The following is a 72,089-nucleotide window of genomic DNA, read 5'->3' on the forward strand; positions in this document are numbered from 1 at the left end:
ATCCTCATCTCCCGAAGAATCAAGCCCGCCTTGTGATGCCACGATCGACATCGCATCATCATCTGGAGCGCCGAACGAAACAGACGGTACCTGCGAAGAGGTAGACGGCTGAATCGAAGCGGCGCTCGCTGGCTCTAACACTGGGGCGGGGGGTGTGGCCCGAGGAATCGTCGGGGCTTTGTTCCACACCGTCACCGTCAAATCACCCTGTTCGCGGGTCGACGAGCTTCTCGTGGAAGAAGCTGATCGAGTAGCGGGGATGGGGACTTTCACTTTAGTCAGATCATTGAGTCTAGATCTCAGTGTAGAGATGGTCATGTTCCCACAGAAGGAACATGAGTCATCCATGAACGCTGCTGCTGCATGCTGAATGCCCAGGCATACAAAGCAGCGATCGTGACCATCAGAAGATGACATGAATCGACCACACCCAGAAGAACACGGGCGAGACATCTTTAAAAAGACGTGCCGCGTGCAGCTCTTTCAATGAGAGGAGGAAATTCACTCTTTCAGCGCTGAGGCGACCAGGGAGAAGCGCAAAGTCTGGCAGACCACTGCTCAGATCGCAGGCGATGCAGAATCTCGCTGGGTACCGCCGTCAACACTGAAGAGGACGCTCGTCTCGAAGAGTCTTGAACAGTGAGAATGGCTTTCAGGAGTGAAGAGGTTCTCTTGGCTCCGAAGCGAAAACATACTGCGGTTGCGTTCACTTCCTCCTTTTATACTCACGGAGTAGGGCGGAGTACGCTATGCAAATTTCCGCAGCCCCAAGGCATTGCATGCCATTGGCTCGTGATTAAATACTCGAAGAGGATTGGCTTTCATGCGAAACCCCCCCAATCTCCGTCACTTCTGACGTAACTCGAAGTGACTACGAAAGGGAACTTGGATTTGCATATTAATACCACAAAGCATCCTGTTTTCTTTCAGCACTGAATCATGAATAACATCACAGTAACATGTGGAGACATTCATACCTCTCTGGGGTTCCTGTATGTGGTTTAATTTGCTGTCGTCAATCAATCTCTCAATGACTGTGAGCAGAGCTGGTTCTCAGAGGTGACGCACATAAACAAACATGCACACACACAATGACTGGGCAAATAAATACAACAGAAAATTAAAGCTGCAAGCAGCATTTATCGGTGTTCAGGTCTTTAAGGCATTTAAGCACAAAAGCATTAAAAGACATTAAGTTGTATGTAGCAGGCATGATTTATCATGATATACTACATTTCAGCTTGATATTACATAATTAACCATGTTCCAATATGATTTATCATAATTTACCATTGTAACAAAGTTCAGGGAAGAAGGAGGCAGGAACCGGATAATAATGAAAAATAAAACTTTATTTAAATAAAATAAACAAACAAAATACCTGCCAGCAGCCCCTCACGGACGACTGCTGGCTACCGAAAATAAAACATAAATACCGGCCAGCAGCCCCTCACGGACGACTGCTGGCTTACCAAATAAAATATAAAATACAAATAAAAGCAGGCCTGTTCCTCTCTCGATCATCCACTCCGTCGCTCCCCCTTTATGGCTCCGCTCCTTCGTGAGAGATGCGAGACCGGTGTGCTTCACAGGTGCTGCTCATTAGCAATCGCACCACCGGCCTCGCGACTTTCTCTCACGTCCCTCGGCCGTCCTGCTCACCACATACCCCCATCACCCCTCACAGGCCGGGGGGTACACCCGAGACTGTGCCTACTTCCCCCCCGGCGGCGGCGATCCCTGGGGGGGTATGGATCGACGAGCCGAGGGAAACGGAGACGGAAGCCTGAGGAGCGACGGACACGAGAGAGGGGAGAGAGGAAAAAAATAAAATAAAAAAATAGTCCGGCTCCCACAACGCGCTGCCATCTTGTCCCTCACCAGCTGGGCGATCTCCTCCGCGGTGCCCGGCGGCGACGCTGGATGGCCCTCGGTGAACGCCTCGACGCTCCCCCGCCCCCGGTGGACGGCGACGGCTCCTCGGGTGCCTTGGGCAGACGGCAGGAGTCCCCCGCTCCCTGCTCCTCCCCTTCACTGGCGGATGGCAGCAGGCTCCGGCCCACGGCGAGCGGCGGTGACTCCTCCTCTCCCTCCCGGAAGGCAGCCGCCCCTCCATTCCCAGGCGGTCGGCGGCGAGCTCGGGCGTCCCACCGGCAACTCACCCCAGCGCCCCACCTCGAGCGTCCATGGCCGCGAGTCCCCCGCTCCCTGCTCCTCCCCATCTGCGGCGGACGGCAGCAGGCTCCGGCCCACGGCGAGCGGCGGCGACTCGCGCACCATGCTCGATGGCACCGCGGATTCCCCACAGCGGCGAGGACCCTCGGACAGCGCGTTCCTCCCTCTTCCCGGGTTTCGGCACCAGTGTAACAAGGTTCAGGGAAGAAGGAGGCAGGAACCGGATAATAATGAAAAATAAAACTTTATTTAAACAAAATAAACAAACAAAATACCTGCCAGCAGCCCCTCACGGACGACTGCTGGCTACCGAAAATAAAACATAAATACCGGCCAGCAGCCCCTCACGGACGACTGCTGGCTTACCAAAATAAAATATAAAATACAAATAAAAGCAGGCCTGTTCCTCTCTCGATCATCCACTCCGTCGCTCCCCCTTTATGGCTCCGCTCCTTCGTGAGAGATGCGAGACCGGTGTGCTTCGCAGGTGCTGCTCATTAGCAATCGCAACACCGGCCTCGCGACTTTCTCTCACGTCCCTCGGCCGTCCTGCTCACCACATACCCCCATCACCCCTCACAGGCCGGGGGGTACACCCGAGACTGTGCCTACTTCCCCCCCGGCGGCGGCGATCCCTGGGGGGTATGGATCGACGAGCCGAGGGAAACGGAGACGGAAGCCTGAGGAGCGACGGACACGAGAGAGGGGAGAGAGGAGAAAAAAAAAAATAGACCGGCTCCCACAACGCGCTGCCATCTTGTCCCTCACCAGCTGGGCGATCTCCTCCGCGGTGCCCGGCGGCGACGCTGGATGGCCCTCGGTGAACGCCTCGACGCTCCCCCGCCCCCGGTGGACGGCGACGGCTCCTCGGGTGCCTTGGGCAGACGGCAGGAGTCCCCCGCTCCCTGCTCCTCCCCTTCACTGGCGGATGGCAGCAGGCTCCGGCCCACGGCGAGCGGCGGTGACTCCTCCTCTCCCTCCCGGAAGGCAGCCGCCCCTCCATTCCCAGGCGGTCGGCGGCGAGCTCGGGCGTCCCACCGGCAACTCATCCCAGCGCCCCGCCTCGAGCGTCCATGGCCGCGAGTCCCCCGCTCCCTGCTCCTCCCCTTATGCGGCGGACGGCAGCAGGCTCCGGCCCACGGCGAGCGGCGGCGACTCGCGCACCATGCTCGATGCACCGCGGATTCCCCACAGCGGCGAGGACCCTCGGACAGCGCGTTCCTCCCTCTTCCCGGGTTTCGGCACCAATGTAACAAAGTTCAGGGAAGAAGGAGGCAGGAACCGGATAATAATGAAAAATAAAACTTTATTTAAATAAAATAAACAAACAAAATACCTGCCAGCAGCCCCTCACGGACGACTGCTGGCTACCGAAAATAAAACATAAATACCGGCCAGCAGCCCCTCACGGACGACTGCTGGCTTACCAAATAAAATATAAAATACAAATAAAAGCAGGCCTGTTCCTCTCTCGATCATCCACTCCGTCGCTCCCCCTTTATGGCTCCGCTCCTTCGTGAGAGATGCGAGACCGGTGTGCTTCGCAGGTGCTGCTCATTAGCAATCGCAACACCGGCCTCGCGACTTTCTCTCACGTCCCTCGGCCGTCCTGCTCACCACAACCATGTTAAAATATGATTTACTACAGTTTAGTTCACACACTCATTTTCAACTTCAGGATAATAGTCATTTTTTACAAAATGTGGTTGTAAATGTTAAAAGATTGAATTGATAAAGTTATACTATGAATTATAGTTGAGTATTGTGAAAAAAAAGAATTTAAACTGCAGTGGGCAGTACAACACCACTCATTGGCCACCTATAATCCGATCCTCACGGAACTTTGCGGAGTAACTTTGGTTGCTGTAGCGCCACCTATCCACCTATGCACCTCGTACTCTGATAGCTTTGAGATATACAAATCCGAGATATACACCTTCCTCACGAAACTTTGCATGCTTCCTAACCATGTTAGCACACATATGCTCACCGATTTTTGTGAAGTTGTGACTTTTTGGGGGGGATTTAGGGGCTTTTGACTGAATTTTGCCACAGACCACTATCTAAATGAGCCTGTTACAGCCAACCAAATGCCAAATTTCAACTTTTTTTCGATAATTATTGATCTAGAGAGTCCAGAGAATAGGCCTAGACTGGTTTGGTCCCGATCGGGCAAAAATCCAGGGACTAGTTCGCAAAAGTGGGTTTTGGACAAAAACCGAAATAACAAAATTTTTTTTGCTCCAAATGGAAATCCGAGATATACACCTTGTCCGTCTTGAGTCAGGGATTACAGTGGTGTAAAAACATTGAAGCTAAGTCAAACGGTCTAGGAGTTATGAGCAATTTAGTACTTTTGGTTGCTGTAGCGCCACCTATGGGCCAATCGGGGTCATACTCGGATAGCTTCTCCACAATTCGAGGCCCTACCATCTGACAAAGTTTCACAGCTCCAGCCCTTACGGTTTGGGCTGCACGATGCGTTTTAGGGGATTTTTTTTTTCTCTTTCTAGCAAATACAATAGGTTTTCAGCACTTCGTGCCTGAACACCTAATAATGAGAGACCTTTTTGACGATTGTAGCGCCACCTATGATCCGATCCTCACGAAACTTTGCATGCTTCCTAACCATGTTAGCACACATATGCTCACCGATTTTTGTGAAGTTGTGACTTTTTGGGGGGGATTTAGGGGCTTTTGACTGAATTTTGCCACAGACCACTATCTAAATGAGCCTGTTACAGCCAACCAAATGCCAAATTTCAACTTTTTTTCGATAATTATTGATCTAGAGAGTCCAGAGAATAGGCCTAGACTGGTTTGGTCCCGATCGGGCAAAAATCCAGGGACTAGTTCGCAAAAGTTGGTTTTGGAAAAAAACCGAAATAACAAAATTTTTTTTTGCTCCAAATGGAAATCCGAGATATACATCTTGTCCGTCTTGAGTCAGGGATTACAGTGGTGTAAAAACATTGAAGCTAAGTCAAACGGTCTAGGAGTTATGAGCAATTTAGTACTTTTGGTTGCTGTAGCGCCACCTATGGGCCAATCGGGGTCATACTCGGATAGCTTCTCCACAATTCGAGGCCCTACCATCTGACAAAGTTTCACAGCTCCAGCCCTTACGGTTTGGGCTGCACGATGCGTTTTAGGGGATTTTTTTTTCTCTTTCTAGCAAATACAATAGGTTTTCAGCACTTCGTGCCTGAACACCTAATGACCAAAATATTCAGGTAGAAACTGCAATCAAATTATCCAATGATTTAAACTATTGATAAAAACTTATGCATTCAATGTCAATAGTAAAAATAAACAAGTTTAAGTGCAAAAAGTTCCCAATATATATGTGTTCGGAATAAGCAGCGTAAAGCACACATACACACATATGCATAACCTTACTGTAACATTTTAAAACCAGACTAAAGACATTTGCAAAAAAGGCCTAAAAGTATTGCAGCAAATGCAATCCCTCCTCCTCTCTCTGACTGAAGTGTTTCATTTAGCAATCAATGTGTATCCCACTGTTTTACACACACATACTGAACACCATACATGACACTGGGCCCTATTTTAACGATCTGAGGCCACGTTTACACCAGTGGCGTAGGCAGAAATTTAATTTTGGGTGGGCCAGTGAAAATGTGAGTGGGCCTATAGTTTTTCATAGAAAAAAATTACTTCAATAATAATTAACTTTAGAAAGTAGAAAAATTCATAGACAAACTGCAAAGCCAGTATATTTGTATTCGGCAAATCATCATGTTCAACCAACAGAGCTCTATAAAGGCTGGACAAACCAGTAGACAATAACCTGTCTATTTTATTCAGGCTAGTCAGCAGTGTAAAGACAGTTCACCCAAAAGTAAAGTAAGCTAAAATAATAATAATATCGTAGTTAGATCGGCGGGTAAACCCGCGTCAGGCTGACCGGAAGAGGGAGAGAGAAGCGGCCGCCGCCAGCACCTGACTAACCTTCTTGTGGGTTATTGAGTCTGAAGAACTGGGCTCTGTGGACTCGATAGATGAAGGCAGTGGCGTGTCTTCTTCCTCAACTCTCGCTTTTTACAATTAGTTGTTTATCCATTATTATGGCGCCAGTGAGTTTTCCTGTCGGAACCCCCTGCAACCATAGCAACCAATAACGTTCCGGAGAGGGAGGCTTTCTAAAACTTGCTTCGACAGTTCCATTTTATTTGGGAAACGAATTAAACACATACAGCAGTCAACAATAAATCAGGTATATATTAATATATTTTCTTAAATACATTTGAATTATAAAAACAAACTAAATTTTTTTATCAAATTTGCCTGGGCGGGCCAGTGAGTAACGTGGGCGGGCCAGTGCCGCCCTGACCCAATACTGGCTACGCCCCTGGTTTACACAAAGCCTGGTATTTAGCAAAATGAATATTTTCCCCCTCTCCATTTTCAATAATAACATCGTTCACACACCCGCATAAATACGCCGTCGAGCACCATCATAACTATGCCAAACCTATTGGCGGGAGTGTAGGGGTTAAGGATAAAGCCATGCAAGCCGATCAGAGTCCTCAGAATCAACAAGAGAGAACCTAAAATGCCGTTTCTCCCAGTTCACACGACAACACATATTGCAAAAAGTAAAATGCATCTGTGTAGATGAGAGAATCATCGACAGTGTGAGCGTGTTGTTCAAACTCTGTATTATGGCCAAGCATGAGCGCTTAAAATAGCGTTATGAACAACGCACAACGCGCCAATGACTTTAGACCAGGTGTTTTCTGGTCATTAGCGCAATTGTTTTATGGAAGTGTAAAATCATTTTAGAAGCACAAATCAATGAGAAGGACTGTTATTTACCCAGCTAAGAGTTCCAGGTCATTCTGCGTACTCAGATACTGATACTATGACATTTCTACAAATAATCATCTGTTTGTGAATGTATCCTCAGTTTCGTCGTGTTCTGTCACTGACAGTTTGATTGTCTTGTGTTTGATTTGATCAGTATGGACTTAAGATCGCTGATCCATCCGTTCCTGAAACACTGATTGATCCTGTTATTTCAGTCTCAACGGATCGTCTCGTCACGTCTCGCTGTGTGAATCTGAATCATGAGATCATCTGTGATTCTGCGAAATCTGTAAAACGATTTAGAATTTTCTCTCAATGCATTTATATTCTCATGACATACACCTGATGATTACCTGTACAGATGCATCAAAAGCATCTTTTATGAACATTATAAATGATGATCTAATGATTCTTTCTTTTATTTCAGCTTCATTATAGTCATGTGAGCATGTTCAGAGGTGAGAGAAATGTTTAAACTATCAGCATTTACAGAGACTATTAATAGATTCAGATCAATTCAGTTCATTCTCTGATAGATTCAGTTCATTCTCTGTGTTGAACTGAATATTTAAGTTAAATTTGCGTTATACTGTGTTTATATGGAAAAATTGGCTCCGTGTTAAAAGATGTCTGTCTACATTTTCCCCCCACAATTGATTTAAATAAATTTTGTGGTGAAATTTATGAATCATTCTACTTTTATGATGATGAGCATCTTTGTTTTCTGGCTTTCTCGGTAATAAATTTTCTGGTTAAATTTTTCGGAGTCAAACTATCCAACTAAAGGAAACACTGATCATCACAATGGTGACCTAATATTTTCATTAAAACATTTACATCTAAAACTCTGTTTATTCTCAATGAGAACTTCTGAAGATGAATGACAAAAATAAAGTCAGTCTGGTTTGTAACAAGAGAGATTTTCTCTAATGCTGAGTTCACACACTGCACGATGGACACCGCATGATTTACAAAAGGAAGAAACGCTGACAACTCTGTTTGGTTCGCAAACTACGTTTCAACACCAAAACACGCGTGATAACACACATTGTCTGCGCGTTGATTTGCAAAAATAATAAAGAAACTCTATTTCTTGGGTCTGAATAGACAGAAAAGGAGCCTTTGCCTGTGATATTCTGGTCTATACTCTTCCTGAACTTCCCGCTGCCCTGTATCTTGCTCTCTCATTGGCTGTCGGTCATCGCCGATGTAGCTTTCAGTCAGAACCCATCCACACCACAGGATTTTGAATCGCTGGCAGCTCCAGATATTTAGCATGCCAAATATCTCACAGGGCATCAGCAACACATTGTTGATTCTCTCAGATCGTGTCCTTGATAATGCACACTGTGTGATTGTCACTCAAGTAGGATTTGCCTCTGATTTCGGGCATTTGTCTGAAATTTTGCAAGTGAATATATTGTGGGCTAAAATTGTGCAGTGTGAACTCGGCATAAGCCTGTGGCCAGAAGTTAGTTGTAGTTCATGTGTTCATTCTTGAAAAACGAAGATGGTCAAATATAAAACGAACGATCAAAGACTTCAGATTTTAGCCTAGGATCAGAGGATTCTTTTGGGATTTGCTAAATTTTTCTCAGATGCTCATATCGCGGCCAAGATTGCACAGTGTGAACCCAGCTTTACACACCCTGCTGGTGCTGAAAACACAGAGCAAGGTTGAATGATAGTCACTCCAAAATGAAAATAAGCCCATGATTTACTCTTCCTCAAGTCATCCTAGGTGTATATGACATTCTTCTTTCAGACGAATACAATCAGAGTTATATAAAAAAAAATGTCCTTCCAAGCTGATAATGGGAGTGAATTGCAACCGACATTTTGAAGCTCAAAAAGTGCATCTATCCATCATAAAAGTGCATCTGTCCATCATAAAAGTGCATCTGTCCATCATAAAAGTGCATCTATCATCATAAAAGTGCATCTGTCCATCATAAAAGTGCATCTGTCCATCATAAAAGTGCATCTATCATCATAAAAGTGCATCTATGCATCATAAAAGCGCATCTGTCCATCATAAAAGTGCATCTGTCCATCATAAAAGCGCATCTATCCATCATAAAAGTGCATCTATCCATCATAAAAGTGCATCTGTCCATCATAAAAGTGCATCTATCCATCATAAAAGTGCATCTGTCCAGCATCTATCCATCATAAAAGTAAATCTATCCATCATAAAAGTGCATCTGTCCATCATAAAAGTCCATCTGTCCATCATAAAAGTACATCTGTCCATCATAAAAGTACATCTATCCATCATAAAAGTGCATCAGTCCATCATAAAAGTGAATTTATCCATCATAAAAGTGCATCTATCCATCATAAAAGTGCATAAATCCATCATAAAAGTGCATCTATCCATCATAAAAGTGCATCTGTCCATCATAAAAGCGCATCTATCCATCATAAAAGTGCATCTATCCATCATAAAAGTGCATCTGTCCATCATAAAAGTGCATCTATCCATCATAAAAGTGCATCTGTCCAGCATCTATCCATCATAAAAGTAAATCTATCCATCATAAAAGTGCATCTGTCCATCATAAAAGTCCATCTGTCCATCATAAAAGTACATCTGTCCATCATAAAAGTACATCTATCCATCATAAAAGTGCATCAGTCCATCATAAAAGTGAATTTATCCATCATAAAAGTGCATCTATCCATCATAAAAGTGCATAAATCCATCATAAAAGTGCATCTGTCCATCATAAAAGTGCATCTATCCATCATAAAAGTGCATCTGTCCATCATAAAAGCGCATCTATCCATCATAAAAGTGCATCTATCCATCATAAAAGTGCATAAATCCATCATAAAAGTGCATCTGTCCATCATAAAAGTGCATCTATCCATCATAAAAGTGCATCTGTCCATCATAAAAGTGCATCTATCCATCATAAAAGTAAATCTGTCCATCATAAAAGTCCATCTGTCCATCATAAAAGTCCATCTATCCATCATAAAAGTGCATCTATCCATCATAAAAGTGCATCTGTCCATCATAAAAGTGCATCTATCCATCATAAAAGTGCATCTGTCCATCATAAAAGTGCATCTGTCCATCATAAAAGTCCATCTATCCATCATAAAAGTGCATCTATCCATCATAAAAAGTGCATCTGTCCATCATAAAAGTGCATCTGTCCATCATAAAAGTGCATCTATCCGTCATAAAAGTGCATCTGTCCATCATAAAAGTGCATCTGTCCATCATAAAAGCACATCTGTCCATCATAAAAGTTCATCTATCCATCATAAAAGTGCATCTGTCCATCAAAAAAGTGCATCTCTCCATCATAAAAGTGCATCTATCCATCATAAAAAGTGCATCTGTCCATCATAAAAGTGCATCTATCATCACAAAAGTGCATCTGTCCATCATAAAAGTGCATCTGTCCATCATAAAAGTGCATCTGTCCATCATAAAAGTGCATCTGTCCATCACAAAACTGCATCTATCATCACAAAAGTGCATCTATCCATCATAAAAGTGCATCTGTCCATCATAAAAGTGCATCTATCCATCATAAAAGCACATCTGTCCATCATAAAAGTGCATCTGTCCATCATAAAAGTCAATCTGTCCATCATAAAAGTGCATCTGTCCATCATAAAAGTCCATCTGTCCATCATAAAAGTGCATCTGTCCATCATAAAAGTGCATCTGTCCATCATAAAAGTCCATCTGTCCTTCATAAAAGTGCATCTGTCCATCATAAAAGTTCATCTATCCATCATAAAAGTGCATCTGTCCATAATAAAAGTGCATCTGTCCATCATAAAAGTGCATCTGTCCATCATAAAAGTGCATCTATCCATCATAAAAGTGCATCTGTCCATCATAAAAGTCCATCTATCCATCATAAAAGTGCATCTATCCATCATAAAAAGTGCATCTGTCCATCATAAAAGTGCATCTGTCCATCATAAAAGTGCATCTGTCCATCATAAAAGTGCATCTATGCATCATAAAAGTGCATCTGTCCATCAAAAAAGTGCATCTGTCCATCATAAAAGTGCATCTGTCCATCATAAAAGTGCATCTGTCCATCATAAAAGTGCATCTGTCCATCATAAAAGTTCATCTGTCCATCATAAAAGTTCATCTGTCCATCATAAAAGTGCATCTGTCCATCATAAAAGTGCATCTGTCCATCATAAAAGTTCATCTGTCCATCATAAAAGTTCATCTGTCCATCATAAAAGTGCATCTGTCCATCATAAAAGTGCATCTGTCCATCATAAAAGTGCATCTGTCCATCATAAAAGTGCATCTATCATCACAAAAGTGCATCTATCCATCATAAAAGTGCATCAGTCCATCATAAAAGTGCATCTGTCCATCATAAAAGTGCATCTATCCATCATAAAAGTGCATCTGTCCATCATAAAAGTGCATCTATCCATCATAAAAGTGCATCTGTCCATCATAAAAGTTCATCTATCCATCATAAAAGTGCATCTATCCATCATAAAAGTGCATCTGTCCATCATAAAAGTGCATCTGTCCATCATAAAAGTGCATCTATCCATCATAAAAGTGCATCTGTCCATCATAAAAGTTCATCTATCCATCATAAAAGTGCATCTGTCCATCATAAAAGTGCATCTGTCCATCATAAAAGTGCATCTATCATCACAAAAGTGCATCTATCCATCATAAAAGTGCATCAGTCCATCATAAAAGTGCATCTGTCCATCATAAAAGTGCATCTATCCATCATAAAAGTGCATCTGTCCATCATAAAAGTGCATCTGTCCATCATAAAAGTGCATCTGTCCATCATAAAAGTGCATCTATCCATCATAAAAGCGCATCTATCCATCATAATATGAGGAATGAAACTGCAGCGACTCCAGGTGAGTTTCAGCTGATAAATGTGTTTGATTTTTTTTCTGCTAAGTTTTCTGTCATATTGTCTGATATTTGTGATCGTTGTGTGTTTCAAAGACTTTCCGAATGAAGTGACCCCGTCTCTCCTGCTCTCAGGTCAAACATCAAGAGCTTTAAACATAAACTCTAATATTGATTTATCATTCTTACACATCAGCTGATTTGATATTTCATCACTTGTATAGAGTATTGGTGGCTGTTCATCATCTTCTTCATCATCCTTTTCATCGGTTTTATGCTGTGTAAAAGGACCTTCAGGTGAGTCCAGAAGCTTTAATTGTGTCAGAAACTAAAACTAAAATATTTTATTCATGTGTCGGTAACAAACACAATAAAGGTGAAATAATAATAAATTAATAAGTGTCATTCTGTGTTCAGATGTTTTCCAAAGGTAGCACAGTCTGTCTGTCAGCGCAATGATTCAGAGAACCGGTGAGTGAATCAAACTGAATCTGAATCACTTTAAGAGCTGTTGATGTTTTAATGTACAGATGAGGCGGGGCTTTATAAATATGAATGTTTAAATGAATCTAATTCTCACAGGGATCTTGAATCTGGTGACCAAACAAAGGTCAGATCTGACGCTCCTGATTCACTGAATCTGATCAGTTCAGCGGCTCAGTGTCCAGAGGATGATCATGATTCTCGGGTCATTTTGTTATTGACTCAAACCCGGGGCTGAAGTGTTTCTGTCGTCTACATTTGTTACTGTATAAATCACGAACTCACGAATACCAGGCATTTTCGGTCCAGAACTTGCTTTCTGCACTAAATTGTAAAGAATTGATGCCAGGTTCTTCATTGTTATTGTTTAAAATATGAAAAAATATGAAAATATGAAAAATGAAAAAAAGTAGATGTAGATGTAGTAGTAGAAAGTAGATGGTGCCAAATCTCCATTCAAATTAATGAAGTGAAACAGCTTAGTCTTTTATTCACTTTTTTAAATGCTTTATTTAGTGACAAATCAACCAACATACAGAAAACCTCCTGTTTACAGATTTTGTTATATGTGCAAACGAATTACATTTTGGGAAAGGATTGCAAAGCAGTTTGCGTGCAAGTATGGAATAGAGATCAGCCAAAATAAGATCAGACTCTTTTTAATGTTATTTTATTTATTATAGTATATAATCAGAAAGGTCCTGTTGAGATGTAAGAAATTCTAGTCTGCCTCGACCCAGATTTTACTGTATAAACTATTTTAGAATGAGCTCATCCCCAAAATGGCCTAATTATCAGAGATAAAGGAAGTCGAGATATATTGTTTCTTCACCATTTGGGTTGATCACATCCTGAGCAAATGGTCATCATCAACTGTACAATGGGAATGGGTGTGGGGACACAGAGAACCGTCTCAGACAATGGGATGTCTCAACTTCATTAACATACGGACCACAACGGTTACAACAAGGGCAACTTCATTTACATTAAGAGCTGTAAACTGTAACAGGGTAAAGCTGGGTTCATTCTGACGCCCGTGAACCTAAGGTGCTTCGTCTACTTTGCCACTGCTATGCTGTTATAAACTTCAATGTCCACATCATGTTTTCTTACAATGACGACCCCTTAGCGATCGCAGAGCTTTGTCTTGTCTTTGCTTCAGAATATGTAAATGCATTCATCCTGCTTCTGAGTGATCACCAACCACACACTACCGGACTTTCAGTCTGCTGATATATAATGTACACTCACCTTAAAGATTATTAGGAACACCATATTACCACTGTGTTTGACCCCCTTTCGCCTTCAGAACTGCCTTAATTCTACTTGGCAACAAGGTGCTGAAAGCATTCTTCAGAAATGTTGGCCCATATTGATAGGATAGCGTCTTGCAGTTGATGGAGATTTGCGGGATGAAGCTCCCGTTCCACCACATCCCAAAGATGCTCTATTGGGTTGAGATCTGGTGACTGTGGGGGCCATTTTAGTACAGTCAACTCATTGTCATGTTCAGTAAACCAATTTGAAATGATTCCAGCTTTGTGACATGGTGCATTATCCTGTTGGATGTAGCCATCAGAGGATGGGGACATGGTGGCCATAAAGGGATGGACATGGTCAGAAACAATGCTCAGGTAGGCCGTGGCATTTAAACGATGCCCAATTGGCACTAAGGGGCCTAAAGTGTGCCAAGAAAACATCCCCCACACCATTACACCACCACCACCAGCCTGACCAGTGATAACAAGGCATGATGATCCATGTTCTTATTCTGTTTTCGACAAATTCTGACTCTACCATCTGAATGTCTCAACAGAAATCGAGACTCATCAGACAAGGCAACATTTATTCCAGTCTTCAACTGTCCAATTTTGGTGAGCTCTTGCAAATTGTCGCCTCTTTTTCCTATTTGTAGTGGAGATGAGTGGTACCCGGTGGGGTCTTCTGCTGTTGTAGCCCATCCACCTCAAGGTTGTGTGTGTTGTGTCTTCTTCACAAATGCTTTGCTGAATACCTCGGTTGTAACGAGTGGTTATTTCAGTCAAAGTTGCTCTTCTATCAGCTTGAATCAGTCGGCCCATTCTCCTCTGACCTCTAGCACCAACAAGGACTGCCCCATACTGGATGTGTTTCCCTTTTCACACCATTCTTTGTAAACCCTAGAAATGGTTGTGTGTGTGAAACAGTAGCGGTTCTAGGCACAGGCGAACCGGGCAGTCGCCGGGGCGGCATTTCTTCATGTCACATGGGGGGCGGCACGAGCAGTTCAAAAAAAATCCTCTGTGCCACGAAGTTTTTCTATTTTTTATCATTTCGATTCAATTATTGGTAATGGCGCCCTGCTTGCTGAGAAGGTGCCGTGCGCAGAAGCGAGGGGATCAAGGGGATCTCCTGATTAGTTCACGTATCGCGTCTTTTGCGCGCTCGAGGTAACACAGTCTCATCCCAACTGACGTCTTGGGACGTCTTTTGACATACGTCAATATCCGCCTTTTTAGGGCCCCCTTAAACGTTGGTAGATGGCGATCCCGGGCCGTCATACAACTGACGCTTTACCTTTAACGTCAGTTAGGTGACGGGTTAGGTGTAGGGTTAGGTTTAGGTCTGGGGTAGAGTTAGGATCCCATAACCTCATCTACCGACGTTTAAGGGGGCCCTAAAAAGGCGAATATTGACGTATGGTCAAAAGACGTCCCAAAACGTTGCTCAAGGTCGTTATTTCAAATCCTCTATGTTTCAAATAGGCGCATGGAAAGCGCGCTCATTATTCGCTCACTGGAAGCGCGCTCATAAACTCTTTTCAGTATGGGAGTGCACGTGCACCCAAACACTTGGGTGTTTTTTCTATTCTCCGTAAATAAATCTTTCAGCAGAGCTACAGCAAGCGTTTTTCTGTGGTGGAAATACATTAGCTACTAAAACTCCTTTGTCGTTGTGGAGAGCGCAGTGTAATGAGTGCATGGTTCTATTGCAACGACAGCCATGGGAAAATCGGTACAAATTTTACTATTAATAATAAAAGAAAAGCTATACTGTGCATTATAAATGTCAGGAATGTATCTTTATTGACTCATTCTTTTTATAGAGATGATTTAAATGCTGAAATATGAGGTTTATCGTTTTATAAAACATTTTTGTTAACCTTTTCTTAAGTTAAGTAGGTAAGATAAAAGACACTCCTTAAAAACAAATCTTTAATATTATTAACTTGGTGAATTGATTTCACTGTGTATTAGGCTTTTTGAACAAGATTCTGTGTATGTGATCATTTTGGTCACTATATTATCTAATAATTTTCATAATGATCAACTAAAATCAACTTTAATTAAGTGTTTTTACAGTAGCCTATAATATGCAATTTTTTTATTTTGGGGGGGGGGAGGGGGGCGCTCGAAGGGGGTCTCGCCCTGGGTGTAATTCAAAGTAGAACCGCCACTGGTGTGAAAATCCCAGTAACTGAGCAGATTGTGAAATACTCCGGCCACGCTCAAAACTGCTTAAATCCCCTTTCTTTCCCATTCTGACATTCAGTTTGGAGTTCAGGAGATTGTCTTGATCAGGACCACACCCTTAAATGCATTGAGGCATTTAGTGCATTAATGAGAAATTGAACAGGTGTTCCTAATAATCCTTTAGTTGAGTGTGTGTGTGTGTGTGTGTGTGTGTGTGCGTGTATATATATATATATATACACGCACTCCACTTCCTCAGGTGGAGGAGTTTAAGTATCTTGGGGTTTTGTTCACGAGTGAGGGAAGGATGGAACGGGAGGTTGACAGACGGATCGGTGTAGCTTCAGCAGTAATGCGGTCGATGTACCGGTCTGTTGTGGTAAAGAAGGAGCTGAGCCGTAAGGCAAAGCTCTCGATTTACCAGTCAATCTACGTTCCTACTCTCACCTATGGTCATGAACTTTGGGTCATGACCGAAAGGACAAGATCCCGGATACAGGCGGCTGAAATGAGCTTTCTCCGCAGGGTGGCTGGGCGATCCCTTAGAGATAGGGTGAGAAGCTCGGTCACTCGGGAGGAGCTCAGAGTAGAGCCGCTGCTCCTCCACATCGAGAAGGGTCAGCTGAGGTGGCTCGGGCATCTGTTCCGGATGCCTCCTGGACGCCTTCCTGGGGAGGTGTTCCAGGCACGTCCCACTGGGCGGAGGCCCCGGGGAAGACCTAGGACACGCTGGAGAGACTATGTCTCCCGGCTGGCCTGGGAACGCCTCGGTATCCCCCCAGAAGAGCTGGAGGAAGTATCTAGGGAGAGGGAAGTCTGGGCATCTCTGCTTAGACTGCTGCCCCCGCGACCCGGCCCCGGATGAGCGGAAGAAGATGATGATGATGATATATATATACCGTATATATATACCACCACCACGTTGAGAGTCATTTTTCACAGATATGGCAGACACCATGACACAGGCCATTTTTAATTGAAATTTATTAAAGATTTATTCAAAAGCAGTCCAAGTTAAAAGCAGTTTCATAGACATTCAATATCAAAATAAGAGAGAGTTTTCAGGGATCTGGACATTTTAGGCTTCTGTAGTTTACTTTGATTGTGATCAGATGAACAACAAGGTCCCCATGAGCAGTGGGTGTGTGTGGTGTCTTGCTCAAGAAGAGCACCTCAGTCATTTCCTTTGGGTTACTAGTCCGACTATCTAACCATTAGGGCACAGCTGCCCCTGATATCCAGGATATACGATTATACAGCAGATTATAAAATAAAATATAAGCTGACATCAAGAAAGCAGGCTGTATGATGAAATAAAACAGGTTTTTCAAAGACGAGAATTTATCTGATTTTATGCCATTAAAAATAATACCAGTAATTGCATGACAAAATGCGATTACCCTTTTTATTCACAAAGAAAGTTGCATTCCGTTTCGCATGGGATATCATTCCAGTTTCTCAGGATGGGGTTTAGATGCATTACGACACAATCCTCAATTCCACGGCTGTCATTCGGCTCACCATCACGCCAAAACCTGAATAACATGGATTCGATTTGTCAGTTATTCAAATTCATGAGTCAACAGTATAAGAGTAAACTAAAGCAGCACAGAAGAGAGAAGGAGAGATTTGTTCTGAAATAATTGATTTATTGGAAGAGTCTTTGATTGTGGTTGTATTTGTGTCTTCAGCTGTTTTCTATAATAACAGACTAAAACAAATATTCAGTAGTTGTGCGTGGGTATTTCAGCACTTACCCTTGATTCAGTGGTGAATTGTCCACCCATTTCCATTGGCACTTCTTCTCTGTGTCAGACAATCCGATCCACACAGGAACACCCATCTTTTGGAGAGCTGAAGATACAAGCATCTGTGTGGCAATACAAACATGGATAAATGTGATTCCTCTCATTCATCTATGGAAAGAAAATACGTTTCCATATATTTATGATCAATATATTTAATGGTTTAAATATATTGAAAAAATATGATCTCTGAAGATCTCAGCAGAGGATTAAACAACATAAACAGCATTACCAGCTTCACTTATACTAACCAGACTGACTTTATTTGTCTTGCATCTAAAGAAGTTCATATGTGTATTGATGATTTATTGAAAATAACAAAGTGGTTATTGTATGTGATCAGTGTTTGCTTTAGATGGGCTCTTTCTTGACTTTTTAACTCTGTGACTAAATGTAAATAACAGGAATAACAAACACAACCACATGTGAATCGACACCAACAGACAAATTAACCAAGGAAACTCACACCGTAAAAAATAAAATCCTAAAAATGGGTCAAATGACTGCCAAACAAATACCGTAAATATAAAGTAAAATATCATAATTTAAATTAAGCTCAAAAACAATTTGTTTTACAGAAAATGTTTTAAAGGTCAAGAGCCCAACTAAAGCAAACACTGATCTCAATCATGGTGACATCAAACTTCTGTTAAAGTTTTTTGCACTTTATTTAAATTAACGTATTTTACTTTAATTTTATGGTTTTTGTTTGGCAGCTGTAGCTACAATGAAGGTATTTGATCACAATAATGCAGGAAATACCTTTAAATAACATTGTTTTCAGTTTATTTAATTTATGATGTTTTATTTTAATATTACAGTTTTTTGAACTGCCAGTCGTGTGATCATTTAACTGTTTTGTTACCGTTTAATTACAGATTCTATTTGTAATTTTACATTCATTTTTATATAATTTAAAGAAAACAGAAACATACTGTATGGAAAATACAATCAATTTCTGTTAAAAAAAAAGAAGTGAATGACTGGAATTTATCTTTAATGTAACAATACCTAAAATACCAGCTGCATTTTTATTTTGCCGATATTATTTATAATTTTACAGTGTTTGGAGTACAATTTAAAATGAAAGAAAAAAAATCACAGTTATTTTCTGTGAAATTAGGATTTTTTAATTTTTTTTACAGTTGATTTAATAAAATTTCACTTAAGGATCACTTGTACAAATGCACCTGCTTCTCTTCACTCTTGATAGTGACCAGATCTCCACCATTATCCCTGCAAAATTGTTTGCTGTCAGACCAGGTCATTGCTTTCATTGAGGCGAAAAACCCATTGAAGGCAATCACATTTCCTAAAAGAATATTTAAAAAAAAACACACACACAATTTTTAACTGTATATAGTGAAAAAATGTACTGTAAAATAACAGTACAATACAGTTTATTTATACAGTAATTAACTGTTAATGTACAGCTCTCATTCTTTAATAATCCCACAGAAGTTAACACATTTCATTAGGGAAATAAATTACTTCGAACCAGCACAATGTAGTAATATTACGGTGTACTCTACAGTCTCACTGTGTCCCAGACACTAATATTTTAATGAATTACAAAAGGCGAATCACAGTCTGGCCATCTGTCGGTATGGAGATAAAGGTTAGGATTATTATTTTTCAGTAGTATTACATCGCATCGTATGTGCATATTAGCACTGCTTATTGTTTCCTTGAGGCACCTTTTTTCCCTTTTTTTTAAGTTGCGTTAAAACAGCACGAAAATTGTGTAGATTTGACATTTGAATAGATGTAAAAATACAGCAATAAAATCATTAAATTGTGTAGATTTGACATTTGAATAGATGTAAAAATACAGCAATAAAATCATTAAAGTCGCTCCCGACTATATTACAAATTATTAACACTTACGTCTTTTAACAGTAAAGTGCAGAGAGGAGTAAAAATTAGTTTATCAAAACAGAAAATGCTGTTACATGCCGTTTTTTTTTTGTCTTCAAGTTTTTTGTTTATTTTTTTAGTTAATTTTATTTTTTTTAGTTAATCAGTGGTTATGTCCCATCAGCATGTAGTCGCAGTGGTCTGTCAGACGGGGGTTCAGGGTTTTTTCAGTAAGTTTCACATTCCTGTACCGGTGTGGTGAAGAGATGGATCCCACCTTAGGACCCAAGCGATCCGATTGGTTCAAAGCTAGTTTTATGGGTAATCACTTTAGTGCCTGGTTACAAATTAGAGAAAATCACTTTATTATAAGTGACGTTTGAAGTACGTTATAACGAGTCATTAATGTATTTTAACTTATATTTCATATACTAATATATAACCGAAGCTGTAGATTGTAAATTTAAACATTTCTCGTTCTTAGTGTTTTTTTAGTTAGCTTATAGATAAAAGATAGATAGTACTTAGTAAATAAACCACACATATGAGCTTTAAATAACTACATTCTCGACTTAAAAACTCTTAAAAATTACATTTCATCAGTGTTGTAGTCGAGACCACCTCACTCGAGTCCGAGTCGACACCGAGACCAGAGAGAGTCGAGTCCGAGTCAAGACCGAGTCCATAGAGAGTCGAGTCCGAGTCGAGACCGAGACCAGTGAGGGTTGATTACCTAATTTACTTCTATTTACTTAGAGAAATCCTTTTTTTTTTTTTTTTACTGAATTTACTTAGAGTTTAAAAAATATGATCAGTTTAGGGTAAAAAGGCCACATAGTAGGTGGTGTTAAAAGTAATTTTATTACAATTTGTCATGCGCAGTTGCGCACTAGAAAATCCCCAATCACTGGGCGTGTCAATCAATTTAAAGAAATATTTTATTAACATACATTAATAATCATGAAAAATATTTTGAATTGAACTCGAGTGGACTCGGGAATAATTCCGAGTCCTAAAAAAAAAATGTTCGCGTACGAGTCAATTCCGAGTCCAAATGGACACGAGTCCATGACAAGACCAAGACCATTAAAATATGGTCTCGAGACCGAGTCCGAGACGAGTCCGAGTCTCGAGTACTACAACACTGCATTTCATGACACAATAATAGTAATATTTTTAAATTTCGCGGACTTTCTCCTCTGCTGTTGACGCAACCTACTATGAAATGCGATAAACAAAAAAAAAACGTATTACTTGAAAAGCGCTAAACAAATAAACATATTACTTGATGGCAACACAATGCTTTTATCAAGTTATAGCGAGAACATATTAAGATCAGGCATACTATGGGGTCCTAAAGTGGGACCCATCTCTTCAGGGGGACTCATCTCTTCACCACACCGGCTTGCTGCTTTAGTTAACCATGTGAACCTGTCTCGTGACATGCTTGCTCAGATTTGAGGTAGAATTTTGACATTCTCCAACGGGGGTCCTGTTTCCAGATCAGGATGCTCTCTGCATAGCTACGCAAGTTTCTCTCTTGCTCTCCTCGTCGTGTGCGCGCTACTAGGTTTGGACTTTGGAACACAGTCTCGCATGCACGCTCGCTCTAGATTCCGGGAGATTTTAACTAATTTGTGGTATAACTAGTCAATCACAAATGTGGCTCGATGGTTAGAATTATAGATAAACTCATCTTTCAGGCATTTGAGCGACGGGATTGACGCGAGAAATCGGGGGTGTGTGTCGTGTGAGTTTGTGTGAGATTTGGCAGCTCTGCTGCTCTCTCCGGCGCTCTAGTCGTCTCTCACTGATGTCGCGGCGCTCATACATCATTGTTATTCACGCACAGCTCAGTCTGAATAAACAAAATCACGGTTAACTAACGCAGTAACGCAGGCTGTTTACGGGGAAGTAACAGTAATCTAATTACTGTTTTTTTTCAATTGTAATCCCTTACTTTACTCGTTACTAGAAAAAGTAATTGGATTACAGTCATTACAGTGGATTACAGTGGCCCATCAGTGGTTATGAGAGAGTTTTTAGCGCGGAACTTCGTGCGATTTCTTCGGAATTCAGCAGGTCGTAAAATCGTGTCGTATAACACTGCCTCCGTACGATTTTCGGATAAACTCACTTGTACAGTGTGCCTGGACATACGATCTTCCAACCGTCAGAATGTGTAGCGTGTACGCCCGCCTATACAGTGCCTGCCGGCAGGGCCGTAGCCAGCTATGAGGTCACCGAGGTCCGGACCTCTGTCATTTTTTTACATTCAAAAATAAAATGTCATGCTCTCTGAATGATTAATTAGCCGTGTTTAAACCACCTCATATGAGTGTTCGCAATTCGTTGCTGCGAGAGAGAAGCTAGTGCAGTGAACCGGGATCGAGAGCGCATTGTGAATGAGGGCGCGCGACTCGCGAGTGCAGCCTCCGTGTTGCCAGATCCACCTAATGGAAAGGTGCAGTAATATCCTGATTCCTGGACCTGTTTTTCTGATTTAATGTGACACTTTTATTAAGTTATTAAACAAGTTAAAGTGGAAAGTTGCATGTTAGGGTTAGTGATATATTCATCTTATTTCCAGCTTTGAACTAATTTCGGATTATTATTATAATTTTTTTTTTTTTTTGCTTGTTTTAGAAGCAATATCTGGCAACATTACTGTCGGCGTTAACAAAAATAAAAAAATAAAAGCTTATAGACAAAGTGCAATTGCATAAAGCTACCACATTCGGTAAGACAAACGCAATGATCATTGTGATTATCTGTAAGAAATGTGGGCTATAACACTATCAAAAACAATAGCATAATAGAGATCTGTAAGTTACAGAATGAAATTGCCAAATAACCTTATTGGTCAGCTGGAAGACCGCTCTGTTTCACAAAGTCATCATAAATAGGTTTGTTTATGCGTTATTGTGTTATTTTAGTGTTTCACTACAATAATTAAAGCAGTGTTTCTCAACTAGCAATCTATTCAGCCAGTATATTTGTGTTTAATCTGTGTGAATTACAGAAATATAAGACTTTGCAAGACCTACTTTTATTCTATGTTTCTTTGCAAGAAACTCTCCAAAAAGTGCCATTTAATGGTTTATTTTTCAAAAAAAATCCCGGGGGTAAGACCCCCCTTGAGAGACTGCCCCACACATAATAATAATTAAAAAAAAAAAATCCTGTGTATGTATATATATATATATATATATATGGCAAATTCCTTTAAAAAAGGGACGCTGCTTCATGTCCATGTGGCTCCAATAGCCTAACCATTATTATAGCACAATTCTTTACACAACACCCTGGACCTCACTAATTTTCAGACCCTGGTTACGGCCTTGCCTGCCGGGTAAGATGCGGAACGAGATGGGTTGAAAGTCATTAGTTAACCCTCTGATGGTCTTCGGGATCTGCTGGACCCCAAATGACTTTTGCTTGAATTAAAAAAAATGTTCTCTTTTTCCAAATAGTATGAAACTTCCTACGGCTCTCAACACTGTCTACATCTACAAAAAAAAAAAAATTAAAAATGGAATTCTATCTGTTTTTATGTAGGCGTGACAAAAATAGTCACACTCGTGGTCTTTGGGGAACATTGGACCCCCCCCCCCCCCCCCAAAAAAAAAATTAATTTTGTAACAGAACAATAGTTTTTATATATATATATATATATATATATATATATATATATACAAATATTATTTTACTGTTTATTAATGTTTTTACTCAACATTTGTGCTTTTGGCACTGAGTTTTTGGAGGATTTATGATATCTTTTAAATATCTATAAATTAATAAATAAATATTTATTTATCATTGGACTCAAAATAGACAAAATTCATCATCAAAATCAGAAATAACGCAGAACACAGACAGAAATGACAGAAATCAAGTGGCACACTTCCAACAATGCAAAAAACATCCACAATCCAAAATTATCATGCTCACAAACATGCACACACACACACACACAAACACACACATAGAGGAATACAATATACATGGTATCCCCAGGAATGAAAGTTAGAAATCTGGGTCTTTTATAAAGTTCATTTAACACAAAATGCTGTGTTTTTGTATAAATCCTATCCTAATATAAATATTTATTTACAGAAATAAATACAAAAATCATAAATCCTCCAAAAACTACACAAATGTTGAGTAAAAACATTTATAAAGAGAGTAAAATTATATTTGTAAAAAAAAAAAAATACTATTCTGTTACAAAATTAAATAATATTGTCTGGGGTCCAATAGACCCCAAAGACCAGAATTGTTGCTTTTTTTGAAGACCATCAGAGGGTTTATCATTGATAAAAACAATGTATAGATGACACTTACTTCGAGGGTTACTGCCAACAGTAGCACTAACAGTATCACTGGCTTCACTCACTCCCACTTTATCAACAATTCTGCAGCGGATCAAGTAGTGCTTTCCGTACTCCAATCCAGTCAGAGTAATGCTTTCATCATACGTGTCTACGAAAAGCCATGGTTCCTCAGCTCCAGGATGTGCTTTCACCTGCTTGTATTCCACTTTGTAATGCACTCTCTCGCTAGATGAAGATGTCTGCAGTTTAAGGGACACCGTTTGGGCCTGGACATGCTCCACTATTGGTGGGGGCGGCTTGGACACGGGCTTGAACTGTGTGTCTGGCAGCTTCCTTTTCTCATACAGATAGATGGAGCAGCCTGCGATCGAGGGATTGGAGATGGTAGAAATAAGAAAGTGGATTCTTTTTTTATCTTTATTGGCCTTTGCAAACCCGATGAATTGAGACACAATCTCTGTCATCTTTATTATTACTTTGGGATCATTGAACCACTTTCTATGTGATTTCACAGAAGAAAATGTGTTATTTGTATCAAGCTCTGTAAACTTATCAGGTCTAAGGAAGTCCTCCACAGTTGAAAGGTATGGGTCTTCATAATCCAGAGATGTGAATGTCAAGGACACCGCTGCATCAATATTACTCTTAAAGAGGAGGTTCATCGGTTTGTTTTTGTGTTCGATTTCGACCTCGTTCAGTGACTCGGAGACAGAACTCAAGGTGGAAAGTTCAGACTCTACATCATCGAACCACTGGATAATGTTGTCATCACTGAATGGGGATCTGTTGTGGACATTCAGGATTTCTAGCAGATGTGTCTCCTCTGAACCTCCTCCTCGAACAGCAGGCAAGACGTTGCCGATTTCTTTCAGAAGCATTGTCTTGTAAATTCTAAGCAAGTCCTGAAATGTGTCCAGCCTCTTCTCGATTTCTTTGAAAAGATAGACTGGAATAGTTGCACTATTGATCAGGTCATTGCACGTCCTCTCTGCCTCTCCCAGCTTCTCAGTTATAGATTCAAAGCTGGAAATCAGGTTTGTGCTGATTTCTCTCTGCACCTGAGCTGCTTTATTGTTTAATAAATGAAGAGGATAAAGCCAGACTTTAATTGGAACTGCCTTAGTTAAATTCTCCCCCAGCAGAGTGGGGAGTGTCTTGTATGTCTGTATGGCCTCTGTGAATGTAGTTGGGTTCTGCTTAAGTGAGAAGTCCCCATAAAATGTGCAGGTTGTTTTCTCAGCCATTTTCTTGTCATAATCCGTCATTTTTACAGATCCATCGACAGAAAATCCCTTGATGTTCTGGACCATGATATTCAGGTGTCCCTCAATCTTCCGCTGGTCTTCGTGGTCTGAAATCGTCCGATCAAACACCATGACTGCCTGAGCTCCGTACAGTACAGCCGTGACCACGTGAGTCGCCGTTTTCTCGTCAAACACTTGAGGGTAGGTGAAGCGGCCCAACTGGGACATAGTGAGTTGTTCATATCTTGTGGTTTCACTGTAATGCATTGTAACTCTGGACTGATGGTTTGAGGATTTGGTGTCATGCAGGTACTTGGCAGATCCTTCCACCTCCACAAGCCCCCCCAAGAAACTGGCTTTCAGAGAAGCGCTTACATCAAGGAGGGTGGACTTACTATCGAGAGAGTCAAGGCTACTGAACTTTAAGTTTGTCTCGAGCTGTGGACGACTGTGCAAATTTTTACTCAATGATTCCTTATCCCAGAGAGTCACACCTGAAATTAAAATGGCTTGAACGATTATTGTCTAAATGAGGAAGATGTACTGTTGTAAATTTGCAGGTTTTATAGTGTTGTTACACAGTAACGGTCCCTTCGTTAATGAATAACTACACAAGAACCAATGAGTAACACTATATTAACAACCTAGTAACTACTATTAACTAAAAGAAACTCTTAGTAACGAATTAGTAAGTGATAAGTGTTACTAGATACTTCTGTGGGAATTACTAATTATTTGGATCCGTATTATAAAGTGAAGATCATTGGAACTAACTAGTAATTACTCAAGTGTTACTAAAGACATTTTCTAAAAGTTACTAAAGTTCACCAAAAATCTCAAACGTTTGCACAAATCATGACTAGATCATGTAGTAACACTTGAGTAATTACTAGTTAGTTCCAATGATCTTCACTTTATAATACGGATCCAAATAATTAGTAATTCCCACAGAAGTATCTAGTAACACTTTCATCTGTGAGCTATTACTTACTAATTCATTAATAAGATAATTTTAGTTAATGGTAGTTACTAGATTGTTAATAAACTTTTTCCAGTAGTTCTCTGGGAAGTATTAAAAAAATAGTAGTTATTGATTACTTAATAGTGAACTACCACTTTTGTCTGTGCGCTGTTACTTACTAGTTCGTTAATCAGAGTTTCTTGTTAGTTAATAATAGTTACTAGATTGTTAATATTGTGTTACTCATTGGTTCTTGTGTAGTTATTCATTAACGAAGGAACCGTATTCTAAAGTGTTACCCAATAATTCTTCAAATTAGTTTAAGTAGATACACCACCTGGAATGAAGGAATCTTTGCGGCAGTCATAAAGCATACCAAGAGACAGAGGTCTTCCTAGGGCTGCCACTACAATTGGATCTGATGCTATGGCCATAATAAAGACAAAATATTATATTACACATTTCAATTATGTTATTAATATTATAAATTATACTAAATACATGTAACATAAATGCAAGATTTAAATATATATATATATATATCTCCTTTTATAATTTTTCATTGAAAAATGTTTCATTTGTTCCCAGTTCTTTACCTTAAAATATGTATTTAATTGAATAGGGACAGATACAAAAACAAAAAACAAAAAAAAACAGATTATAACATAAAGAACAATCCAATGCCTGTATCACAGTGTTTATAGCCGTGGCTAATCCGCTACACCTTTCCCTAGAAGGGCTTTTGACTGTTAACATAATAAAGGAGTAAAAATTTAAGGTTCTATCTGACATTTTTGTCAAAATTGAGTTATTCACATATTCTTATTCTGTGAAAACTTATTTACATTATGTGATGTTTTTTTGTTTTTTTTAAAGTTGTGTACATTTTAGGACTTTTTATTGAAAAAACAAAAAGGTTCTATCTAAAAACTTGGCTGGTTCTATCTGCGTGAGCCAATCAGCTCTTCGAATGCACACAAGAGGACCAATCAGGATCAACTTTATATGTCATGTCGCCGGCTTTTCCCCTGAGGACAAGAAAGATCGCAGACACATCAGTGAGGATTATGGCAAGCAAAAGAGAGTTTTTTTTAGTTATGTGTATTAAAAATGAGTCATAGAGAGTATAATAAGTCTGTGTAATATAGATTCTTATCTTATATTATCTTATCTAAAACAAATTCAATGTGTCCTTGCCGAATAAAAAAATACTTTATTTTTTTACATTTACTGACCGAATTAATGAAGTTTATTTTTTATTCCTAGTTAAGCCAACGCTGCCATTGCTAGACAGGTTTGCACATGCTTTATGTTCTTACTTAATTGCATAATAGAATATTTTAATATAAGACTCGTGTGACATAATTTGTAATCGATACATTACTTTACTTGACATATTATTAAGCAATATCTGACAGCTGGTGGTGCGATAGAACAATTCGTAGTGTAATGTTTGCCACTTCACTTTATTGCCCGTAGGAGTCGCCAACGGACAAAAATCAAGGCAAATGTATGTACGCCAGACATGAAGTTTACTTGGAGGAACGCACATTCTTAAGTTAACTTCCCTGTTGGTACATCTGGCCGTGAATGTGAAAACTGACGTATGCTGTGTTTTTGTACGTATGCAGTGTTGATACATAAGGCCCCAGGTGTCTCCAATGTTGGAAAAAAAAAAGAGTTCTTAATCATTGTTACGTTCCACGTGTATTTGTGTTTTTTTTTTCCTCTCTCTCTCTCTCTGCGTGTCCATTCATTGTTTTCAGGTGGTGGATTGTTCGTTGGCTGTGTGTCTTTATTGGGATCACGTGACATCCGCCGCTTCACCAATCTGCTGCTGCGACGTTGAGCTTAAAAAGCTCATTCATGAGACTGAAGACAGATCCTTGCGAGATCCCGGTGGTCTCTGCAAGATCTCATCGAACTTTTTGCCAGATCTCAGCTTGCTTATTTCTACAGAGCTAACTTGTAGAATGTACAATTTAGCATGTGGTGAGGTGATCGTCAGAGCCACTGTTTATGAGTAACGTTTGTGAATTTATTATTTATTTGCGTTAATGCTTTAACAGGCGATATGAGTTTTGATATGTGAATGAGTTAGATGTTAAGCATTAGTTCCAAGTTCTGTTAACTTTTACTGACCGTGGGGGACATAGGCTATTAACATCAATGGGAGGTAGAGTTAATTTTTTGTTAATAATTAAATTAAATTAAAATTTTATTTATTATTCTTGTTTTCATTTGTGTGGTTTACTTCATTATTCATCCTTGAAATAAACGTCTAGAACGTTAAGTGATGTTTTCTTGGTGTTCTTTTCTGCCTTCGCACATCACAACAGTGCTTCAAATTTATGTTACGTAATCATCCCTTTTACCAGCTTTAAACACGTAACATAAAGTGGTGGCAGCGGTGGGATTTTCCTTTAAAGGGAAATCTTATTTTTTTTCTGGGGTGAGTTTTGTGAGCACTGTTGTTGATGTGCGGGTAGATTAAATGGACAGAGGTTTTGCTTAGATGAAAATGGAGTAGGCTATAGATTCTGGATTGTAAGGTTACTCTAGAGTTTAGTTATTTTTTTTGCAGTGGTAAGTTTGACTAGAATGGCAAGTTTTGATCTGGATGGTTTTGTGAGTGCACCAACGGTCGAACAATTAGATACGTGTAGGAAAGATGATTTATTGAGAGTTGCCGAACATTATCAAATTAGAGTTTCTAAACAGCAGCTTAAGCGAGACATTAAAAAGATGTTAGTGCAGCAGCTAAGGAAGTTGAAGGTGTTGAAACCGGCTGATAAATCTGAGGAGAATCCGAGCTCTGGAGCTAGCTCTGTAGGTGAGGAGGAAGTGAGTGAACCTGATGAGGCGGAGGATTCCGAAGCCAAAGCAGGCTTGCTGCCCTTCGAACCTTTTTCTCCAGCTCTGACTGGGTCTGGAGGTGATGCGCGCCTCCGGGTACGTCTGGCAAGGATTCAACGGGAAGAGCGCGAGCGGGCAGAGGACCGTAGAGCTCAGTTGGATCTGCAGCTTGAGATCCGCCGTCTGGAAATAGAGGCGGAGACGCAAATCAAGTTGCGTGAGTTGGACCTGAGAATAGCCAGAGAGAGACCGGTTCCGCCTATACGACCTGTAGGCCTATCAGCTGCTCAGTCTGCACAGCCGGATGTTGAAGGGGCAGGTGTGAGTCCGACGGTTGATGTGAGTAAGCACATTTCTCTTGTTCCACTGTTTAGAAAAAACTGAGGTTGACTCCTACTTTAATGTGTTCGAACGAGTTGCTTCTATGCTTTACTGGTCTAGAGATGTGTGGCCGTTATTGCTTCAATGTAAGTTGACGGGAAAAGCTCAGGAAGTATGTGCTGCACTGTCCTTATCAGACAGCTTAGACTATGATGTTATTAAGACGGCAATTTTGCGGGCTTATGAGCTCGTACCGGAGGCATACAGACAGCGATTTAGGAATCACAAAAAAGTTTCAAATGTGTTTCACAAGGGTGTTTTTACTCTTGCTCGGACTGAAAACGTTTCGCATGTTCCTGCTGTCTTGAGAGATCAGGGGCGTTCGAAAAATGTACCAAAAGCTAAAGAAAGCAGAGAATGTTTCTACTGTCGCAAACCGGGACACCTCATTGCCGATTGTCTAGCTTTAAAGCGCAAAGAGCAAGGTGTAGATACTTAAAGTGTCGCGTTTGTGAAGTCTTTTGATCGCACAGATCATGAGCTTTGTGATGTCTTAGATGTTAGTTATCAACCTTTCCTGATGGAAGGATTTGTGTCTGTTGGCGAACATTCTCCTGATCCAGTTAAAGTTACTATGTTGCGTGATACCGGAGCGATGCAATCGTTTATAGTAGCTGATGCGATGCCGTTTTCTGAACGTACTTTTTGTGGAAGTCATGTGTTAGTACGTGGTTTGGAGATGAGCACTATGAAAGTTCCTTTGCATCAGATTCATTTGAAGTCAGATTTGTTTACGGGATTTGTGAAAGTTGGAGTTCGTGATAGTCTACCAGTGCATGGAGTGAATTTCATTCTTGGTAATGATATAGCAGGTGGTAAAATTGTGCCGCTATTAGAGGTTTGTGAGAAACCCATTTTGTCCGATGGCACTGATGAAATGTCAGAGAAATTCCCTGAGGTTTTTCCTGTTTGTGCTGTGACGCGGGCGCAGGCTCGTAAGTTTGCTGATGCTGATGATTTATCCTCCACTTTCATAGCACCTATGTTTGTAGAGGATGCTCTGATGCCTGAGATAGGTAAGCCCGATGGCGCAGTCGTTTTATTGAAATCAGATGATTCGAAATTAGAAGTCACTAGTGAGAAAATGATTGTAGCGCAAAAAGAGGATTTTTCTCTGTGTAAATGTTTTTCTTCTGTCATTTCAATAGAAGAGGCGCAAAAGAAGAGAAACGCTTACTATATGCAGAATGGGTTACTGATGCGTTGGTGGTGCGCTGATGTTGGGAATGATTCCGAATGGTCTTCTGTGACCCAAATTGTCATCCCGACGTGTTATAGACATCTAGTACTCTCAATCGCTCATGATCATGATTTGTCTGGTCACTTAGGCATTAAGAAAACATACCATCGAATATTGAGACATTTTTTCTGGCCCAGAATGAAGGCTGATGTAGCCAAATTTTGTAGAACCTGTACGACTTGTCAATTCTCGGGTAAACCGAACCAGGTGATTCCGCGTGCACCGCTGGTTCCTATACCAGTGATGGGGGAGCCTTTTGAGCACGTTATTGTAGACTGTGTTGGACCGTTACCCAAGTCAAAATCTGGTAATCAATACTTGCTTACAATATTGTGTACAGCGACGCGCTTTCCGGAGGCGGTTCCTCTGAGAAAGATTACGGCACCGGTGATCAGCAGCGCGCTCGTAAAATTCTTTTCAATGTTTGGTCTACCGAAGATTGTGCAGTCTGATCAAGGTACGAATTTCTTGTCAAAAATTTTTACACAAGTGTTAAAGACTTTGAATATTTATCACAGAATTTCAAGTGCCTATCATCCTGAATCTCAAGGTTCTCTGGTACGGTTTCATCAGACCCTGAAAGCGATGTTGCGTCGATACTGCATGGACACAGGTAAAGACTGGGACGAGGGCATACCGTTAGTGTTGTTTGCTGCTAGAGAAGCGGTACAAGACAGTTTAGGATTTAGTCCTGCTGATCTTGTTTTCGGGCATACTGTCAGGGGTCCGTTAAAGATGCTTAAAGAGGATATTTTAGATCACAAATCGAGTGTTGAAACCACAGTGTTGGACTATGTGAGCAAATTTCGTGAGCGATTGCATAAAGCTTGTACTATGGCACGAGATTCATTATTGCACGCCCAGGTGACCATGAAGAGTAACTATGATCGTAAAGCTGTTCAACGTCAGTTTAAGGAAGGAGATCAGGTGCTCATTTTATTACCTGTCGTTGGTTCCGTTTTATCTGCACGCTTTTCAGGTCCATATGAAGTGCTTCGGAAAATGAGTGACACTGATTATGTGATTCGTACTCCAGATCGCCGGAAGAAATCTCGCGTATGTCATGTAAATATGATGAAGGCTTATTATGTTCGAGAGGCATTGCAAGATGGTCTGAAAGTAGATGAGTCGAATATATCGTGTGCTGCTGTGCTTACGTGCGAGTCTTTTATGTCTACACATGACAAGGAAGATGACGGAGTTTTGATACGACACACGTATCAGCAGTGCGCCAGGTTGAAGAATTCTGAAGTATTGGCTGATTTAAATTCTCACCTGTCTCATCTGTCCGAGTCTCAGAGTAATGATGTGAAAGAAATCATCTCTGACTTTCCTTCGTTATTTAATGACGTTCCTTCTCGCACTACGATTTTAGAACACGACATCGACGTGGGCAATGCTGTTCCTATTAAGCAACGCGCTTATAGAACGAATGTTTTTAAACGTTCTGTGATCAAAACTGAAGTTGACTACTTGTGTGAACATGGTTTAGCGAAACAGAGTTTTAGCCCCTGGAGTTCACCTTGTCTACTTTTGTCGAAGAGTGATGGCTCTGCTAGATTTTGTACAGATTACCGAAAGGTAAACTCCGTAACTGTTCCTGACTGTTTTCCATTACCTCGCATGGAGGATTGCGTGGACAATCTGGGGTCCGCTAAATTTGTCAGTAAATTAGATTTACTGAAGGGTTACTTGCAGGTGCCGCTAACAGAGCGCGCCTCCGATATTTCTGCTTTTGTGACCCAAGATGATTTTCTGCAATATTGCGTAATGGCGTTCGGAATGCGCAACGCACCAGCCACCTTTCAGCGGCTTATTAACATCGTGCTTGCAGGTGTCCGTAACTGTAACGCATATTTAGATGATCTCGTGATTTACTCGCCTACTTGGTCTGCACATGTGTCAACGATAAGAGAGGTGTTTGAGCGCCTTGAGAAAGCTTCTCTGACGTTAAACTTGGCGAAGTGTGAGTTTGGCCAAGCTACGGTTACGTACTTGGGCAAAGAAGTGGGTCAAGGTCAAGTACGACCCATGGAGGCAAAAGTAACTGCAATTGTGGATTTTCCTGTTCCTACTACGCGCAAAGAACTTCGTAGATTTTTAGGAATGGCCGGTTATTATCTGAGTTTTTGCAAGAATTTTTCAACTGTGGCCAATCCCTTAACGTCACTCCTGAGTCCATCATGCGCTTTCCTCTGGAATGATGAATGTCAGAATGCCTTTGATAATGTCAAAACTTTGTTGTGCAGTACGCCTGTTTTATCAGCTCCTAATTTTGAACGAACTTTTAAGCTGGAGATCGACGCAAGTTCTGTTGGCGCAGGGGCAGTGCTGTTGCAAGAGGATGCTCACGGTATTGATCATCCAGTGTGTTATTTCTCACGTAAGTTCAGTAAACACCAATTGAACTACTCTACGATAGAGAAAGAGACGTTAGCTTTATTATTGGCATTGCAAAATTTTGATGTTTATGTGAGCTCAACAAATTTGCCTGTTCTTGTGTTTACAGATCAAAATCCTTTAGTGTTTTTGAGTCGCATGTACAATCAGAATCAGAGGCTGATGCGTTGGTCTTTGATGGTACAAGGCTATAATTTGGTAATCAAGCACAAGAAAGGTTCGGAGAATATAATTGCGGATGCGTTGTCCAGAGCTTAAGTTGTTGGGGTCCTAATTTCTGAAGGATGAAAGAAAACAAAACATGTTTTTAATTCATGTTTGGTTTTTTTGTGGGGGGAAGTGTTACGTTCCACGTGTATTTGTGTTTTTTTTTTTTCCTCTCTCTCTCTCTCTGCGTGTCCATTCATTGTTTTCAGGTGGTGGATTGTTCGTTGGCTGTGTGTCTTTATTGGGATCACGTGACATCCGCCGCTTCACCAATCTGCTGCTGCGACGTTGAGCTTAAAAAGCTCATTCATGAGACTGAAGGCAGATCCTTGCGAGATCCCGGTGGTCTCTGCAAGATCTCATCGAACTTTTTGCCAGATCTCAGCTTGCTTATTTCTACAGAGCTAACTTGTAGAATGTACCATTTAGCATGTGGTGAGGTGATCGTCAGAGCCACTGTTTATGAGTAACGTTTGTGAATTTATTATTTATTTGCGTTAATGCTTTAACAGGCGATATGAGTTTTGATATGTGAATGAGTTAGATGTTAAGCATTAGTTCCAAGTTCTGTTAACTTTTACTGACCGTGGGGGACATAGGCTATTAACATCAATGGGAGGTAGAGTTAATTTTTTGTTAATTAGGCGTGGAGTGTTTTGTCATGATTGTATTTTTGTTTTTAGGTAGTATAGTTTTGTTAAGGCGGCGCATCCGCCGAAGATTTCGGTTTCATTTCTACATTTTCCTTTGTTAGTCAGTTTAGAGGGACGACTAAAAATTAGATATTATTTTTATGTTTTGATTATTTCAATGATTTGACAACACTCCTTTTCTTTTTCCTTATTTTTATTTATTATTCTTGTTTTCATTTGTGTGGTTTACTTCATTATTCATCCTTGAAATAAACGTCTAGAACGTTAAGTGATGTTTTCTTGGTGTTCTTTTCTGCCTTCGCACATCACAACAGTGCTTCACATTTATGTTACGTAATCATCCCTTTTACCAGCTTTAAACACGTAACAATCATCTTTGATATATATATATATATATATTTATTTATTTATAAACATTTATTAGAGGATCAGCCCCATGAGATGAAACGTCTCGGTTACGGATGTAACCCTCGTTCCCTGAGTAGGGAACGGAGACGTTACGTCAAAAGTGACGGAGATTGGGGGTTTCGCATAGAAAGCCAATCCTCTTTGAGTATTTAAAAACGAGCCAATGGCATGCAATGCCTTGGGGCTGCGGAAATTTGCATAGCGTACTCCGCCCCTCCCTGTGGGTATAAAAGGAGGAAGTGAACGCAACCGCAGTATGTCTTCGCTTAGGAGCCAAGATTGAACTCTGCGTCTACCCAGCGATACAGCAGAAGTGGCAGGGAGACGTAACGTCTCCGTTCCCTACTCAGGGAACGAGGGTTACATCCCTAACCGAGACGTTCCCTTTCGTTCCCACTTCGAGTTACGTCAGAAGTGACGGAGATTGGGGGTCTGTGCCATCACGCCATCTTCAAGCTGTCTACCAGTGCCCTGCGAAAGTTTGGACCCCTCCTCTCTTTTTTTTTTTTTTGGGGGGGGATCCCACTTTGACACAGGATTACCAAGGTACACTGGGAAACATATCCCGGGAGGGACATGCTACCAGCTGCCTACCAAGGGGAGAACTTACAAATACACATATGGCCACATAGGGACGCATATGGAAACACTGGAGCACCAACCGAGGTGGCTACTAAGATTTAACTCCAGGGGTGGCAGATGGCTTGCCAAGGGAAGACACATGCTCAGAGAGGCTTACAGCGGAAAATACACATGAGACGGTTACCATGGGGAACCGTGCACATGGAGGCACCTAGCCAGCAGCCAGAGCAATAGCAGTGGTGCCCGCATCGTCGGTGCTGGAGGACTCGAGACTTCAAAGGAAGAACTGAGGAGATATCGCACTTATCCAGTCCGGGGAGTGGAATGGCGAGCAAGTGAAGACACCTGAGCGGGTCCAGTACTGGCGGAAACGAGTACGTGAGAGGACACCGGCTCAATTCTGAGATTATAGAATCTGGCGAAGGTGTTGGGTGTCGCCCAGCCTGCAGCTCTGCAGATGTCTGTTAGCGAGGTGCCGTGCGCTAGAGCCCAAGAGGAGGCCACACTCCGAGTGGAATGGGCCGTCACACCAAGGGGGCACGGCCGGCCTAGCTGCTGGTAAGACAAAGCGATGGCGTCCACTATCCAGTGGGACAGCCGTTGCTTTGAGAGAGCCCTTCCCTTCTGGCTCCCCCATGACAGACAAAGAGCTGGTCTGAGGTCCTGAAACACTGCGTCCTGTCGACATAGGTGCGGAGAGCACGTACCGGACAGAGCAGTGCCAAGGCTGGGTCTGCCTCCTCCAGGGGCAGCGCTTGCAGGTTCACCAGCTGGTCCCGGAAGGGAGTGGTGGGAACCTTGGGCACATATCCAGGCCGGGGTCTCAGGATCACATGAGAGTAAGCCGGCCCGAACTCCAGGCACGCTTCGTCAACGGAGAAAGCGTGCAGGTCCCCCACCCTCTTGATGGAGGCCAATGCAACCAGGAGTGCTGTCTTCATGGACAGAAACTTTAACTGATTGCAAGGGCTCAAAGGGAGGCCTCTGCAATGCATTTAAAACTACTGAGAGGTCCCAAGAGGGTACGAGGGGAGGACGAGGCGGATGCAGACTCCTCGCTCCCCTCAGGAACCTGATGACCAGGTCGTGCTTCCCTAAGGACTTACCCTCCACTGCTTCGTGAGAAGCGGCAATGGCCGCGACGTAAACCTTAAGGGTGGAGGGCGACAGCCTGCGCTCCAACCCTTCTTGCAGAAAGAAAAGCACGACCTTGATCGAACATCTCCGGGGGTCTTCTCCGCGAGAAGAACACCAATTGACGAAGAGGTTCCACTTCAACGCATAGAGGTGTCTCGTGGACGGCGCTCTTGCGGAAGTGATGGTTGCCGCCACCGCAGGTGGCAGCGAACTCAAACCTGCCTCGTCCCGTCCAGGAGCCACACGTGCAGCCTCCAAAGATTGGGACGAGGGTGCCACAGAGTGCCCCGTCTCTGAGAGAGTAGGTCCTGTCTCAGAGGAATAGGCCAAGGAGGTGCTGTCGCGAGGAGCATGAGCTCGGAGAACCACGTCTTGGTGGGCCAATAGGGGGCTACCAGCAAGACCTGCTCCTCGTCCTCCTTGATCTTGCACAACACCCGTGCAAGGAGGCTCACTGGGGGAAACGCATACTTGCGTGGGCCCCGTGGCCAGCTGTGCGCCAGCGCATCTGAACCGAGCGTACCCTCGGTCAGGGAATAAAACTGGGGCGCAGTGGGCTGAGTCCCGAGAGGCGAACAGATCTATCTGTGCCTCCCCGAACTGGTCCCAAATCAGCTGGACCGACTGGGGATGGAGTCGCCATTCGCCGGAGATAGGACGGACCCGTGACAGTTCGTCGGCTGCCAGGTTCCGGTCTCCAGGAATGTATACTGCACGAAGGGACCTCAGGTGCTTCTGACTCCATAACAAGAAGTGGCGGGCGAGCTGCAACAACCGGCGTGAGCGTAGACCCCCCTGGTGGTTGATGTACGCTACTGCCGTAGTGTTGTCTGAGCGGACAAGCACGTGCTGGCCCGAGAGCAACGCTCGGAAGCGGTGCAGGGCGAGCCGCACTGCCAGCAGCTCGAGGCAATTGATGTGCATGAGGCGCTGGGTTCCTGTCCAGGAACCGGCGGCTGCATGCCCATTGCACATGGCACCCCAACCCGTGGTAGACGCATCCGTGGAGACAACGAGATGCCTGGAAACTCGCTGAATAGGGACGCCGGTCCGTAAGAAGCTGAGGTTCGACCACGGGAAGAAGGTTCGGCGGCATGCTGGAGTCACTGGAACTCGGAGCGAACCGCAATGCCATGCCCACCTCGGGACTCGATCGCGAAGCCACAGCTGAAGCGGTCTCATATGAAGCAAACCGAGCGGCGTTGCCGCGGCCGCGGATGCCATATGCCCCAGGAGCCTCTGAAATAGTTTCAGTGGAACCGCACTCTTGCCCTCGAACTGTCGAAGACAAGTCAGCAGTGAGTGCGCACGCTCGTTCGTGAGCTGCGCGGACATGGCGACCGAGTCTATCTCCATGCCGAGAAAAGAGATCCTCTGCACGGGGCAAAGTTTGCTCTTTTCCCGGTTGACCCGAAGGCCCAGACGGGCTAGGTGCCGGAGCACCAGGTCTCTGTGTTCGCAAACCTGAGTTTGAGAGTGTGCCAGTATCAGCCAGTCGTCGAGATTGTTCAGGATGCGAACCCCGTGCTCGCGAAGGGGAACAAGGGCTGCCTCGACGATCTTCGTGAAGACGCGAGGGGACAGAGCTAACCCGAATGGGAGAACCGTGTACTGATATGCCTGGCCCTCGAAAGCAAACCGAAGAAACGGTCTGTGTCGAGGCAAAATGGAGACATGAAAGTACGCGTCCTTCAGGTCGATCGCTGCAAACCAATCCTGATACCGAACGCATTCGAGGATGCGTTTGGCTGTGAGCATTTTGAACGTTAGTCGATGGAGAGAACGGTTCAAAATGCGCAGGTCCAGGATCGGTCGTAACCCACCGGTCTTTTTGGGGACAATGAAGTAGGGGCTGAAAAACCCGGACCTCATCTCGGCTGGAGGGACCGTCTCGATTGCACCCTTCGCCAGCAGGGTCGCAATCTCCGCTCTCATGACCGGGGCATTGCCACCGACCATCGTGGAGCGAACTCCCCTGAAATGGGGAGGAGACCGTGCGAACTGAATCGCGTAGCCAAATCTGATTGTTCTGATGACCCAGCGGGACAGTCCAGGAAGCGCTAGCCAGGCTTCCAGGAAGTGAACCAGCGGGGTCATTCGAACCACAGACGTCCCCCCGGAGGGGCAGCGAGGCGGGTCGACCGGCATGCGTGCAGGAGTTACCCCGCCCGGATGCACCGTTGAAGCCCGCTCCCCGACAGAAGAGACCAGGGAAGGCAGAGCGTTCCACGGGGGTCTGTTCTGCCGGGGGTCTGGCGATAAAGGGGGAAGGGAGTGGCGTAGCCCGGGGACGACACGCGCTCCCTTCCGCGCCCTCAGAGACAGAGAGGAATGAGTGGGCTGACGCACTGGGACGTCGAGCGCACCCAATCCTGTCTGTGTGCTCAGTGATGATGTCAAGTCTTTCTTTAACCAACTCAGGGTGCCGCCCACCCGTGGGTGAGCAGCGGGGAGCTGAGAACAAAAGATTCTCCCCCGGCCCTCCACCGGGGGAAGGAGGGGGCCTGCTACCGCCTCCTGGGAAAGACTCGTCTTCATCACTGAGCAGCCTGTCTCAGGAACGTCGCTTAGCCTGGCGTTTAGCGGGGCGTGCGGCCTGAGGGGGCTGTGACGCCTGCCTGCGGCCTCCTCCGCGCCGTGGCCCGGGTGAAGGCTGCTGCTGGGGCCGGGCGGGAGGGAGGGGAGCCGCGGGGGGGCGTCCTCGGCGGCGAGCAGTGGGAGGCATCTGTGCCGACGACTGGGTGGAGGCAGCAGCTGGTCGCCGGGGCAGAATGTGTTTGATTGCTTCCGTCTGCTTCTGGGCAGTGGAGAACTGCTGGGCAAAGTCCTCGACTGCACCGCCGAAGAGGCCAGCCTGGGAGAGTGGGGCGTCGAGCAGACGAGTCCGCTCAGCGCTCCGAACGTCTGCCAGGTTGAGCCAGAGATGGCGCTCCTGGACCACACTGGTGGCCATCACCTGACCAACGGCGCGAGCGGCCACTTTCGTTGCCCGGAGAGCAAGGTCAGTGGCGGACCGCAAATCTTTGAATGCCGTTGGATCAGTCCCGCCCTCGTGCATATCTCTGAGCATCTTCGATTGGAAGACCTGCAAAGTGCTCATCGCATGCAAAGCGGAGGCCGCCTGTCCCACCGCTCTATAGGAACGCGCCGCCATCGCAGACGAGAACCTACAGGCTTTGGATGGGTGCTTAGGAGGACCACGGGAGGAGGCGCTCTGTGGACACAGCTGCATCGCAACAGAGCGCTCCACCGGGGGCATCCCAGTGTACCCACGGGCGGCCCCACCATCGAGGGGGGGAAAGGCGGGGGAGAGATCGCGCTCTCGAGTGGACAGGGGGCCCCCCCAAGAGCGCGATAACTCCACATGCAGCTCGGGGGAAAAAGGTATTGGAGTTGGCCGTGGCCTTGCGGCGGCAGCTTTGTCCAAAAACCAATCATCCATCCGTGAGAGATCGGGGCAGGACGGAGGGTTCCATTCTAACCCGATACTCCCAGCGGCTCGAGACAGCATGGCCGTCAGCTCGGGATCCAATGCGGACAACGCTGGTACTCCCGAAGGAGGCAACGCAGCCGCATCCTCATCTCCCGAGGACTCTAGCCCGCCTAGTGATGCTGTGATCGACATCGCATCATCATCTGGAGCGCTGCCCGAAGCAGCCGGCGCCCCCGAAGAAGCAGCCGACTGAATCGAGCTAACGCTCGCTGGCTCTCGCACTGAGGCGGGAGGTGTGGCCCGAGGAATCGTCGGGGCTTTATCCCACACCGTCACCGTTAAATCACCAGATCCCCGGGTCGACGGGCCCCTCGTGAAGGAAGCCGATCGAGTAGGGGGGACCGGGGCTCTCACTTTAGTCAGATCATTGAGCCTCGACCTCAGTGTAGAGATGGTCATGTTCCCACAGAAGGAACATGAGTCATCCACGAACGCTGCTGCTGCATGCTGAATGCCCAGGCATACAAAGCAGCGCTCGTGACCATCAGATGACGACAGAAATCGACCACACCCAGAAGAACACGGGCGAACCATCTTTAAAAAGACGTGCCGCGTGCAGAAATTCACTCTTTCAGCGCTGAGGCTACCAGGGAGAAGCGCAAAGTCTGGCAGACCGCTGCTCAGATCGCAGGCGATGCAGAATCTCGCTGGGTACCGCCGTCACACCAACACTGAAGAGGACGCTCGTCTCGAAGAGTCTTGAACAGTGAGAATGGCTTTCAGGAGTGAAGAGGTTCTCTTGGCTCCGAAGCGAAAACATACTGCGCTTGCGTTCACTTCCTCCTTTTATACTCACAGAGTAGGGCGGAGTACGCTATGCAAATTTCCGCAGCCCCAAGGCATTGCACGCCATTGGCTCGTTTTTAAATACTCGAATAGGATTGGCTTTCTATGCGAAACCCCCAATCTCCGTCACTTCTGACGTAACTCGAAGTGACTACGAAAGGGAACATCTCGTTTTCATGGGGGTCCTCAGTAAGATTTCCAAACAATAAAGAAAAGCAAATCAACAGAGTAGATACAGTATGCAGGATACAAGAAAAACTTCAATGCACACACAGACACACACACACACACAGACACATGCACACACACAAGCTCTCACTATCCCCCTCTACCCCGATAGAAAAAAGTAAATCACAGTGGTTCCCAAACTGTGGTATGAATTCCACTACACAATAAAACCTTGTTTAATCTTAAGCACAGTATGATGGTGTTCTAAAAGTCAGGCATTTTGAGAGTGGTGTTAAGTGTGACACACAATAATCCCAGATATAACTGACAAAGTTGACATCACTAGATATATTTCTACATATAAACACATTCATACACCCATAGATAACATGACACAAATTAATGCTAAATCCAAAATACTAGAAACATAGACAAGTATTCTGAAGATGTGTTAATAAAGCAGTTCGGAAAAGAGGAAAAGACGTAAGCGAGCGGATAGATGCAGGAAGGCTGTTCCAGTCACGAGGGGCTTTAACACAGAAAGCAAAATTCCTAATTTTTCTCTTTACTCTAGGGACAGTAAAGAAAATCTGTTCGTTGAGACGAAGATTATATTGTGAACTAAAAGGCACTACATATTGGGATAAATAAATTGGGTATTTAAAGTAAATGCATTTAAATATAAATTGACACCAATGATATTGTCTTCTAGCTGAGGGTGCAAGCCAGGCCAGCTGGTCATACATCACACAGTGATGCGTCCTATAGGGGCAGCGAAGGACGAATCGGCACAGGCTGTTGTATACCACATCGAGAGAGTGTAGACAAGAGGCAGTAGTATTAGCATATATAATATCTGCATAGTCTACGCTATCTCACGACCAATTCGTACGAATTTGTACGAGTGATTCAAAAGTGGCTAATTCGTACTAATTCATACGACCTCACTCGTACGAATTCGTACGATTTGTCTAAACCCACGTGACGGTTATGTTTAGGGGCGGGGTCAGGGGTAGGTCATTCGTACGAATTCATACGAATTGGCTAATTCGTAAAATATGTACGATTTAGCAAAATCGTACTAATTCGTACAAGTGAGGTCGTACGAAATGTTACGAATTAGCCACCTCGTAAAATTCGTACGAATTCCCGTGAGATCGGGTTGGCATAGTCCAGTATAGGTAGCAGCAAATGGGAGACTATTCTTCTCCTAATCTGAAAATTAAAGCAATCTATCGATTGATATAATGTTCTAAGACGAAAGCTAATTTTATTGTTAAGCGAGTGTATATGAGCTTTGAATGAAAGATCACTTTCTAGCCAAACACCGAGATATTTAAATTTTTCAGTTGACTCTAAAGGAGAAGAATCCAGAAAATGCAGATTAAGATTATTTCTTTCATTCTTCTGGAAAAGCATACAGTAAGACTTTGACTTATTCAACAGGAGTTTATTAAATGACAGCCAGTGCTGGACAGAATCAAAGTCACACTGTAATGAGTAATTTATATCCGAAATACTCAATTTGGAGCAATATATAATTGTATCATCTGCATAAAGATGAATGTCACATCCTGAACAGCAGAGTGGCAAGTCATTAATAAAAATGGAGAATAACAAAGGTCCAAGTGAAGAACCCTGGGGTATGCCTTTATCTACACCTGTAACATTCGATTGACTACCCCTGAAGGACACACACTGGCGACGGTGATGTAAGTATGAATTGAACCACAGAAGAGATGAGCGGGAAAGGCCAATTGAGTATAATTTATCCAGGAGCAGATAATGATCAACTAAATCAAACGCTTTTGTAAGATCTAAGAAGATGACACCCGTACTCATATTGTTATCAAAACTAGAGAAGATATCATTCGTAAATTTCAAAAGAGCAGTGGTTGTAGAGTAGTGTTTCCTGAAACCTGACTGGCATTGAGATAGTACATTATTATCAGAAAGGTAGTTAGATAATTGATCGAAGATAATTTTCTCAAAAATCTTCACAATACTATTAATTATTGAGATACCCACATGGAAAAAACCTATATAAACATATATGTTTTAATATAGGTTTTGATATATGTTTTTAATATATGTGACATATATAAAATTGGCCGTTTTCCTATATTATATGTACATATATGCACATATATGTACATATAAGTGCATATATGTACACATATATACGCACCTATATAGGTACATGTATGCACACATATATGTACACATATAGGTGCATATATGAACACATATAGGTGCATATATTTGTGCATATATGAACCTATATATGTACATGTATGCATGCATATATGTACACATATAGGTGCATATATACATGCATACATGTACCTATATATGTACATGTATGTACGCATATATGTGCACATATATAGGTGCATTTATACATGCACCAACATGTTTACCTATATTAGAATAATTATTAAAATCCATAGCTACTAGGCAACATAAATAATAGTCCAAAATGTATGCATTTAGATTATTTATTTACTTAAGATCAAATAGTACAAAAACAAAAATAAGACAAAAAAACTGGATAGAAAAAAAATCTTTTTGATCTTCTCAGCTCCATGAGCTTTGAATTGATAGACGTGCCCATCTCCCCTCGGCTGGCTGACGACCACTTCTTCAATGTAGCATCTAGAGAAGACAAAAATAATAATAATAATAATAATAAGAAAAATATAGTACTTCATCAGGAACCCAAAGTGCTTACAGTACAGATGTGATCGGACACATATTTTTTGATAAAAGGTTGATCATTTTAAAAAATGTGTCATGTAAACATGTCAATTGGAAGATTCTGAAGATTCTGAAAAATCTGAAACGTGGCTTAAGAAAAGGAAAGTTAGGATCAAGAACTGAGCAAGCGATGAATTAGTATTATAGGTTCCAAGTAGATATAGTTAACAATAATCCCTTATACACTCTCAATTGATGCCTAATAAACATTGATACAAGTAGGCTATGGTTAAAGTGGTGAACTTATAAAATCCTAATGCGTTGAGAAGGGAAAACAAAACTTTTATACATTTACTCACCAATAATGATGCCTTTTTAATTTGGTCAAGGGCGACCAGCTGCTCCCCATCCCCTCTGGTTGGCTTCCCACCTTAAAGTAAAATTTCAAAATTATTATAAAAGGGGGTTAAAATGAAGCTTGTGAAAGCAATACTTTTTTTATATACACATCACATTTTCTTGAGGTGCAAGGAAATACAAAAATGGCAAGTAAAAAAGCGATGGTATGCCCACACACAAACATAATTTATTCCACAGAATATTAATTGTTTTTTACGGACAGAAGAGATTAGGAGAATGTTTTGTACCATTCAGGTTGTTTTTCAGCAAAGTCTCCAGATCAAATGTGCCCAGCAGCAGATTCCACACCATGGCAGTAGCAGAGGTGGCAAGGAGGGCTGCTTTCCACACTTCTGCCTGGCAAAACACCCCAGAGCCCTTTATAACTTCAATCTGAAAAATAATTTATTCATTTATTGGCATTGTTTCATATTGATTCTTATGCTTAGCTTCCCAATAGTTTATATGTTTTTATGTATGAATGCAGATTAATGATAAAGAAATAAAATAATAATATTACACAAAATAATAATATGAAACAAATTAATAATTGCCCTAAATGTTCTTAAAAGAGAGGAGGAGGAGGAGGATAGGGTGTCGGGGTGGGGATGGGGATATTTATTAATAAATAAATAATAATTCAAGGGGGTTACTCACCGGTTGCACTTTTCAAAAGAGGAGGAATCTAAATCCTCAACAGGACTCCTTCCAGTCTTGTTCATAGAAGAAAAATAAAAGTTATTCTCTTCAATAAATTAAAGTGCAAATAACTTAAATCAAATAATTAACACTATCAATCAGCCCAACATCACAAGTCTCTACAGCTCTGCTAGAGAAACAATTTTAAAAAGCAAAATCAGAGGAACTTACCTTTTGAGCAATAATGGCGAGGTAACTTTTCATTTGAGGTAATTCTAGAAAGAGGTTATATAATAAAGAAAAAAAAAACAATTACAATCACTTAATCAAAATAGTAATGCCCTAACGTTAATGTTTACTATTTGAAAGACATTTCCTGCAACTGTAAAGGCAAGCCCATTGATACGGCTCTTTCTTTCACCAATTTCGACCAAATTCAAACTCCACAGGTATTTTTTTTTTTTTCTGGAGCCGATTGCCTTCTTGAGCCGTTGGCAGAGAAGTATCATTCTCATGTCATGACGTTATGTTCTCTAGGCCATGACTTTTGTTAACCCTCTACGAATTCCTCCAGAAAGAAACAAATAAATACACGTTAATTCTAAATTGAATCTTATCAACGGCTAAGTTATTTTAGCACCCACAGTAACGTTACGTTACCTCAACAGCTAACAACATAGGAAGTGTATGGGCTGAAACAGGTTTGTTTGGCAAAAAATAAATGCTAAGTTTATACTTCTCTGCCACCGCAATTTCCACCCTGCAAATAAATATAAAATTAGGAATACTTACGATTGGTGATAAGTAGGACTTAGAGGATCTCCAATGCTGAAATCGCAATTTTTACTCCCAGCCGTTATCTTCCGGCGCGAAACTTGACTTCATCTCATCGGATACGGATAACGTCAAGCGTTAGGCGGGTGACGTCATCAACTACGGGGCGCTGTAGCGGCCAATCGGCAGTGCAGCAGCATTCGAATTTATTAACCACTGTGAATTGCTCAGATAGATGGTGGGATGATGATGATTATTTGAATGTACGTTCTATTCACTTTTTTTTTTTTTTTTTTTTTGCTACATTTTGACTGTAATGACCTTTCAGCCAGAAAAAAAACTGCATTCAGACAATACAGAAAACATTGCAATTTACATTGCATTTGGTGGATGTATCGGTGAATGTGTGGATGTGTATGGGAAAGTGACTTGAAATTGGAAAAAGGGCTTTTTGGTAAAATGAAAAAACAACAAACCCTTTTGTTATACATTTCCTTCTTTTCCACTAAGTCATTCTGATATGTATATAAATATTTATTTATTTTTTTATTTGAGCAATATAGTGACATACATACACTCTAAAAATGCTTTGGGTCAAACATGGACAAACCCAAATGTTGGGTTAAAAATGCAATTAAAAAAATGTACAGTTGAAAAAGTGAAAGTGAAAGTTGAATTTGGGTTAAAATTTGAAATTACATTTTTAACCAAACATTTGGGTTTGTCCATATTTCACCCAAATTTGGGTTCAAACAACCCAGCATTGTTTAGAGTGGATGAGCTACAAATGACCAGATCCTGCCATGAGCTACAGTATAGGATACTCTTGTATATAGCACTTATGTGTGGATATAAAGAAGCAATGCAGGAGACCTATATGGCCTGTATGCACCTAAAATTGCCTATATGTGTCATATATACACACATATGCAGCATATATCTTATCATATATGTGCATATATGCACCTAAAATTGCCTATATGTGTCATATATACACACATATGCAGCATATATATTATCATATATGTGCATATATGCTGTATATATGCAGCATATATGTGCATATAAACTGCATATAGGTTTCATATATGCGCATATATCCTCATATAGTTTCTTTCCATGTGGGTAGGTCTATAATTTGTTCATATTTTGGGCGTCCCCTCCTTTATGCAATGGTATGACTTTGGTACACTTCCATGCCAGAGGCACTTCATGGGTTAGAAATGACAGATTAAAGAGCTCAGCCAATGCAGAGGATAGGACATGTGAAGAGATTTTGATAAACTTACCCTCAATGTCGTAAGGGTACGGTCCACTAGTAGAGGATAGCTTGCTAATGGCCAGCTGGACATCAGCTGAGCTAACCGGTTGGAATGTGAAAGAGCTGTCGCTGGGCTGAGGATTAACAGTCGACTCTGGGTGAGAGAATGAAGACTTTACCTGAGGTATTTGGGCAAAATGCAAACTAAATGCATTTGTGATAACAGCAGAATCATTAACAGTTGCATTATTAATTATCATATTACTGCAGGTACTGTTCGACTTGTCAATGGGCTCTATGCACGGCGTTATTTCCGGTGAAGGATTAAGGATGCTCGATAACTTCCGCCGATCATAGAGTCCAATGCAATACCGAGAATTTATATCGAATTTTATACTCCATGGTTATACTAATGAAACGTTAGTCACAAAAACAGATAAAACAGACACCCCTCGTTGTGTTTATGCTTCTTTTTAAAATTATATTAAATAAACATAACTATATATAAAATTACATCTAAACGTATGTACGTTTAGTTTCAAAGACGGGAGGACAGTAAATATTGAAGACTCTGCCATAATCCCGTTTTCTCCGGTTTTCCTCCGCTTTAATCTCCACAACCGGAAATGGACGAGCATCCTTACGTCAAATGCGGAACTTATGCGTGCATATAGCCCATTAAGGTATTCATTTTTTTCCAAAATTGTTTGGGATTATCAAAGTCATGTGACAAACTATTTCTGTAGTAATTGGCTTTAGCATTTCTTGTTTGGGTTGTGCACAAATTTCGTAGCCGTATATTCCTCCCAATCATTAAGAAGCTTTTGTTTTTTTATGGTTGTTCCATATATATTTGTTCCATACATGTTTGTCTATATATATATATATATATATAGACACACACACACACACACACACACACACAATTAAACAAAATAAAAAATATATTTTATTTATTTGATTTAACATATTCATTCATATTAATTTTTACTGAGACATCAATTATTTCCATAACAAATGTATATCAAAACCACAGTTAAAAAACATCCAGAAAATAACTTTTGTTAAAAGTAAAGGGTCATGAGCCCAACTAAAGCAAACACCGATTTCCATCATGGAGAAGTTTATTCCGTCACCAAAGTTTTTTGCACTTTATTTAAATGATCATATTTTACTTTAATTTTTTTTTTTTTTTTTTGCAGCCACTTTGTTTTAGACGATTGTTTTTTGGTAATAATTCACTGTAAACTAGAAGTGTTTTTCAGTTTATTTAATTTAGGATTTTTAATTTAATGGGTACAGGGTTTTTTTGGGGGGGGGCTGCCAGTCATTTGACCATTTTATTATTAAACTGTTTTGTTACTGTTTAATTACTTACATACATTTTTATGTAATTTTAGAAAACAGTAAATTTTATGTATAAAAATGTGAATTATTCAATTCATCATTAATGACACAATACCTAAAATAACAGCTGAATTTTTAATTTACCTTGAGCATTCACCACAGCCAGGGTTGCCAGCCATGGATATGCACACAAGAAAATGAAGGTTGGCAGCTTCAGGTACATCGAAACTTCCACCATCTTAGAACAGTCAGCAAGCAAACCTGTTTTGTCAAAATATACTGATAATGATCATAACAGTGATTATATATATCAAAATACTGATATCATGCATGATGCAATACTGCATCAATGTTTAAAGACACTTCTAAAAGGAATGCGATTGTTTAAAATAATCAGTAATGTTGGGCATTGCAGCTTGACCTGCATGCACTGAAGCTGAAGGGTGAATTTAAACTGGTAAACTCAAGCGATTTGCTAGCAGGTTAATAAACTCAACCAAATGCATCCTATATGAGATTAATCAGGTAAATATATGTAATTATGTATGAGCTGTGCAGGTAAACTTCACTCCCCTGATCTAAAGGCTTACCGTCCTTGTTAGCACACGCCCTTCGGTTCAAACCCTGTTTCGAGCAGATCAAGTAGGACCAGTTACTACAAAATTACTACTTACAAAAGGATGCGAATGCACAAGTGAACTTCTGTGACCAAGCCAGCCGCAGTTTTAAAACACACGTCCATCCTTCCGTGTTAAAACACGAGTGTTACTGCTAATATGTTGTGGTAGATTTTCCACCTACGCATCTGACTTAAGTTTAACCTGGGTTGTGTCCTAATCAACGCATCTAAATCAACGTTTCCTGATCAACGTTCAATAATATTTATCCTCTAGCACGTCTCTTAACCGACATCAGCTGAGTTGGTCAACGTCTTGACCCCTACAAACACAATCAATTGGGTAGAAGTGTTCCACTTACCTCCTGCCAGACAATGCCCTTGAATATGCTTTTCTCACGCCCAGAGGACCTCAGATCGATTTCAGAGAGAATTCCAACAGCAAAAAGGATACACCAGTATTTATAGAACAGGCGCATGACAAATGATGATTCATATATATATATATTGTATACTTCAGCAAATCCTTCTGTTACTAGGTAAAAGCAAATCTGGATTTCTTCGAAACTTCAGCTTGTTATTCAATGTCATGAGATGATATATTTAGACATCTAGTTTCATTTCGTGCTTTTTGTCATATTTGGAGATTATCCAGACACACACAAACTGACTGACTGAGTGTTTCAGGTTTCAAAATTGTTCTTCCTGCAAGAAAAATAAATGTTATGATTAATCTAAAAAAATCGATCACATATTCCCCCCTCTGATCGTTTTTTAATTCACAATCAAGCAGATTTTTGTTATATGAACGTAGAATGTAAAAAGATATTATAAGAGAACATAAGACAATAAAGATAATATAATTAAACTATTTATTATTATGATCAATTATGGCCACTAAATACATTGAATACACAACATTAAGGAATAAAAGAGCAAATTAAAAGATTGGTGACTAGTTGTTATTTGCAGTGATGGGTTTTCTGTACTAATTGACGATTCTTCTTTCCTTGTCTTTGAGTCATCAGAATGTTTGTGTTGTGCATAGTTACTGGAAAAGTTGTTTTTTTTAATCACGTTATTATTATTATTATTATTATTATTATTTTAATTTACTTACATATTTATTGTACATGTATCCTTCTTTACTTTTGTCTATGCTGAACGTTGTTACTATTAGTTTTCTTGACGTTAGAGGAACAAGTTTTAAGAGCTGTCATGTTCCTCAAATGTTCTTTCAACTTAACTTTGATTAACAAATCAGCATTTTTGGAAAGTTGATTTGTAACATTCCAAGAACATAAAAATGTCCAGTTTCCTGAAAGGAGTAGTGCTTGTAAAGATTTTGATGACCTTATAACAAAATGAAGGCACAGTTAAAATTATATTTATCTACATGCTCTGAAACTTCATGACCAAGGCTCTTTCTGATTCTGATTCCTGTTGCTGGACGATCACAGAACTGCTGACACTGTTGATGGACAAAGATATTTCCACTGGATACTATCCCAGTAAGCAACATGATGTCCAAAAGACGTCTTGTCAACGTCTCTGTCACAAAAGTCGGATGTTGAAAGACGTCCACTGAGGAGCCAGGATGAAAGTTTTTATGACGTCTTTTTTTGACGTGTTCTGCACGTCCGATATAGACTTTTATCGATCCTTCGTACAAGGTTAAAAACTAGTTCAAATGTGGCCATTGTGGACATGTTTTCAACATAACTTATGGTCTCATGTAGACAATTTATCCTGTTTATGGACCAAATAAACGCTCTCAGGATGCATTAAATTACAACTCTTGTTTATTTACATTGTTTAGATGTGGTTTAGATGGTGATATTTGTTTCATTTTAAGTCACCATTGTGGTGATCAGTGTTTGCTTTAGTTGGGGTCTTGGTCCCAGATCACCTTCCTTTAGCTTTTCTTTGGCTGTTGTAATTGTGTGTTTGTGTAACACCATTGATTGTGCAGAGAAAGCCAAGAAAAAGAAAAATCAGCTGTCATCAGCTCTTTATTGATGGTGACAAAATCCACACAATGCAAGCATTTAACAACATCTACACTTTGTTTTTATATCTGATATTAATAACGACCAATCTTGTGGGATTGCATTAATTGGATCAGAAACTCTAAAATGATCACTGCGTACAAAATATTTTAAGAAAGTGACTCACATAGTCACACACAGATATCAAGATTTTGGATATGATTCTCAACAACGGTGACAACTAAAACAAAAAAGCCTGGGAATCAAGGGTGTTTTGTACTATGAAAGCATTGCAGCATAAAACTTATTATTTATGTCACCATTATTGTGAATCATATGCAAAATCTTGATGTCTGTGTGTGATTATATGGTACATTTTCTCAAAACATAGTGTAAACTTGCTTTTAGTCCACCTTCCATGCTACTAGACCAAATAATGCAGTTCCACAAGGTTGGTGGTTATAAACTCCAGATACAAACACAAAAGTCTAAACACAACGTTAAATGCCCACTTTATGTTGATTTCATCATCGATAACAAGGAGCTGATGAGAGCCAATTTTACATTTTCTCTGTCACAACAATGGTGTTATACAAACACACAAATACAACAGCCAAAGAAAAACTAAATTATGAATTATTGGGACCAAGAGCCCAACTAAAGCAAACACTGATCACCACAATGGTGACTTAAAATGAAATAAATATCACCATCTAAACAATGTAAGGAAATTACATTGAAATAAACATGAGTTGTAATTAAATGCATCCTGAGAGTGTTTATTTGGTCCAGAATGATGGTCTAAATGAGACCATTAATAATGTTGAAAATGGCCACATTTGAACTAGTTTTTAACCTTGTACAAAGGATCCATTAACATCTATCAGACGTTCTGGACACGTCAAAAAAAGACGTCATAAAAACTTCCATTCTGGCTTCTCAATGGACATCTTTTCAACGTCCGACTTTTGTGACAAAATCATTGAAAACACATTTTTTGGACATCATTTTGCTCACTGGGCAGTTACAACAGCCAAAGAAACACTAAAGTAAGAAGAACTGGGACCAAGAGCCCAACTAAAGCAAACACTGATCACCACAATGGTGATTTAAAATGAAACGAATAACTTCTAAGCCTCATCTAAACAATGTAAGGAAATTACATTGATATAAACATGAGTTTTAATTTAATGCATCCTCAGAGTGTTTATTTGGTCCAGAAACAGTATAAATTGTCTAAATGAGACCATAAATTATGTTGAAAACATGTCCACAATGGCCACATTTGAACTACCGGTAGTTTTTAACTTTGTACGAAGGTTCGATGAAAGTCTATATCGGACGTGCAGAACACGTCAAAAAAAGACGTCATAAAAACTTAAATTCTGGCTCCTCAGTGGACGTCTTTTCAACGTCCGACTTTTGTGACAGAGATGTTGAAAAGACGTCTTTTGGACATCATTGTGTTTAGGGATGTTAAAAGAACCAGAGGATAACTTGTCTAATATGAATTCAGTTGCCATTTATTTTCACACTGATGAATAAGAGCTGAAAACATCAACCAACAACATGAGTGAATCCAGATATGAAGCATACAAATTATGAGTAAAGTTCCTTAGGGCAACAAAACACTGCTTTTATGAGAAAATGCTGAAAGTGCAGTTTCATATCCTGATGCAGCTTCTAAGAAAATCTAAATATATATGATTGGATTATAAAATCTGAAACCCTCTTGCCACAGTTCCTGGAGAACCTCACAAAAAGACAACAATAATCCCAGTTTTGTTGTGCCAGTAATATATTTACGTTACTTACCTTGTGTTTCTTCAGCATTAAAATTCCAGAAATATTATAAAACAATCAGTTTAACAAACATGAGCAAAAAAATTGTGACAATTAAAAGTAATTTGCTCCAATGCATGTTACACTTTTAGGATGCACTGTCACTTACTGGGGCAAGACAACACATTTATTTCTGTTCAAAAGACATGAAAAACACAGGTCAAATAAAGAGCACTTTTCACTGCATGTCCTCTCTACCGTTTTAATAACCAAACCAAAGTTTGAAGCCAATTTTTCATTTGGTTCATTTTTGATGGTGCAAATTGAACAGAGAACTGCAAAGCGTTACACAAGGACCATTCTTGATATCAACCATTTAATTTCAACTAGTAAAAACTAATTCTTGATAACTGTTATTGTATTTTCAACAGTAAAATGTCACCATAGGCTGCCATAAAAAAAAAACAATTGTTGATATCAAGAATTGATTTCTTACTAGTCGAAATTTCAATTTCACATGTCAGAAATACAATTATTACAAGTAAAAACCTTTATTTTTGATATCAAGAATTCAATTGTAACTAGTAACACTGTTCACTTTTGATATCAATAATTAAATTTTCACTAGTATGGAAAGCCCTTTGAGCATTTATTCAAAGTCCTACTAGTACGCATTTATTTCATCTTACTAGTGAGGCTTTTGTTCAAACTAGTTTGACAGAAAAGTCCTCAGGATACCGCATCACTCGCAAGACGCAACTTGGGTTATTTGTCAACAAGGCGAAGTCCACCATTTTCCACTTGTCGCAGCTCTCTCAAGAAAATGTTTGCGGCACTCACTATAGACGAATCCGTTGAGCGTTCTGTGTAGGTTGCCATCTTGTGGCGACGCCATTACTGAGCTGTTACACCGGCATAGACATATGCAACGGTATGTAAACAAACCTCTGGGATAACGCACCCTCGATGACAGCTACAGCCAGGCAGAATGACTTGTTGGATTGATGATGACTTGTTGGATTACATAGTGGCCTCCAGTCACAGATGAAGGTACAAACGATCTTACAGATTATTTATGAAAATAGCTTGGCAAGCTAGCTAGGCTAACATTTGCTAACGAGGAAACTATAAATAGATCTGTCAATTTGGCAACAATAAATAAATAAATGAATGAAATCAAATAAACAAATTCATGTTTTTCATTTGTGTCCATTATTTATCTCATTTTCACATTGCAACGGGCATGGGTAAGGTAACGTTACAGCTGGAAAGTATACATAATATCGACCAATTAGTGTTTTTAAACCATGGAAAGAGGTCAATATAACAACAGGAGAACAATTATGTCACATAATGTTACATTTTAGCTCAGGAAAGCCATTTAATGACCATAGCATGTTAATTGAAAAGAAAAAAATAGCAAGAGAGGAGATTTTGCTGATCACTATATCACACATTTATTATATTTGTTTACTTATGTCATTAAATAATTGTTATTATACGCGAATGTCCGCGTCTTGTACTCGCCCAGGAAATCTGTGTAAACCGTACGGCTCCAGACAGGGGCAGTCCACCCGGGGTATTCACAATGTTTTCTCTTCAAAATTGAAATTTTACTGCCACCATTGAAACAATTTATAACGGAAACTGTTTACCCACTCGACATTATACAAGGGCTAACGTTGTAACGTTAGTGACAGTCGTAAATCGCAGGCTGTTTATTCCAGTGGACGCAAGTTGCAACTAAAACAATAGGAGGCAATGGCGCAACGCTACCCAGCAACAGCTCAGTAATGGCGCCCGCTTACTTCCGGTAGTTTCGCCGGATTCATCTATAGTTTAGATCATGTTTAGATGTGTCCGTGGTTGATGGCAAATCAGCAGTCCAGAGGCAGAGTCTAGCCCTGGCAGCATCGCGGGGAACATATTCAACGCACTTGGACTTTGCACCATGATAACAAATACTTGCGTCCCATGAATTGCCTCTCTCATCAACTACGCGATATCACAGTTTGACATGTCTGTCGTTGGAAAGATCCACGTTGTCATGAATAATTAAGAGACTGTGTCTTCTCATAGGATAAGAAAACTTAGTATCACTAATAATTATAAGACACCGATGAGTCATCAACGCACTCACAGTAAACCCGGAAGATGAAAAAAGTGGGAAAAAATTCAACCCCATTATTAAATCTAACAGATGCTAACATTGTCCTGAATGGTGTTCAACACACATAACTCTGTTAAAATCTCAGAAAATTTGGTTTGGGGTTTCATGGCCCTTTAAAGCAGAAACAGAAATCACATTATGACAAGTCAACCAGAAGTCTCAAGCCACTATCAAAGGATGATGTTGTCAGGATTGAAGATCAAAATTGGAACAAAAAAGCCACTGTACTTCAGGAAGTAGGACCACGGTCTTACACTGTCAGGACTGAGGAAGGACAGATACTCAGGAGGAACCGCCGTCGTTCCCTGCTCAAAACACAAGAGGGATTCCAGGAGCATGCCAATGACACATTTGAGTCTTCACACTTACCACCAGAAGACTCAAATGACACACATCATCATTCAGAGGCAAACACACAAAACACACCTGTGTTGTTGAGGAGATCCACACATTTAGTAAAAACGCCTGAGAGACTAAGGCCCTGTTTACACGAGAAGAACGCTTGCGGGTGAAAACGTAAAAATATTTTATCGGATGGGCCTTTCGTTTACACGGTGACTGCGTATTTGAGGCTTAAAAACGCAAAAAAGTGAAACCACCCTCCAGAGTGGAAATCTTAAAAACGCTCCACCGCCGCATTCCCATGTAAACGGTAAAAACGCAAAAGTCTGCTTGACAGTGAAGGTTGTAGCTACGCAGGCCCGCGGGCTTGACATTGTTGTAGTATGCACTCCTAGCCGCCTGAAGTGCATACAACATTGAATTTCACACACTTTTGCGTCACCGTTTGCACGCGGATTTCCCACACAAAACGCTCGTTTAAACGTGATGACGCAACGCCACTTTTGCGTTTTCTCTTCAGAATCGTTTCTGTGTAAACATAGCCTAAATCTTCAAAAAGAATAAATACTTAAATGGAATGTTCAAGTTGTTATTGACACTAATGCAAACGCATTCATATGTTTGATAGAAAACTAAGTTGTCCCAGATTGCAAACTGACATTGAATCAACGTGGAAACATGACATCGAAACAACGTTGATCTGGCATTGTTTTGCTCATCGAATTAACGTTGAACCAACGTCAGACGCGCCATTCTTCAAAACTAACAGAAAATCAACTTGAAATCAACGTTGTTTCAACGTTAGGAAAGCAAACCAATTGCAAACCAATTACCAATTTTCATTTAACTTTGAAGAATGCCGCGTCTGACGTTGGTTCAACGTTAATTCGATGAGCAAAACAATGCCAGATCAACGTTGTTTCGATGTCATGAGAGACGTCGTTTCCACGTTGATTTAATGTCAGTTTGCTGTCTAGGGTGTTACTGATGTCAACTTTATTATTTCTTAGAAAATGTTGATTACTGTTTAAGCCTCAAAGGAGAGGGGATGTAATGATATTCAGTAAAATGTAATATATCCATGTGGCCACAAGGTGGCGCTGGTATAATTTACTGTGTTAACTGAGAGAGAGGCACGGTTACTTTATGTTGTCATGGGAAGGAGTTGATAAAAATAAATGACTGGCACATTCACAAGCTAGCTGTTCATCACAACAATGTGTGATCATTAAAAACACATCCTGAACTGAAACACTAAAAATATTGAGAGATCTGTAAGTGTTAATGTTCTGTTGGGATTTAAAGTGTTTCTGTATGGTGTGTTTTGTGTTTTTCACCATGTCTGTCATGTGATTCCTTCATTGTTCACAGGTGTCCCTGTGAGTTATTAGTCTGTATTTAAGTCCTCATGTTTGCCATGTGTCTTTGTCAAGTTTTGTTTCCCTGTTACCACTGTGGGTAAGCGGCATGTTCATGTTTTTGTTTGGAGTTCATGCCACGCCATGTTTTTGTTTCATGTTTAATTTTCTTTGTAAACTGCACTTGGGTTCTTCTCTACAACATGCCTTACATCTAGGACACAGCCCTCCGTTTGAAAATCAGCCACTGTGATTTTGACTCCTCCTCTAACTGGTAGAACAGGTCTTAACTGCAACACGATTTTTCATGTAGCCTACTTATTTGTTTTCTAAGACGTATTATATAGGATTCTGAAGTCACGTTTAGTGAAGATGGCAGAGATACCTTCCTCGTCTACAGGTACGAAATATCTCCACACAAACTCAAGCAATCACAGTATTATTAACAAATGATGTTGCTGAATTGGTTCTTTTAAGATTCGATTGGAAGATGTTGTTAGTTATTGTATACACGTTTCTTCGAGTTTCAAGGAAAAGCCTAAGGGTGTTTTTATACCTAGTTGTAAAAATGTGCATGTGCAGCATAATATTAATATGAAACACAAACAAAGCGATCCAACTCTGAAATTGCAGTTTATATTGAGTCAAAAAGAAATTACAAAGAAATCTACGTTAATTACAATGTTCTTTTACAGAACTCGGCATAACAGATAGTGTTTTGTTGCCCCCTGGAAGCGCGCGCATCCGCGTGAAACCTGTGTATTGTTAAAAGTGCTATATAAATGGAGACTTGACCATGCTTCCTTGTGTGGAAGCGTGTGTGTGTGTGTGTACAAACTTTCACAACAAACATAGGTGTGGCCCGGAGTTCTGTTACCTTCTCCCGCAAATACTCAACCTTTCACAACAAAGTAGTCATGTAATAAATATGTATTTTACATAGGGAAAAGATATTCTTTCAGTGTTTTCTTGTAAGTGCACTATTTAAATACTACCTGGGACTAAATTGGCACACTTTTTAATGTGTATAAATTTATACTTTGTGTATACAGGAGTAAACTTTGAATACAAAATTAGTTTACAACTAAGTTTTTTGTTTGCGCTCCAACTACACTGCAAGTGAACTTATAGGTATATCCTACAATAGTTAAAATAGTTATAATAGTTTAAATACTTGTAGCACATTTTTAATTGATCAAAGTACACTTTGAAGTAAACTCTCAGTAAACTACTAGTGAGTTAAGGAAGTAGCAAGACACAGCCTACACCTGTTCGGTTACCTTTTTGTTTTGTTTTTTGTAATGAATTTGATGTATATATATTCTGTTTTATGTTTAGTAACCGAATAAACCTTCATTCATTCATTCATTCATTCATTCATTCATTCATTCATTCATTCATTCATAAGTTTTCTTTAAGTGACCTTATCATCATACTTATTGTTTAGTATTTATATATTATTTTTTGCATTTAGTCTAATGTTCCTATTTAGGTATTAATTTTTATTCTTCAAATATACTTTTACCTGTACTTAAAGTAGATTTCAACAAAATACATGTGTACGCTACCAATGGACTACACAAAAATTACCCATAAATAGGAACATATCTGTCTTCATTGTAAATCAATAATTGCAAACAACTTTTTTGAATTAGATGCCAAAAGGGGCGTTGATGGCACAGTGGATAAGACACATGCCTTTGGTGTGAGAGACCCGGGTTCGAATCCACTGTGAAACACCAATGTGTCCCTGAGCAAGACACTTAACCCCTAGTTGCTCCAGAGGCATGCGACCTCTGACATATATAGCAATTGTAAGTCGCTTTGGATAAAAACGTCAGCTAAATGAATAAATGTAAATGTAAACATGTAAGATACACAGCAAAATCCCCAATGTTAAATTAACACTGAGAAGTGAGAATTATATAAACTCTGAGCAGAGTGTTAAATTAACACTGAAGCAGTGTTAAAGTTAATTAGATAATTAAGTGAATAATTGAGTGATGATTGAGCATTATTGAAGTCACCTGATATTAACAAGCAGAATCACTGAAGGAGAAAACCGTAATATTTAAGTCACCATTATGGTGATCAGTGTTTTGTTTAGTTGGGCTCTTGAACCTTAATTCATTAACTTTAGATTTTGTTTGTCTGCTGTATGTGAGTTATAACAGACAGATGAACAAATATAAAAGGTGATCTGTAGGTGTTGGTTGTGTTATAAAATAATCATTAATGGACCTGAATCGCTGAACTCATCAAGAGCATAAATTCTGAGTTAAATTTACCTTAAGGATTTTAGCAGCACAGTCATTTTAGGACATAAAATTTTTAGCCTTTTCAATGAAAAACGATCAAAAAAATCCCCAAATTATTTTATATAGGCATACACAGACATCAATAATTAACATACTAATCTCAGCAATGGTGACAAACAGATCACCTCTGAACATAAGATCATTATTTATTCATGCAGAAATGCATGATGGGAGCCATGAATGAGTTTTGATTGGTGGTACCCAGAATATACTGCAACATTCTTTATGATTGTCACCATTGTTGAGATTCACAGGCTAATTATTGATGTCTGTGTGTCTTAAAATTGTAGAGAAGTAAAACATTTTATAAGAAAATCTTTTAAGAAATTATTTTGAATCCATTGTAGACATTGAGAATATTATGCTGTATAAGGTCACTACTGCTATAATTAATAAAGTAAACCTAACTCAGAAATTAGGCTCTATATGAATTCAGTGATTCAGGTCAAATGAGTGTGAAATACTGATTATGTTAAAACACAACCAACACCATCAGATCACCTTTTCTATTTGTTCATCTGGCTGTTATAATTCACATACAGCAGCCAAACAAAATCTAAAGTTAATGAATTAAGGTTCAAAAGCCCAACTAAAGCAGACACTGATCTCCATAATGGTGACTTTAAAATTCCGGTTTTCTCCTTCAGTGATTCTGCTTGTTAATATCAGGTGTCTTCAATAATGCTCAATCATCACTCAATTATTCACTTAATTATCTAATTAACTTTAACACTGCTTCAGTGTTCATTTAACACTCTGCTCAGAGTTTATATAATTCACACTTTAAAGTGTTAATTTAACACCTGGGATTTTGGTGTGTAATAGACGTGAAAAATGTATTTAATAAGCTATTCAATCAAAAGAGTAAATACAACTACAAGCAATGTACACTTAAAAAAACTTACCTTTTAAGGATCTTGATCAAAAGATTGAGTTTTTCTATCAGTATGTCAAATTTGAGTTCAATATATTTCTGAGAAGTACAAGTAGAATAAAAAAAATGTCATCCGGTGGCTTTAGGAAGACAGAGCATGGTGGGAAGTGTGCATTTAAGTAAGTCAATATAGGTGGAGTATGTCAAAGTTAGTTACAGAAATGTCCCCTATTATGGGGATAATAGCATGCGTTTGTGATGAAAGAGAGGAGGCAGTCGAATCCATCTGCAGCACTTTATTCAAACAGGTAATAAAACAAGGAATAACTGACATGAACCAAGGGAATGCGCAGCAACATGCAGCGTGGCAAAACAAGACTTCGCAAACAACAGACATCTGAACAGTCCATATAAAGGGCAGATAATGATTAGCAGGTGGAGGTGATGAGACTGAATGGGAGAACCAGGCAGGGGTGGAATCCAATGATAGCAGAGGAGGACGAAGGGAAGTGTAGTTCTAGAACTCAGGAGACAACGAGCGAGAGAGACCGGAGAGAGGTGAGGGCGCGCGCTCAGTGACACCTGCGCGCACAGCTGCGCGCTCCGTGACAGCGTTTTTAGTCAGATAAGTGTTTCTAGCATGTTTAGAAGTCAATGTTGATATGTCAATGTTTCATATGTTGATAGTATTGAATCATACTGTTAAATTAGTCACTTCCTGTTGCCAGTAGGTGGCATTATTACTTTAACTGAAAATTGTCATGTAGAGTTGTTCAGGGCAGGACTCTAATCACGTGTTAAGTTTGGGGCAGATTGGACTTTGCCTTGATGAGTAACAACAACTTCCTGTTTCACTGCATTAGGATTCTTTAGCCCTTAGATAAGAATTGCTTGCATGTTTTAACATGTTTATTACTCAATGGCATATTTAATATGCTGCTAGTACTGCATCACAGTGTTAACCCTTTATGATCTGCCATAGAACAATTCCACCAGAGTATATCTTTCTATTTCTACATGTTTTGCTGTCATTCTTTTGAGCATTTTCATGTCATACATCAAAATAATCCTTACTCTCCAAATTTGAAGGCTATGTTTGTAATAAATCAATAGTAACTAGATAAATATCTCAAAAGTGCAATAAACAAAAAGAAAAAACATTTTTTCCATACAAAAAAGGATAAATGTCAACCTCAAACTTGTCAATGTGAAAAACGTGCATAAAACAATTTAAAACTGTACAAAATTGATTTGAACTGTTTATTAGTTTTTAAGATACACTAATTTTTACACTCATTCAAAAAAGGGGGTAAAAATGCCATGTAAAATATTCAATTACATTTGTGGTCAAACAGATAACATTTTGCTTTTGAATATTGATTGAACATTGAATTGGTTAGAATATAAAATAAATAGACCCTGTCAGAACAATTAATAAAAAAATTAATATAAAATAAATAAATGAAGCCGATGAGCAGACAGAGAGTTCAGCGTCATCGGACGCAATTAGTATTTCCAAAACCTTCGCGTGTACTTTCGTTTAGACATAACGTTGTGTGTGTCTGTGTGTGTGAATATGCTTGTATTTGCAAGTGTATAAATAAGAAATAAATGATGGAATGAAGCAATGGTAAAAAGACAATAACGATAAGAAGGAACATGGTAAATGGACTGCATTTATATAGTGCTTCCACAGACCTTCTCATGTAGATGTGTTCAGGGCAAGACTCTTATCAAACGTGTGAAGTTTGGGGCAGATTGGGTATGCCTGAGTTACAGAAAATTCCTCTTTAATTTTAGTAATAGCATGCTTTAGCACTTAGCTAAGTGTTTGCTATAGCATCTTTTAGCATATATCTAGTATGTTGCTAGCATGCTTGGCACTTGCTGGCACTTATGTATATGTTATCAGGAGTCCAAAACAGTATTAAACATGGCTTTCCAGCCGTTCAAAATTTGTAACTGATGGTAATGAGAAAACGTGTATCAATGCGACCTGTTTTTAGTTTAGCTGTTTTTAGTTTTTATGTTACTAGCTTGTTACCAAATCAAACTCAATATATTTTAAACTTTACCATTATCAGTATCGATATGGTAGCTTGATAGTGAGTACTACCAGCCATGTTAGTTGTTTATATTAATAATAAATTAGGCATTTTATTACATGTGATTCTGACATGATGCCACTACATGCACTACTCCTCTCCGCGGCACTGGTAAATGACTGCGTGTGTTCATGTGTTTTGGGGGCGTGGCTTTGTAAGGATCCCAGATGGGAGGGGGTGGGAGTGAATGAAATAGTGAGCTGTGTTTATTGCAGCACTGAGAGGTCTACAGACACTCGATTTGTACTTTCTTTTTCAGAGTACTTACATTTTGATTATGTAAAATGTGGGAAAAGGTTTTTTTTTTTTTTTTTTTTCTACCTACCCCACCTTTAAGGACAGAACTCTTATCAAATGTGTAAAGTTTTGGGCAGATTGGACATTGTTTGCCTGAGTTACAGCAACTTCCTGTTTCATGGCGAAACACCGAAATTTGTCGCCGAGAGCACACCCTTCGACGAAAACTCAAGATCTTTGCACTTTAACGTGGCAAAGGCTTTAAGATTACACTCACCAAATTCCAAGAGGGTCCTCGCATAATAGTTGCTCGGGCCCTAATGAGTCCCTGGAGTCCCTGTATAAAGGGACAATATCAAGAGTAAAATGTAAATAGCAGCAGTCAGTAGGTGGTGTCCAGCAGCTGCTTTAAGTGTGCTACAGAGCATCTCATCTTCATATGTTTGCCAATTTTTTCTTGCTGCGAGATGTTACTATTGATGTTATATTTTTATTTCAGATATGTCATCGATCAGCAGCTCCAGTTCAGATGATCCAGAGATCCGGATTCTTCTGATGGGCAGGACGGGTTCTGGGAAAAGCTCATCTGGAAACACTATACTGGGAGATGTGCCATTTACAGTCCAAAAGCGAAGGAAGAAACATGAGTCTGAACTGTGTGAGGGTAAAACTCAGATCGGAGAGAAGCAGGTGTGTGTGATTGATTGTCCAGATCTACTGGATCCAGATCTGTATAAAGAGAAGCTGGAGAAGATGAAGGATCAGCTGATCTCTCGATGTTCAGCAGGTCTCAGTGCAGTTCTGCTCACCGTTCCTCTGGAGGAACCTGTGGAAAATGAGGAAGAGATCCTGGATTATATCAAGCGTTTATTTGGTCCTGAAGTTCAGAAGTACATTATGATTCTGTTCACACATGGAGATAAACTGGGCAAGAATCAGACCATTGAGGAACATCTACAGAATAAAGATCATGCGGATCTCCAGCAACTGGCGACTAAATTTGGAGGAAAGTTTCATTGTTTAAAAAAAAGAAGACTATAAAAGATCTACTGCAGAAGATTGACATTTTAATGGGAGAAAATGGAGGGAAATATGTCATGAAAAAAATGAAAAGGAGATCAAGCATAGATGTGCCTGATGTCAATTGTAAGTTTTTTTTTCAAATTGAACAATCAAAAGGATTGACAGCAATGAGAGTTATTATTTTTATGTTTTAAAGCCACACTGCGGAAGTTTTGGCCACTAGAGGCGCTCGACCTGTAACTTTCACATCTAGCGTCCCTAGAGGCCACAAGCTCCACAGCACTGTCGCAAATTAAAGTCAACAAACAGTCAACCGGTCAGCCTCCCGTGTCTTTTGATTGTGTGTGCTTGCAGTGTTTGACGCGAGAAGCCTTGCTGCGCTTGATTCCCTCATAGCAGTCAGCTGAGAGAGAGCGAGTAGGGTGAGGCCCGTGGGGATTATCATGTCTGTGAGTGAATGTGGACGTCGGACAGCGGAAACACCCACTGCACTGAAAAAAACGTCGGCCTGAGCTGACTGTAACGTAATGTGTGTTGGTTTATTTTTACAGAAACCGTGGGACATGTGGTGTGTAATGTTAGTGTTTGTGGGTACTACTGAGTCGTGGGCACGTTCACTACATTTAATGTAACGTTATATTTGACATGAGACAATTTGTTTAGTGCGAGCCCTGCACTGAGGCGGGCTGTGTTTGTGTGTAGAAATGAACACTGGGCTGTGGCCATTTTATTACACTCATAACACCATCGGCTGTGGCCGGAATACTAGAAAATACTACACTGCTTATATGAATTTATTTGGCTTACCTTAGAAACGGCATTTCTGTGCAGGCAAGCGTCCGTATCAGTCGAGCACCCCTCCTCCTTTAGCTCACGCCAGCGAGCGAAGCGAAAGCTGGACCATTGTGTTAATCCTCGTCCTGGCTTTTAATTTGTCACCCTCCCCTTTTCTTTTTTAAGTTTCCTCTGATAAAACCGTTGCCTTCTTCTTTGTAGCTGTTGTTCGGCCGTGACGAAAACATACAGACTGCAATCAAACGCGAGTTGAGCACTAACGTCAGAATCTGAGGAAGTTGGGGGTGGTGGGGGAAGTGACGTATGCCGTAAAGCGGTCGAATTTTGTAGTTCTTTTTGTGCTCGGGTTCCTACCCGAAACCCGAAGTTACAAAGTGCAAGTAAAAGCGATACTAACACCTTCAGGATACGGCAGACGTGTCATTCAACCTATTGTAAGTCGATCTACCATCTCAATGGGTTTTGGTATATTATAAAAGTTAAAAAGTTTTATACCATGGTCTGGGTGAATACTCGATTCTGATTGGCTGCAGGGTGTCCGTTAAAAAGTGATAGAGGACACCTAGTAAAGTAGTTCTGGTGAAACTGCCTGTTTACCATTCGAAATCAATAAATAAATGCGCTGCCCACAACAGCTGTGAGTAACCATAGCAACAGGCAGTCAAAGTATCCATTAACAATTTGCTCTATCAAAACAAACATCTAACGTTAGTTAGATATTACATAGCCTACTAATACAACAATGAGCGACTTCGTTATTTCTTTTAACATTTATGGAGAATATGACAACTTTGACGACTGGGATGCTGCTGAAGAAATAAAAAATGTAAATAAAACAGAGAAACGTCGCAAAGAAAATTACACCGCTGCTGCTTTGAATGAGACCCTGCGGGAGTTTTACGCAGCAGTCCAGACAACCAAGGCAGGAGGAGAGTACAGCGTTTCAAGCCTAAGAAGCCTGTTTGATTAATTGTTTTATGTGTAATTAAAAAAATAAACTTCGGCGGAGGCAACCGCCCTCCGCTGCGAGTCGGCCGGTTCACGCCTCGCCGTCGTCCATTAAAACCTGACAATGGACACCTCGAAGGGCATTAACCCTTACACAAAGTGTGGCTTTAAATTACTAAAACAATATATGATTTTTTCATGCTAAAATGAATTAAGGGAATTTGAAAATAATCTAAATTCTAAAAACTAAAACTCTAAAAACTTTTACAATGTAAGGACCACCCATTGGCCCAAAGATGGAATCCAACGGCTGGGCGAAGGGATAATGCGTGTATGTCTTTTCAGCGCTCCAGCGAAGTTCACTTAATTTATTAAATTTAGTTTCAATATTACTGTAGCTTTACGCTTAGGCTGTGTCTCATTTCTCTGTCTTACCCCTTACTCTTACCCCTTCCCCTCGGTTTTGCGCGTTCATGTCAGGGGAAGTGATGTCCCAATTCTCATTTCGATTAAGGGCTAGGGCCAAGGCGTAGTGCTACATAGCTCTTGAAACGAAGTTTGCGGAGGACCACACTTGAAACAGAGGGGTAACAAAAGTGCCGGCATCAAGATTGTATTATGGCTGAACGTCGAACTGTTAAGCAGTCGCACAAATGTAAGAATTATGACACTCGAGTTTTATGATACTTTTAATAAAATGTTGAATAAAATGTTGTTCAAGCGGTTATAATTGTAATATTTTTGTTTTGAATCGGTAGAAAACCGCTAGCAGCTATGAGCTATTTGTCGAGCTGAGCTATCTGATAATCCTTATTATTTTATAAGCCGTTAAATACAATGAAACATACGTACCATTTGATCCGTATGCGTCTGAGAAACAATTTTCTTCAGATGGCACCCAAGCGTGCAAAGAGAGAGCCCAGGCAATTAATAACGACGGCATCTTCGTTTGTTTACCGGTAATGTTACATATGTCAACGCTTGTCAATCCTGTTGATACCTGTTGACAGCTATAGCGACAAGGGAAGACGACGCAAAATCGAGTGGTGTCTCATTTCTAAGAGGAACATTCTCACCCCTAACCCCTTTCACTCTGTATCAAAGGGGCAAGGGGAAGACGCAGACGTAGGGGTAGGGGTAGGGGTAAGACAGAGAAATGAGATTGGCCCTTAAAGGTGGGGTAGGCAGTAATTTTATAAAAACTTTTTTCCAAATTTGTTTAACTTTCTATATCTATCAATGCATAATTAAAATGTAAGTGCTCTGTTAAAAAGAGTATAAAAATCGAGTGACTCTAGACCGTTTAATCTGTACTAAACGCAGCTCATTATTTCAAACCGGCACGAAACAACGGATTGGCCTAGGCAACTGTCACTCTCTCGCAACCATGGCAACCACCCTTTTGCCACACAGGACCTGCCCTTGCGCGTATCCAGATCATCATCGCGTATCCTTGTTTGAGCTTGAAGATGCAAAACTCGACCCAGGTCCTCTTTTTCAAGAAGTGCTCCTTGCCCTGCACTTCGACCACCCCGTCCTCGGCCTCTACTTCCTCGGACCCTAGTTAAACGACCTCCTCTGCTTCGCCCTCGACCCCGGATCTGTCCTCGAGCTGACGATGCGGTTGGCTACTTGTCTCTGGAGTGTCAACATGAAAACATGACTTTTGCGTAAACGCCACTTTCAAGTCAAGTGTTGTGTTATCTATACACATTTTCTGCTATCTGCGTGTATGTACACACCGTTAAATGTCCAAGCGAAACGAAGCAAAATGTAGATCTACATCTGGGGAGCGTTATTTTTTTCCTAGGATGGTAGGGGAAGATTCATAAATGCTATTAACCCCACTGTCCTCATCAGAGTCAACAATGCTTTCGTCATGGAAACTCTTACATGCCAAACACCATAGGCTATATGTTATGAATCTTACACGAAATTCATCTTCATCACAGTGTAAATGATGGCAATGGAAAAACGTGTATAATGCAACTTGTTTTTAGCTTTGCCTTAGGCTATAGATGACTAGTTCGTTATCGAATCAATAAATATAAGTTATATTTAAAACTTTACCAATAGCTTGATGCTTGATAGTGAGTACTAAAATACATCTTATTTGTTTATCTTCATAATTATAAAGTTAGATTTTTTATTACAATGTGATTCTGACATGATGTCACTGTCAGTCACTACATGCACTGTGGTCCTTCCTCTCCGCTCGTCTCAGGTAAAAAACGCGTCTTCAGCTCAGCTGTCGGAGTTCATGTGTTTTTAACAGTCGTGAGAGGTCTACAGACACTCGATTTTTATACTTTCTTTTTCAGAGTACTTATATTTTAATTATGCATTGATATATAAAGAAAGTTTAAACACATTTGGAAAAAAGTTTTTTTTTATACAATTCCAGCATACAATACCTTTAATCTGACTCCAATTTTTACTGATGATCAAGTTTAGATTGTGAAAATAACCATAACTATTGATTATGATTTAATTTAGATCTTTGATTATTCAGAGTTTCTTACACTTTCAGTTATTAATTCATTATGGACCCGATGCCGCACAGAGATCACGTCGGCCGCATGGTGTTTCTCACGGACACAAACCTGAATTTAGTCAGAGGGTGCAGGGTTAGCTAATACTTCTTAAGTCGGTTGCCTACCCCAGGTGAAAAGGAAATGTATTTAAATTGTACTTATTTTGATATACTTAATGTATTTTAAGTGCACCGTATTAAATATGTATTAAATGTGCTAAATTGAAACAACTTCAAGTATATTAAGTGTACTTTAATATGTATTTAAGTTCAATTTTAAGGTAATAGTAATATATTTTATTATACTAAATTGTGCTAAAATGGAACCATTTTAAGTACATTTAATGTAATATAATAGTACTTATTTAAAGTGTATTTTAATACACTTTAAATCGACTTTAGAAATACAGCATTAGTATATTTTAGCTTCACATTAATGCGTTCTAAGTATATTTTAAATATAATTTCAGCTTATTAATAATGTATTTGTAGAACACTATACGACCCACTATTAACATATTAAAAATATATTTTTTCCAAAAAACCATTTAATATAAAAATAATATATTTTAATGTATTAAAAATACAGTTAAACATTTTAATTCAACAAAACCCAGTAAAAAAATATTTCTACAAAACACACAAACACTCTTTGAAAGATAAACTTTAATGCACTACATCAGTAAAGCATTATGAAAACTAAACAAAATACATTAACATAAAATGCATTGATTTGCAGAGGTATTAAACAGAACAATAAATTGAAAACTGAAAGGAGTAGTTCACTTTTAAAAAAAAAACTTTTGCTGATAATTTACTCACCCCCATGTCTTCCAAGATGTCCATGTCTTTCTTTCTTCAGTCAAAAAGGAATTAAGGTTTGATGAAAACGTTCCAGGATTTTTCTCCATATAATGGACTTCAATGGGAACCAAACGGTTCAAGGTCCAATGGCTAACAGTCAATTTGTCGTGAAAGCATGAGAATTGCTCAATTGCGAGAGTCTCGTGCTGAATGCTTGAGAGTTGGCAGCCCTGACAAATCTTTTTTCAAGTCAATTCATTCATTTCGTTCGTTGAATGAACCTAATGACTCGGAAAAAGATTTGTTAATTTTGATGAACGAGTTTGAATAGGAGAGTTATGAACATGCATAACAGAACAGAGCAAGGCGACCATTTGAGCTTATAAAACTTAAACGTTGTTTTTTTTTTTTTTTAAATGACCGATCGTTTCGCTTGATAAGACCCTTATTCATCGTCTGGAATCGTTTAAAGCCCTTTGAACAGTTTGCACAGAAACTGTCTTTTGGACCTTGAACCGTTTGGTTCCCAATGAAGTCCATATGGAGAAAATCCTGAAATGTTTTTTTATCAAAAACCTTAATTTCTTTTCAAGTGAAGAAAGAATGACATGGATATCTTGGCCTGGGGGTGTCACAGTCCTTCGTCTGCACCATCCTGTCTGCGTCTCCAGCACTACACTTCCCATGATCCTCTCGTCTGCACACCTGAACTCACTCCCTCATCAGCCTCCCGTTCAGCGTCCTGTTCATCTGTTTCACCTGTCTTCACCTCATTATGTCTGATTCCTGCCTGTATTTAGTTCCCTCTGTTTCATTCTGTCCTTGTCGGTTGATGTTAATGTTACCCTGTGTTCCGCCTGCCTGTTTCCTGTTTATTTGATATTAAACCTTTTGTATTGGAGCTTTTCTGGACTCTGCCTGTTCCTTCTGCCTGAACCCGCCTCCGTGACAGATCGACCGACCCCCAAAAAGGGAAAGATATGGATTTAGCCGCTGTACAACTTCTCCTCCTGGAGCAGGAGGATCAATCCCTCGAGGCCCACACACAGAGGTATTTGGATATGGTACCTCATGTTCACTATGATGTTACCAGCCTCTGTGTGTTCTTCCGGGCAGGCCTAAATGCTGAAACCCAGGCACGCCTGCCCGGAGACGGGCCTCGAGGGGACTTTGCGGCCTATGTGGAGTGGGTGCTGGTGTCATGTGGATCTCCCTTCACCGTGGATGACGTCACCAGCCCCACTCCATCGCTAGAATGCTCTTCACGGCTGGTTCCGTCCAGCTCTCCAGAGACTGTATGCTCTTCACTAAATAGACGTCATGTCCGGTTGTAGGGAGTGAGCACATGGAAAACCTAGGACGCTGAACTCCTAAATTAATTAAAGTTTTAAAGTTTCCTCTTGATTAGGAACGATTGATGTATAACCAACTCAAGTAAATACGAAGAAAAGATCACTAATGCCGAAGAAAAAAGCACCGCACGGTATCTCCGACCCTATTACCTCACCTGTTTCAGCGAGGAGAGAATCAGCTGAGAGTGAAATGGAGAGCGACGCTGTGCAGGTGAATAAAGTGGAATTAGCTGCCTTGATCCGTGCAATAATAAAGGAAGAAATAAAAGAGGCAATGAATAATCTACAACCGCAGTTTGATGTACTAAAACTCGGACTGAAAGATTGTAAAGATAAACTCGTTGATGTGGAGTCGGGCTTGTCCGGAATGCATGACAGAATGGATGAAGCGGAGCGGGTGTGTAAAGCTCTCCAGAAAGAAAATAAAGATTTGAGAGATAAAATTGAAAAGTTGGAGAATCATAGCCGAAGATTTAACCTCCGAGTATTTGGTCTCGATAAGGATGTGGAAAAAGGAAAACCTACCGAATTCATGGAGTCCCTTTTCAATGAGGTATTTAAAGATAAACTGCCTTGTACACCTGAAGTGGAAATTGCGCATAGAGTGGGGCCTGTTACTAAACATGGTTCGAGACCGATGATCGTCAGGATGCAGAGGTATGCGGCGAAAGAGGCTATTTTACAAATAGCGAAGCAAGAAAAAGTCCTACATTTCAAAGGGATGAATGTTAAAATCTTTCCGGATTTAACCGCAGAAGTGTCCAAGAGAAGAGCGCAGTTTAAAGATTTGAGAATGAAACTACATCAGGCAGGAATAAAACACGGTTTGATTCATCCGGCGACACTGATTGTAACATTTAATGGAGATATAAAATACTTCCATGATCAGAAATCTGGAGAGATTTACTACAATCAAGTGATCGGACCATCGCTGTCTGGAATTAAGTAAGCTAATGACTGGATTTGCATCTGAAATAGGCTAAGCACAACGAATGCAGGTATGATTAATTGAACCGAACTGAGAACTGTCTGACATACATTTCGAGTGGGGAATTGATATTTGGACATAAACTTAAGGACACAATTATCGACTCCAGAGTAATTATTGAAACTCAGGAATTGAGACAACATTCTACTAAATATAAAGAAAGTGGAAACTAAAATACAGTTGTGTTTTTCGTTCAGGACTGTTGATGTTTTGCCTAATTGTGAGTATTATAGTGAGAAATTAAACAGTACATTGTATGTAAAGGCTGAGAACTGTGATGGAAATGGAAGTTAAGAGGAGTTCAGCTCACTTAGTGCAACCTTGACAACTAGAGTGGCAATACAAAACTTTTTGTCTGAATCTTTGTGTATGAATGTATATGTGTGGTTTAATTTAGTTGTTTTTTGTAATGAATACCGATTGTTTTGCTCCAATATAGAATCTAACAGTATGAATCCAAAAAAATATGGTCTTCAATGTTACATAAATTACCAAAGAAAGGTCTTAAAATTGCCCATATTAATATATGCAGTCTTAGAAATAAATTAACTGATTTAACAGATATATTGCAACTAAATAATTTACACATATTGGCAGTGTCTGAAACTCATGTGGACTCTACAATTGATGATGCAACTTTAAGGATTGATGGATACAGCATTTTTAGGAATGATAGAAATATTCATGGAGGAGGAGTTGCTATCTATGTACAAAATCATATACCTGTTCAAATGATGCCAGACTTAATGTATTTTGGTATTGAAGTGATTTGGTTAAAAGTTATACTGAAACATCTAAAACCAATACTTATAGGGTGCTGTTACAGACCTCCAAATGCGAATAGCGAATATCTGGACAAAATATGTGAGATGTTAGATCATGCTAGTTGTATGAATTTGGAAACTTACTTTATGGGTGATTTCAATATAGACTGGAATTCTTCTGACTGTCCTAGGAAAATCAAATTAATGAGCACAGCAATAGCATGTGGATTATCTCAGGTGATTAATAAACCGACTAGAATATGTATAAAAAAGGATGGCACTCAATCAGCTTCCTGTATTGACCACATGTTTATAAATAGGCTACAAGTTTGCTCAAATTGCTTATCAGTGCCAGTTGGTTTTAGTGACCACAATCTTATTGCAATTGTAAGGAAAACAAAAGTTCCTAAATCAGGTCCAAAAATAATTATGAATAGGTCATATAGAAGATTTAATTATTCACAATATGAAGATGATGTTAGAAATACAAATTGGTCAGAGGTAATTCTACAAAAGGATCCAGAGAAAGCATTTCAGCTTTTTGATCGAACCTTAATGAGAATTGTAGAAAAACATGCACCAATAAAAAAGTTTACTGTTCGAAATGTTAACACCCCATGGTTGGATCAAGAATTAAAAGATCTTATGAAAGAGAGAGATTTAGCTAAACAAGAAGCAATTACATCTAAAATTAAATCGGATTGGCAAGTATATCGTAAACTCAGAAATTATGTAACCAAGGTAAATAAGAGGAAAAAGAAATTGCATTATACTAAGAAAATTATAGAGATAAAACATGACAGTAAACAATTATGGAAAACATTGAATAATATATTAAGAGGAAATAATAATTCAACTCCAGCTTATTTAGAACATGAAAGTGAATTTTTTACTAGACCAAGTGATATAGCAAATCATCTCAATGATTATTTCATAAATAAAATAAATAAACTTAAAGATACTACACAGCAATATAAGACAGATTTATCAAATACACTAATAAATAAGATGATGGAAGGTAAAACATGTAGCTTTAAATTCAAGAGTGTCAGTGTTTCTAAAGTGGAATTACTTCTGATGAATTGTAAAAACAAACCACCTGGTGTTGACTATCTTGACCACAAGTTGCTTAAACCAATAGTTGCAATCATTGCTCCTATTATTGCTCATATAATTAATTTGTGTTTTATGCATAATATATGTTTGCAAGACTGGAAAATAAGTAAAGTAGTGCCCATACCTAAAAATAAGAAACTGCCTTTTTCGGGTTCAAACAGTAGACCAATAAGTTTATTACCAATTTTGGCTAAAATAATGGAAAGAATTGTTTACGAACAGATTCAGTCTTATTTTATGGATAATGATTTGATTACAACTTTTCAGCATGCATATAGAGAAAAACATTCAACAGCAACTGCATTGACTCAGATGGTTGATGACTGGTACAAGTATATGGAGGAGAGGAAAATAATAGGTGTTGTAATGCTTGATTTCACTGCAGCATTTGATATTATTGACCACGACTTACTGTTAAAAAAATTGGAGTGTTATGGTTTTGCACAAACAGCATTATTATGGATGAAAAGTTATTTGTCAGATAGAAGACAACTAGTTTATTTTAATGGAAGTTTTTCAAAGGTAAGGGTT

At 40.3% G+C, this 72,089-nt stretch overlaps 2 protein-coding genes, 1 long non-coding RNA gene and 1 pseudogene across 4 annotated transcripts; 2 read left to right on the forward strand and 2 right to left on the reverse strand.

Annotated features, from left to right (window-relative positions):
* The first annotated feature begins 931 nt into the window (after positions 1–931).
* LOC148981852 (uncharacterized) lies at positions 932–13,004 on the forward strand (annotated as a pseudogene). The gene is made up of 8 exons (XR_016155307.1): positions 932–1,059; positions 7,160–7,294; positions 7,433–7,463; positions 11,860–11,886; positions 11,978–12,016; positions 12,106–12,178; positions 12,299–12,352; positions 12,464–13,004. The product of XR_016155307.1 is annotated as an uncharacterized LOC148981852 (transcript).
* A 5,789-nt stretch (positions 13,005–18,793) lies between these two features.
* On the reverse strand, positions 18,794–26,451 carry LOC148981853 (cytolytic toxin-alpha-like). The gene is made up of 3 exons (XM_089127443.1): positions 26,355–26,451; positions 23,823–25,550; positions 18,794–18,933 (listed from the first exon to the last, which is right to left on the reverse strand). Exons 1-3 carry the CDS (start codon positions 26,449–26,451, stop codon positions 18,794–18,796), a joined length of 1,965 nt encoding a protein of 654 aa, XP_088983569.1.
* A 16,359-nt stretch (positions 26,452–42,810) lies between these two features.
* On the reverse strand, positions 42,811–45,107 carry LOC120464738 (uncharacterized). Its single transcript, XR_016155308.1, has 6 exons — positions 44,856–45,107; positions 44,295–44,338; positions 44,082–44,137; positions 43,673–43,817; positions 43,385–43,455; positions 42,811–42,983 (listed from the first exon to the last, which is right to left on the reverse strand). It is a non-coding gene; the product is annotated as an uncharacterized LOC120464738 (long non-coding RNA).
* Positions 45,108–61,736: 16,629 nt separating this feature from the next.
* On the forward strand, positions 61,737–68,672 carry LOC120475451 (uncharacterized). The gene is given in 3 exon segments (XM_089127447.1): positions 61,737–62,253; positions 62,256–62,381; positions 68,455–68,672. Coding segments are annotated over 3 exon segments (861 nt in total).
* The last annotated feature ends 3,417 nt before the right edge of the window (positions 68,673–72,089 follow it).

This window comes from Pimephales promelas, chromosome 3 (genome assembly GCF_988280905.1).
Source record: "Pimephales promelas chromosome 3, fPimPro1.hap1.1, whole genome shotgun sequence".
NCBI classification, from domain to species: Eukaryota; Metazoa; Chordata; class Actinopteri; order Cypriniformes; family Leuciscidae; genus Pimephales; species Pimephales promelas.

What these genes read in the sequence shown, in the direction of transcription:
- LOC148981853 (XM_089127443.1), bottom strand. Translation starts at nt 26,451, where the DNA reads ATGGCCATAGCATCAGATCCAATTGTAGTGGCAGCCCTAGGAAGACCT. An exon ending in CAAAGATTCCTTCATTCCAG is followed by an intron (nt 25,551 to 26,354) that starts GTGGTGTATCTA and finishes TTTTAATTTCAG; the next exon opens with GTGTGACTCTCTGGGATAAG. An exon ending in TGTTGGCAGTAACCCTCGAA is followed by an intron (nt 18,934 to 23,822) that starts GTAAGTGTCATC and finishes ATATTCTTTTAG; the next exon opens with GAAATGTGATTGCCTTCAAT.